This window comes from Nicotiana tabacum, chromosome 17, assembly GCF_000715075.1.
Source record: "Nicotiana tabacum cultivar K326 chromosome 17, ASM71507v2, whole genome shotgun sequence".
Lineage (NCBI taxonomy): Eukaryota > Viridiplantae > Streptophyta > Magnoliopsida > Solanales > Solanaceae > Nicotiana > Nicotiana tabacum.
The window spans coordinates 99,503,233-99,575,321 of NC_134096.1; the positions used below are offsets into that span (position 1 = coordinate 99,503,233).

General features: G+C 38.0%; 1 protein-coding gene across 1 annotated transcript; it reads right to left on the reverse strand.

Moving 5' to 3' along the window:
* Positions 1 to 18,621: 18,621 nt before the first annotated feature.
* Positions 18,622 to 22,016, reverse strand: LOC107806084 (receptor-like protein kinase FERONIA). The gene is made up of 2 exons (XM_016630199.2): positions 20,004 to 22,016; positions 18,622 to 19,588 (listed from the first exon to the last, which is right to left on the reverse strand). The coding sequence occupies exons 1-2, from the start codon at positions 21,907 to 21,909 to the stop codon at positions 18,867 to 18,869; spliced, it is 2,628 nt and encodes an 875-aa protein (XP_016485685.1). The 5' UTR covers positions 21,910 to 22,016; the 3' UTR covers positions 18,622 to 18,866.
* Positions 22,017 to 72,089: the final 50,073 nt, after the last annotated feature.

Genomic DNA, 72,089 nt, shown 5'->3' on the forward strand with positions numbered 1-72,089 from the left:
TTCTGCTAATTGAATAAAATTATTGTTAATTTTGTGAATCATGCTGATTTGAATAATTATAATTTATTCCATTTATTATTGATGACCCTTAGTGAGTGTCAAAGTCAGCCATCTCGTCTCTACCACTTCGAGATTAGGTTTGATACTTACTTGGTACACGTTGTGTACGTACTCATGCTACACTTGCTGCACTTTTTGTGCAGGACCTGAGGCAAGTACTAGTGAAAAATCTATTATCTTACACCCACGTTATCCAGGGGCATAGTGGTGAGCTACCTTTCTGAGCCGTTCTGCAGCTACCAGTGTCTCTCCTTGTATTTTTCATTCTATCTATTTTTATTTCAGACAGTATTTGAGGTTTTATATGATCTACTAGATACCCATACACTTGTGACACCAGGTCTTGACACACACATTGATAGAATTTGGTGTCTTATTATTTTTTTTGGATTTAAATTTTATCGATATATGTTTAATGTATTAGTTGGCTTGCCTAGCTATAGTGTTGGGCGCCATCACGACCTATAGATGAAATTGGGTCGTGACATAACTTCACACATATAGCAAACAACTAAAAATCGATGAATTTCAGATGAACACAAAATCAAAATGTCATGAAAATGAGAAAAGACATTCAAAAAGAATACTAAAGTAAGCTAGTAAAATACATCGGAGAATGACTCATAATTATATTTGAAAGAGTATATTTAGTTTCGATATATCATTATTCAAGTGGAATGAGTATTTAAATAATTCGAACATTGATTAACTCCATTTGTCGTTATATTTGAAAATAATTAGTTTTATAACAATTCTAAAATTTATTTTTAAAAGGTAAAATAATCGATACACATTTCGATTGGAGAACACGTTTCTTAATTTGAAGGGCATATTTTGAAAAAATCTTACGAAAATTGTAGTAGTTCCTGTAACATGATATTGAATCTAAAATGATTGATATATCTTTTTTTAGGTAATTAAATTTTGATATTTATTATATATTTTTATTATGATTCTTCAAAAGGCCATAAATAAAAATAATTATATTTTTTTTAGAGATTTGAAATAAAGAGGGTCGTCATATAGTTTTTAGAAGAAACTGGTTCACACGTAAAAAATTTGAGCACATATATTTTTTTATTAATTTGAAGGGTATATCCTTTGGGGTAAGCTTACAAATATTATAGTCATTTTTGTGAAATAATATTAAATTTAACATGATCGGAATCGTTATATATTTTTATTATAATTCTTCAAATAGTCATCAAATTAACACTAATTAAAACAATTATATCTTTCTTTTAGAGCTATTGGAATGAACGGCTAGGTCATATATTTTATAGAAAAAAAATAAATAATTAAGTAACAATGTAGGGTCTAAAACTAACTAATACTGAATGTGTATTTTACAACCAATAACTTATTATGTATACAAAAAACTATAGAGGGCCATTTATTGGAATAAGACAAAAAATAATAATAACTTATTACGTATACAAAAAACTATAAAAAGGCCATTTATTGGAATAGATGAAAAATAAAAATAATAATAAATGTCAACTTATTTTGAATACTTATTATTTCATTCTTATTTCTTCTATTTTGAATTTTAACCAAGTTAATTTTTAATACTATATTATAATTGATTCAACTTTATTTTCTAATTTTTTTCATCATCGGTGGTCTTTTTTATTGAAATATATCTATTTAAGCCAAGGTTTTTGTCAACCTGAATATAGCTTTACTTGTATGATGGATTTGAAAAATAATGAAATTAATATTTTTTGCTAATTAGCTATTCCAAATACTTAATTATTTATTTTCAGCAATAAAAGATATAAATTATATTTTATTGATTTAAATTCTTAATATTAGCTCATACCAAATTTTAAATATTCGATTATAATTATATTTTATCGAATAAAAATTCTTTTGTCAAATTGTAAGAAAATCAAATGAGTGGGAAATAGTTTTGTATATTTTAAAATATTTTAGTATATAAAAGAGTTTCACCTAAATCAAAACATAAAAAAGTTTCTATGTTATCTTCCAAGAACGCCGTACGTCCTCTTTCTTTTTTGATTGAATTCTTAGTATCTGTCCAAAGGGATAAACTTCTAAATACCAAGTGGTTACGTTCTATTTGGTTAGTATTTTTAATTCTTTCCTTTTCTTGCCATTTATATATAATTTAAGTGTAAAAATTTATATAAAATAAAATGTTAATATTTTTGAAGTTCTAAATATTAATTTTTTTTACGTAATCCAAAAAAGGAAGAATGTAATATATAAAATTTAGTTGATTTTGTGGTTCTAAATATTAGAAAAGCAATTAAGTGAGTATTCCTACATATAAGAAAAAAAATTAAATGAGTACTCTTACATATTAGGAAAATAACTAAATTACTATTTTATCCAATGTAAATTCTATTTTAAAAGGGTAAAAAAAGCGAATGATATTTGGCTAAGAACTTTCGTACTTTTAATATAATATATATAGATATAGATATAGATTACAAGTAACTTAACATGATGTTGTTGAGAAATTATACACATTTGTCGGCCACAAATAACTTAACATGATGTTGTTGAGAAATTATACACATTTGTCGGCCACAAAATTTAACACAGTTTTTTCAGTTTGCTAAACTTTTATAATAAGTCCTCCATCTCGATGTCTTTAAACTAACACACTCGCAAAAGGTAGGGGTGGAAAATAACATGTGTGGAAAATAAAAGAGTTGACCTTGTAAAATAATGGCAAAGAAAGGTGCAAAGTTATGAATTATTGCATTAAAAATAGGGACCAATCACCAAGGAAAATACAAAAAGAAAAAAAAAAGGCGAGGAAAACTTGTTCATTGGGTTGTCTATCTTTTCTTGTAGGCCATGCAAAAGACTTCTCTTAATGATTCCTTTCATTTTCATGTCTTTGTTTTTTTCCGCTCAATAATTCCTCCGAACGGAGCAGTAGACCATAGACATAGAACCGGTTTGATTGGGCTTAAAAGCTGGTTAAGCCCTATTTAATTTTTGAAAGCGTTTGGCAACCAAAAAATGATTTTAAAAAAGTTAAAATCTGCTTTAAAAAAATCAAAATCAATAAGTTGGGTAATCCCAACTTTTTCAAAATTGACTTAAAAGCCATATTACTTTAACCAAGAATATTACATTCTTATCCCTTATAATTTTTCTTAATCCCGAAATTACCCTAGGAGAAAACCTTAAAACATACTATCTTTTTCTTTTCTCCATTCTTGTTGCATCCTGGACTTTCTTCTTCCATAACTTTCCTCTCTTTTCCTTTCATTTCTTTCTTTACTCTCTCATTCATTATTTTTCCCTCTATTTCCTTTCCTTTCTTTCTTCCCAGTGCTCCCTTCCCCTCACACTTCTTTCTTTAGTCAAATTATTATTATATGTTATTTAAATAAATAATTTATATATATTAAAAATAATTTTACCTAATCATTGAGAACTTAACGAAAAAACATAAATCAATTTGTATAATAATCAATTTAGCATTAAAACTTGTAATAATTAGCTACTTTTTAGTATTACCAGCTTTAAGGATATTTCAGTCACTTTAACAGAAAAAAGTGTTTACTATCACTTGTTTACCAAACACTTTAACAACTTTTTTTCAGTTTCAACACTTTTATCCAAATACATAACTGCTTATTTATAAAATAAGTTTCAACACTTAAACGTGCTTTTAAGCACTTGTGCTTAAAAACTATTTTTTTTAAGCCAATCCAAACTGGCTACGTGAAATAAAAGGTTTTGTGTGATTTTCTTCGAGCTTTAGATGATTCAACTTTGTAATTTTGACCTGACTTTTCAACACTTAATTAATTAATTTCTTCTTACTCCTAAATGGGCCAAGCTATCAGGGGCGGATTAGAGGGGAATAATTGGCACTGGGTGACAACATATAATAGGAATTAGTAAACCTTTATCCTTAGATTACATTTGGCAAAAGAAGCCCAAAACAATTGGCTTTGTTTAGCCAAATCCCCCCAAAAAACTATTTTCCTATTTATTCTCTTCCGAAAAAACCTATTTCCCTATTTATTCTCTCTCCCCTAACTCCCTCTCTGCCTCTCTTTGTTGTCGCCTTGCTTTTCAATTACGAATTCACTCGCCTTACCTGTCAATAACAAATTCAGTCCATAAGAATTAATCAAACGCCTATGAAATAGACTTTGAACAGACATGAGAAGCGTGCCCTTAAGCCCCAAGATGAAGCCCAACGACTTTTCTTCCTTTTTCTACTTTAGACAAGGTTACATTTGATTTTTTGGGTCAGAGATCATGGTTTGGGGAAATAAGGGGGCTTCGTCCAGAACTTTATTCTTTTTCCTATCCTCTTTTTTCTTTTTCTAAACTAAAAATAGAGTTCTAATTCGCATCCTTGCATATCAATGCACCTCTAGCATATATATATATATATATATATATATATTCATAAGAAATTATATATTATACACTAAGATATATAAAGGAATTATTTTTTTGATATGCACAAAGAAGGAAAATAAAATTGTGATATACATTTTGATATACATATTATTTGATGTGTTATAAACTTTGATATACGAATAATATAATTATTTTATGTTATACACTTGGATATAGAGACAAAAATAAATTGAAGATAACTATATTTATAATAAAATTATGATACACATTTTGATATACACAAAGAAATCCTCCTTTCAAGTCATTTGCTGCCTCGACACATAAACGAGCACCCCCACCATTACTTCAATACTGTGCGATAACAATACATGAACAACATAGCAATCTGTGCATAGCCTCAAAACCATCGGTGATACAACTACTGAGCTGAAATGACAGAACATCCTTCTACAAGGAGACGATAATAGCTCACTCGAACACGTAGGAAAAACATCCTGCACCGCATTTGCGGTGCCATTTACAACTCCTCAAAGTCCAATTGACACCAAGCGCTCCACATCGCATAAGATTGAGTAGGAAGAAAATAAAGGCATAAGCCTTAAGGTAATCAAATCGCACGATAAGGAATCAAGAAGGGAAGTGCTCCTAAAACCCCTGTATCTCTCGAAGATAAGTACAGACGTCTCTGTACCGATCTGCAAGACTCTACTAGACTTGCTCATGACTCGTGAGACCTAATGAACCTAACGCTCTAATACCAAGTTGTCACGACCCAAAATCCACTATGGGTCGCGATGGTGCTTAACGCCGCAGTCATGCAAGCCAACAGTGATTAATCAACTTAATTACTTATTTTATTACCTTCGAAATCATAAGTTTTAATAAGAAGAAAATTTACACTCTTAAATCCACAGGCATGTACAAAATTTGTAGTTTATAAGAAAAATGAAAGGCGCTGATAATATACAGAACCGTAAGCATTAACTAGTATACCCCAAAACCCGGTGTCACAAGTGCATGAGCATTTTCTAGGGAGTACAATACTGATACAACATCTGTCTAGGATATAAATGAGACAGGATAAAATAAATAGTACGATGGAGACTCTGTGGACTGCAATGCATAGCCTGGAATGCAGCTCATCTAAAGTCTCCTCAACAGGTGCGCCTACGCGCCAAGATGATCACCAAATGAACCTGTCAGATCCTGCACATTTAGTGTAGAAGTGAAGCATGAGTATGTAAATCAACGGGTACCCAGTAAGTATCTAGCCTAACCCCGGAGAAGTAGTGACGAGGGGTCGACATCGACACTTATTAGAGATCCAACAAGCAATATAATAAAACAATAAGCAGATGTGAAGCACACAACCATAATAGGGTAAATCTGTAAGTTACCTAATCTTCCAAATATTTCTTTTAATGTATGAATTTCTCAGTCTTGTATTCTACCTCATCAGCTCAGATATGTCAAGTATCAGAAAAAAAAACGGATAAAAAGTACCATGTAAAATGACGGGCATCAGTGAAAGGATAGTCTCGTGAACGTTCAGACTACCAGTGATATAACACATGATTATGCCGAGGTCATTTGGCCCGATCAAGAATAATGTGTACACTGCCGAGGGTCGAGCGGCACAAACCATAGATGCATCTTTTGTACTGCCGAGGGGTTCGGCCCGCTCCACAAGAAAAGAAGGAAGTTATCGAATCACGAGATACGTGCTTACAATACAGTACATGAGTACAGGGTGAATATAATCTTTACCGTTTCTCAAATAACTAGCCAACAAATCAAGGTGATAAGGCCCGACCTAGTATACATATAATTATTTCTAAATCAATTTCAATTATAAGTTCAATTAGTTAAGCCAGCAGAACGAGTTCAAATAATTCAATTATTTCAAAATAAGGTCCTAAGTCTACTCAGACATAAACATGCTTTAGCTACGTACAGACTCTCGTCACCTCGTGCGTACGTAACACCCACAACTAGTGTCACATAGCAATTGCATCACCTAGGGGGTAGTTTCCCCCTCACAATGTTAGACCGAAGACTTACCTCACTCCGAAGTTCCATAACCAGCTCCAACGCCTCTCCAACTCTTCAATTCAAGCCAAACGATCCGAAACTAGTCAAATAATGTGCAATTCAATCAAAATATACTCCAATGCTTATAATTAATCAATTTATAACAATTCTCAACTCCGCTCTAAAAGTCAATAAAGTCAACCCTCGGTCACACGTGCCCGGATTCTGAAAATGTTCGAAGATAAACTTTACCCATAACACCATGAACTCAAATATATAATTTATTCCAATTTCCATGTCCAATTCCGTGATCAAAATCTAAAAATACCAATTTCTAGGTTTTCTACCAAAATCCCAAATTTCTACTCATTTCCTTATTCAAATCCACATATAAACCATGTATTTAACTCACAATATGTGGGAAGGACTTACCTTGACATAGATGATGAAAATCTCCACTTGAAGCTCTCCAAAAATAGCCCAAGCCAAGAGAGAATGAAAGAAAATGGGCCAAATCCCGTATAAAAAGCATATATGCCCCGTGCTTCCTCGCACTTGCGGATAATCCATCGCAGGTGCAGCTCCAGCTCAAACCAACAGCCCTGGCTTTTGCGCCCCAAGTAGCGCATATGCGCTTCCGCTTCTGCAGGCCTCAAGCGCTTTTGCGCTCGCACACCTGCGCAACCATGTCCGCTTATGCGGCCCAGGCCTTCTTGGCCAACCTCCGCTTCTGCGCTTCTTCTCTGCATCTGCGGCTTCGCAGGTGCGGAAATTTTCTTCCACCTTCGCTCCCAGACTTCCGCCACGATAATTGCACCTGCGATGAAATCTTCGCATCTGCGATGAAATCTTCACACCTGCGTGAGTGCACCTGCAGCTACTCCTTCCGCAGGTGCGATGGCACCAGATTTCAGCAGCATCAGCAGGTCCTAAATTCCAAGTTTCAATTCGTTCTCAATCTGTTTCAAACCCGAGGCCCCCGGGACCCCATCCATACGTACCAACCAGTCCAAAAACATAATACGAACCTACTCGGGGTCTCAAATCACACCAGACAATATCAAAATTGCAAATCGACTATCGAAACCTTTCTTTAAACTTTCAAACTTTTAAACTTCGACGAACACGCCCGAATCATACCAAAACATTCCGGAATGACGCCAAACTTTGCGTTCAACTCATAAATCACAATACGAACATATTCCAAGACTCGAAATCCCAAACGGACATCGATAACACCAAAGTCCACGGCAAACCAAACTTAAGAAATTCTAAAACCTTCAAAATGTCAATTTTCCACAATAAGCGTTGAAATGCTCCCAGGTGATCCGATACTCAACTCGAACATATGACCAAGTCCAAAATCATCATACGAACCTATTGGAACCTTCAAATCCCGATTCCGAGGTTGTTTACTTAAAAGTCAAACCTTAGTCAATTCTTCCAACTTAAAGCTTCCGAAATTAGAATTTTCTTTCCAAATCAACTCCGAACTTTCCGAAATTCAATTCTGACCACGCGTACTAGTCATAATACCTGAAGTTAAGCTACTCAAGGCCTCAAACTGCCAGACGACGCGCTAGTGCTCAAAATGACCAGTTGGGTCGTTACATTTTCCCCCACTTAAACATAGGTTCATCCTCGAACGTGCTAAGGGTTGCTCCGGAGTTGTACAAAATCACTATTTAACATCTCGTGCACCTACCCGTGCCACCACAACCCAGTTTAACACATTAGCTCGAGTCAGACTGAAGATCCTCCCTTTTATTTAGTCAATAAGCCTTAGAACCAATTTCCAGTCTCTGAATTTTTCTACAAGACATGATTCTAACATGCCAACATCGTATCAATCACTACACACTGTAACAAAACATGATCATTCACATATACTGAAGTCACACCATGCACCACATAAGTCGGTTGCCCATAATAACATCCTCCGACCACAATAGTTGGAATTTCACGAATCTGATGCCCGCAATACACCTCATGATGCATATAAGTCCTGTTCCAACTCTCAAAATACTGCCACGATGGAAGAGAGGTATAAAAACTAATTACCACCTGTCGAATCAACAAATCATGGAGTCTCTCCTCCTGACAAGGACTATTACCTCATTATGAACTAAATAACGATATCTGCTCTTTAATATACCCTATATAACTCCGATCGCACTGATACCAGGTCCAATAATCTCGTCTCATCCAGTACAAGTTTCTCAGGCAAAAAGCCATCTCAAACACTTCCAAAAATTCTCATATGACGCCCACAATGCACCAACAAGCTACAAACTCGAATGTGATACATAAGGAAAAACAAACACTGGAAAAGGACTACCCAACCTGCGTAATGAATAAAACGGCCGAAGAGACGCTATGAACCTCTATAAGATAATGAGAAACAAATACACAAAAATAAGTACAGGGAACCGTACTTAACATCTCAATATTGTGGCATGCAACCCGATCCAACTATGACACTGTTGCGGCGTGCAGCCCGATCCAAACATGACACTGTTGTGGTGTGCAACCCAATCGACACAACATACCTGTGGCAGCGAGCCACCCGATCCAAACAATGTATCCGTGGCGGAGTGCCACCTAATCCAGACATAACAATCAGTAAGGAAATACCCAACAAGTCGTAATGCTTATACTTACAAAATACCTGAATATCGACCATAAGAACGCCAAGTGCATAATACAAATCCCTGGGAGACGGATAGCGCCATATGTTACAAAACTCAAGCAAGACTAATGTGCAATAAATGACCTACATCTCGAGAGCCCTCCTGCTCATGTAACACCACAAACTACACGGGATCACAACACATGTGCGAATAATCAAGCTGTCTCACAACCCACCTGGCACAATAGAGTATTACATGGAATAGTTGACGACGGGTATAACATCCAATGCTTGACGACTCCTCCATAAGCAATACTATGACGAATGAACACATCCGACCTGACGTAGAGCACACATTCACATTAGGCCCACCAACGGACCTCAAACCAATTCTGATCATACCATACTGGGCCAATAACCTTCCAAGGATCCATAATGGCCCCATTCATGACACACACGAGCATCCATCCACTCCAGACCAAACTCCCACAGTTCACAACCAAAGGAATAGAGCGCCTTTCGGGCATAAACTCTCACATTAATGATAGTACCAAAAATCTTTGTACTTGGTTTCAAGCTTTAACAATCAAGTGACTAACATGTCACACTTATACAAATCTCCACGTGGGGTATGCTCCCACAACCTTCAGCACCAGGTAGCAAAGTATGCAACTCCTTACCACAAACCGTACTAATTCTGTAAGGCAATTCAAGAACTCGCAAATCAATGCACAATGCTTCTTCCACAAAACATCATTCCCAGGCGACACTAGGATAATGCCAGCTTACTATGAACATCTAAATTCTTCCCGGCTCATCCGAGATTGTGACATTCTTGTCAATACCGAACCGCAACCTTGATCCTCAACTTTCAAATTCCCATGCCGCTCACTGCATCTATCATGCCGCTATACGAGAATACAAGAATTCATCATAACCCCTGAACTACTAGTAGAATAAATACTTCATTGGCTAGAAACCTTTCACTTAGCTCATTTAAGAAGAACCAATGCAACACGCAACTGAATTCCCAAACCGCAGAAAATATAAACCTCAAGTCGTGATCTAAACCGTCATGACTCTTTCGGAATCCATTTACACAACAAGGTCATTTGAATCAAATACCTCCCAAATCAATCAAGTTGTGGTGGCTGTCAAGCCCGCACGTACAACCACAAACCATATGTATAACTTCACACGCTGAAGGAACTAATCATTGCCACAATCATGCTGATTCAACCATTACTAACTGACCCAACTTTTTCCAATTTACTCTCGACTTGCCTTAGAAATAATAATAGCTCCATTCAAAAATGTAACAAACCAAATCCGCACTCATCCCGAGTTACCCACATCACGAGACCACATCGCCTCAATACTCATGAACCATCTCATGCCCTCCTTATGCGCACAATAGCATCTCCAACTGGTACACCCATTCTATAAAACCTTCCGCAAACCCCATGCTATTTATTCCTTTTCTCCAATACTGCAGCGCATACCCGATGATAACATAGAGCATTCCAAGTCTCATTCGTAATCCATTGCAAAAACCCGATCCTTAATCGCACAACGGACCCGAAATCCTTAGGCACTACACTTTAATTCTTCAACCCACTAGGACCATTGTTGAGAGTCACCCACTCTGATCTGGTCCCGAATATAATCAAACTCCAACGCGTTGCTAGCACATGAACACCCTCTCAAAGAAGCAACCAACTGAATTATTTTCCTTGTACATCACATCCACAAGAAGCATAAACTCTGAGTCTTCCCAAAACTACATATGAATCGATAAGGCTAAGTTTAGCACACATTCATCAAGTTCTCCGCTCGAATTACCCCTGATGTTTCATTTTCTTAGCCATAATGACCCACCAATGCACCGATAACCAGAAATCGCACCAGCAGATAACCACGCGATCTAATCGTAGATGGTGGGGCTCCCCCACTTAACTTTAAGATACAATTATATAAACCTAGAACCCACAAAGATTTCTCCTTCTCAATTACCATGATCTCGCACTGTCAACCCACCAAATTTGTTGTAGTTTCTTATTAAACTTTTCATGAACATTCTGAATTATCAGCCACAATCGTGTATTCGACCTTCCGCTGGGTAGCAAGTAGAATATTTTGTAGAAAGTTCATCAAAATCACATAACCACTAACCTGATCATTTGTGATAACCCACATGTAGAGATTCCATACCGACATCTTCCAACGACGCTGCACTGGGTACCACCACCGCGAGACCATGCGCGCCCACCAGTTGTACAAGTCTATTCATTCCCCATTGACATCAACTAAAAATGTCTGACAATACACTCCAAACTCGAAGTCATGTTGCATCCCAAAATGATCATCAAGTTTTCACACCCCTCTTCATTTCAAGCAAACTCCTCTTGGACATATTCAATCTTCCTCAGTACAATAGCCTCCATCTTAAATAAAAATTAGTGGACCTAGTCACTTCCCACTATGATTCCCCAAATCGCTCTAAACATTTCTCAAGGCATGTGGCTATCTTACCACAGAATCCATATGCTACTCTGCCACTCTCACTTCGGTTAAACCATCTCCTTTAAGCAACTTCTCTACCTCTGCTTTTCATACTTGACCTGCTAGTAATTCTACCATCGTGAGACACCTCCCGCCAAGCCCTTCCTCATATTTCGCTACCCAAATATTGCCCCAAATCAAATCCATACCTGTAACACCCAAACTAATGAATTGCTACCAACTCTAAACCTCCTAGAAGATCATCTTTCTCGAGCCATCAATATTAGAAATACCAATTTGATTCCGAAACCGCAACACTCCGCTATCCCTGACAACCGCTTCTTAGGCACCACTTCACAACACCCTACCCCGAAGGCAAAAATTGAAGAAGGCCATAACACCGGCGAGCCTTAATGCGTTCAAACAAGGACAACGACACCACATCACAAATGAGAATTCCACCACGCTCGAAAATATCAACTCTCGTTCCTTCATCAACCAAGGCCTGAACATCCATAGTCTGATTACCTTTCCTCCGTTGGAATTAAATGCCAAACTTCTAAATCATGCGCTGAGAAATCCTCTTTTCAAGTCATTCGCTGCCTCGATGCATAAAAGAGCACCCCACCATTACATCAATATTATGCGATAACAACGCATGAACATCATAGCAATCTGTTCATAGCCTCAAAACCATTCCGCAAGGCGACGATAATAGCCCACTCAAACATGCAAGGAAAACATCTTGCATCGCATTTGCGGTGCCATTTACAACTCCTCAAAGCCCAATTGATACCAAGTGTTCCACGTCACATAAGATTGAGTAGGAAGAAAATAAAGGCATAAGCCTCAAGGGAATTAAATCGCACGATGAGAAATCACAAAGGGAAGAGCTCCTAATAGCCCATGTAGCCTCTCGAAGATAAGTACAGATGTCTCTGTACCGATCCGCAAGACTCTACTAGACTTGCTCATGACTCGTGAGACCTAATGAACCTAATGCTCTGATACCAAGCTGTCACAACCCAAAATATACTATGGGTCACGATGGAGCCTAACGTCGTCATGCATGAGCATTTTCTAGGGAGTACAATACCGAGCATTTTCTAGGGTGTACAATACTGATACAACATCTGTCTAGGATGTAAATGAGACAGGATAAAATAAATAGTACGATGGAGACTCCGTGTACTGCGATGCGTAGCCTGGAATGCAGCTCACCTAATGTCACGCCCCAAACTCGGGGAGCGCGACCGACTCTCAACCGAGTGAACCCGGTCAAGCAAGCATGTTGAATACTTTCTACCCAAACTCACCCGTGATTTAAAGAGAATACATAACTTTGTTAATTAACCAATAAGGAGATCTTGTAGACAATACTGAATTCATTACCATTAGTTACGTCATTTAATAAGTCTCAAAACACACACACACTTTCATGGTTCAAAATGGAACAAGTGATCCAATCACAACACGACTTGTTCAATATTCCCAGTGCCCATATACAACCCACACTATGTCTACGGAGCCTCTAAAGATACCAAAGATTATAATAATAGTGCCGGCAACAAGGATTCGGCTATACCTCAAAACATGATAATACATACGAAACAAAAGATGCACAACCTAGGAATGAGATAGGGCTCACCAAGTCAGCTGGGAAGAATGAGCACCACTATCATTGGTCAGTATCCTCCGATGTGGAACCACCTACATCCATTAAAGATGCAGCGCCCCCGGCAAAAGGGACGTTAGTACATGTCGAATAGTACTAGTATGAAAACCAAACACCTAATCAAGAACTTGAAAATACAACATGGATATGATGAATCAGGGTGATAATAGAATAAAATAGATAGCTGTTTAAGCCAAAGCAAATTTATCAAGAGCTGTCAATAAAATTTATAAATTTTAAGACGAGATCCTCTGAAACCATTTTTACACAAAGCGGCCTCGCCGCCTCACCCCAATATATGCAGGTGGAGGTGCAAGCACAATACCATAACTCTACTCAAACGGCCCTGCCGCCTCACCCCAATGTATGCGGGTGGAGGTGTAACCCCTGCCGCCTCACCCCATTATGTACGGGTGGAGGTGTAACAACGATACCAATACCTATACAAAGCGGCCATACCACCTCACCACAGTACATATGTGGGTGATGGTGCAACAACAATACCAAAATCCTACACGAAGCGGCCCTGCCGCCTCACCCCAATACGTGCGGGTGGAGGTGTAATCCCAATCACAATCTCTACACAATTTGGCATAATAACTTTCACATGAATCACGACTTGGATTTATAACATGTAGATACCCAACCCATAGTTTGGAACACATCCTCAATTAATAGTACAACATTATAAGAGCATTTGAAACACGAATTGAACATATATCTTTGTCACAAAACTTATTTGGAATACTCGATTTATAATAAGCATCCTGGAACTTACAAGGGTCGCGTGAGATTCAATTCTTAAAGAAGAGTTTAGCCAACATACCTGAAACTCGCCCCTTAACAATACTACGATGATCCACCACACTAAACAACTTTAATCTATAACAATACAATACATTTGCGCCAATATTAGTAAGATTTCTATACTTTAAGTCATTTAGACTTTTTAACAAACATCTAGTGTGCATATCTTCCTACAACCTCCTTCAATGGAATTTCTTCACCTAACAACTACCTTCCACACTAATGATTCACCTCGCAACTTTCATTAGCACATGCATGCCCAACACTTCACTCCTAACCCATAAATATTATCAATTAATTCATTTTACAACCTCTACAATACCAACACAACCTAGGTTAGGCACTTATGGCTTCCAATCACCATCCCATAAGTCATAACACATATTTCATACATAATTAATCACCATATATTAGTTAGAGATGGTAGACATGCCTCTTATAGTGAAACTCTTGAGAATCCCAACTTGTAGTGTTCTTGACTAATTTTGGGATCTAAATGGAAATCTATGGATCTTCAAGATTAATCCTTGTTAATATAAGTGTTGAGGAGTAGTAATCAACTCAAAATACTCCAAAAATATTACCTTGGTTCATGGGAGGGAAGTATAGGACGGATTCCCATTGATAGAGCAAGCCCTAGCTCAAAGAAATGACTTAGCCACTCTCCCTACCAGGCCTTGGGGGTATTTATATGGATCCTACATGCGCAACCACACACCTTGGCAAGTGGCCGCGCATCTGGACATGCACACAAGGCAGAAACTCCCAAATATGCGCGGTCGCGCATCTGAGCGCGCATATGACATAGGTCCGGTAAAATGGCCATAACCTTCTGTATACATATCCAAATAACAAATGGTTTGATGAGTTGGAAAATAGACTCAGAGGGCTTTAATTTTATAGGTAGATCACCTCCTAAGTCTTTATAATTTGGTAGCAGCATGCGTTTGAAGTCGGATCTTATACGAATTTTTCTGAAACTTTAGCCCATTGCATAGTTCCCAACATGGCTTAGTCCTAGGGTCTCCTTAGGACCTCAACAATATCCAATATAACTCCTACACATATTATCATGATCATCTAAGTTGTTACAGTCTTTAACCCATCGTGGAAGGCAAGATGACACTTAAGCGACTTGTGAGTGTGCTTGTGGCCTCGGACTAATAGGAAATTTTTGAGGGGCCTCACACCTAAAGTCTCCTCAACAGTTGTGCCAACGCGCCAAGATGATCACCAAATGAACTTGTCAAATCCTGCACATTTAGTACAGAAGTGAAGTATGAGTACGTAAATCAATATGTACCTAGTAAGTATCTAGCCTAACCTCGGAGAAGTAGTGACGAGGGGTCGACATCGACACTTACTAGAGGTCCAACAAGCAATATAATAAAACAATAAGCTGATGTGAAGCACACAACCATAATAGGGTAAATATGTAAGTTACCTAATCTTCCAAATATTTCTTTTAAAGTATGAATTTCTCAGTGTTGTATTCTACCTCATCAGCTCAAATGTGTCAAGTATCAGAAACAAACGGATAAGAAGTACCATGTAAAATGCCGGGCATCAGTGGAAGGATAATCTCGTGAACGTTCAGACTACTAGCAATATAATGCACGATTATGCCGAGGTCGTTCGGTCCGATCCAGAATAATGTGTACACTACCGAGGGTCGAGCGACACGAACCATAGATGCATCTATTATACGGTCGAGGTATTTGGCCCCTCCACAAGAAAGGAAGGAAGTTATCGAATCACGAGACACGTGCTTACAATACAGTATATGAGTACATGGTAAATATAATCTTTACCGTTTTTCAAATAACTAGCCAACAACTCAAGGTGATAAGGCCCGGCCTAATATACATATATTTATTTCTAAATCAATTTCAATTATAAGTTCCATTAGTTAAGCCAACAGAACGAGTTCAAACAATTCAATTATTTCATAATAAGGTCCTAAGTCTACCCAGACATAAATATGTCTTAGCTACGTACGGACTCTTATCACCTCGTGCGTACGCAACACCCACAACTAGTATCACATAGCAATTACATCACCTAGGGGGTAGTTTTCCCCCCACAAGGTTAGAAAGGAGACTTACCTCGCTCCGAAATTCCATAACGGCTCCAACGTCTCTCTAACTCTTCAATTCAAGACAATTGATCTGAAACTAGTCAAACAATGTGCAATTCAATCAAAATATACTCCAATGCTTATAATTAATCAATTTATAACAATTCCCAACTCTACTCTAAAAGTCAATAAAGTCAACCCTCAGGCCCACGTGCCCGGATTTCGAAAAATTTTCGAAGATAAATTTTACTCATAACACCATGAACTCAAATATATAATTTATTCCAATTTTCATGTCCAATTTCGTGGTCAAAATCTAAAAATATCAATTTCTTGATTTTCTACCAAAATTCCAAAATTTTACTCATTTCCATGTTCAAATCCACATATAAACCATGTATTTAGCTCACAATATGTGGGAATTATTTACCTTAACATAGATGATCAAAATCTCCACTTGAAGCTCTCCAAAAATCGCCCTAGCCAAGAGAGAATGAAAGAAAATGGGCCAAATCCCATATAAAAATCATATCTGCCTAGCGCTTCCTCGCACCTGCGGAACAGTTGCCGCTTATGCGGCTCCACACCTGCGGAAAATCCGTTGCAGGTGCGTCTCCAGTTCAAACCAACATCCCTAGCTTCTGCGCCCCAAGCAGCGCATCTGTGCTTCCGCTTCTGCGGGCCTCAAGCACTTCTGCGCTCGCGCACCTGCGCGACCATGTTCGCTTCTGCGGTCCAGGCCTTCTTGGCCAACCTCCGCTTATGCGATTCTTCTCCACGTCTGCGGCTTCGCAGGTGCGAAAATTTCCTCCCACTTGTGCTCCTAGACTTCCCCCACTATAATTGCACCTGCGATGAAATCTTCGCACCTGCGTGAGCGCACCTGCGGCCACTCCTTCCGCAGGTGCGATGGCACCAGATTTCAGCAACATTAGCAGGTCCTAAATTTCAAGTTTCAATCCGTTCTCAATTTGTTTCAAACCCGAGGCCCCCGGGACCCCATCCAAACGTACCAACCACTCCCAAAACATAACACGAACCTACTCGGGGTCTCAAATCACACCAAACAATATCAAAATTGTGAATCGACGATCGAAACCTTTTTTTAAACTTTTAAACTTCGACGAACGCATCCGAATCATACCAAAATATTCCGGAATGACGTCAAACTTTGCGTACAAGTCCTAAATCAGAATACGACCCTATTCCAAGGCTTGGAATCCCAAACGGGCATCGATAACACCAAAGCCCACCGCAAACCAAACTTAAGAAATTCTAAAACCTTCACAATGCCAACTTTCCACAATAAGCGCCAAAATATTCTCGGGTGATCCGATACTCAACCCGAACATACGCCCAAGTCCAAAATTATCATACAAACCTATTGGAACCTTCAAATCCCGATTCCGAGGTCGTTTACTCAAAAGTCAAACCTTAGTCAATTCTTCAAACTTGAAGCTTCCGAAATTAGAATTTTATTTCCAAATCAACTCCGAACTTCCCGAAATTCAATTCTGACCACGGTACAAGTCATAATACCTGAAGTGAAACTGTTCAGGTCCTCAAACCGCCGGACGATGTGCTATAGCTCTAAACGACTGGTCGGGTCATTACAGTTTCTCTCTTGATTCTTCTCTTTTGATTATCTTCGTGATTCGTGTGTTTCTCTAACGTAAGATGATGCAGAATTTCTTGGATGTATCTGATATCCATGAAAGTATGTTGTGGATATTAATAATTATCCGGCCACATCTCGATCTATTTGTGAGTATCCCGTGAGTTTATGGGATATTTGAGATGATCTCGAGAGCCAGATTTATAATTGGTAATTGAAAAATAGCCACAGTTTCAAAAGTAATCGAAATTTAGCATAATGATCTGGAGTTCGAAAACATCCTTAAAAATCCGGGAAAAAAATTCAGCATAATATGCTGGAGTTCGAAATTTTACATATGAGATTCCAGCATAACGTGCTGGAATTTTATGATGTACTGGAGTTCCAACATAATATGCTGGAAGTTCATACGCAAGAGCTCCAATGTTCAACATATTATGGTGGAACTTTTCGTGTGTTGGAGTTCTAACATAATATGCTGGAAGTTTATGTGCAGGAGCTCCATCATCCAGTATATTATGTTGGAACTTTTCGTGTTTCAGTAAAATAGTAGCTATTTTTCAATGACTTTGCAAACACTGACTATTTTTTAATTACCAGTCCGAAAATTGGCTAGCTCGTACTATTTTTTTATTTTTATTGCAGTAACTCATAAACATTAATCTTAAATTCGCCTCTGAAAGCTATCCCTTTAGAAGAAAAGTTTGCAAATTATTAAACAAAAGAGGCAGGCATGTACCTCCATGGAATATAAACATTAATCTTAAATTCTTTTTACGACATTAACTTTCTCTCTTGATAATTTTATGAAAAAGTTGTAGATCCCTACATTTCGTATGTGTCTACCATAACGATTAATCAAATAAGAAAAAAATTTAGTGAAACTTTATTATAGCTATATACTTTCAAATGTTCACTACAATTCATCGATATTCTAAGGAAATTAATTCAACAAAGGGAAAGAAGAAGAGAGGAAAAAGTTGACAGTATGTATCTTATCAAACTTGCGGATAGAACCATTACTTTTCGAATAGGACCTTCAACTTGATCACCAAAACCTGGAAAAAAAACTCATACATGAAACTTTAGCATACCGACCGTAACAATCTCATCGGCCCAAGGGATTCACGATCTCAGAGAAAATGGCGACGTTCTTCATTCTTTTTGACACGGATGTACCACTGCTTGCCAACTTTCTTTCAACTTCACCGGAACCTGACAAAACCTCATCTTCATCGGTCGACATATTGGCATCACCATTAGTAATCACGCAAAAAGACGGGCTGGGCGGGTATATGTACCCTTCCAACTCATGACCTTTATTATCTGCAGCCTCTTGAAGTTGTAATATAAATTCTAGAGTCCTTACAACATCACCCATTGATGGCCTTTGGACCCCTTGATCCCTCAAGCAACGGTATGCCAATTCTGCAAACTTGCTTAAACATTCAGGGGCAATTTGACCTTTCAAGTTAGGATCAATGATCTGTTCAAGATTCCTTTTTCTACAACACCTACAAGCCCACTCTGCCAAATTCACTTGGCCTTTTGGCAAGTTAGGAATTATTGCTGGCCTAGCGCACAACACTTCAAACAGAACCACCCCAAAAGAATACACATCTGATTTTTCTGTCAATTGCTGTCGCTTATAGTATTCAGGATCTACGTACCCAAAACTTCCTTTCACAGCCGTGCTAACATGAGTAATATCTGTCCCACCAAGTGGACCTACTTTGGACAATCCAAAATCTGACACCTTGGCCAACCATTTATCGTCCAATAGGATGTTAGTTGACTTGACATCTCGGTGGATGATCGTGTGTTTGGTACCTGTAGCAGCAAAATCAACTCATTTTTCAAGTAATCCACTCAAGAGTAAATGTATTGGATTATGATTTGACCCAATTAATTAGGTAAATTCGAAATGACTCGTCAAACTATTGGATTAAAATATATCAAATAGTGTAACACAACAGGTCAAAATGCAATCAAACACACAATACCCAAATTGGAGATCTAGAATTACGATTATGTAAATTTGGAAATATAATCTAATAATTTAAGAAAAATAAATTAGCTTTCATATTTTAAGAAAACAAAACAAAAAGGGAGATTGAGTCATGTTGTGCGAACTGACATTGAGCCATTGACCTGTTATTTGACCTATTCTGACCCAAGCCAACAGATATTAAACGGGCTGGATCATGACCTGTTTTGCAAATGTCGTCTGGATTTAATTACTTACCCGAATGGAGGTAATACAATCCTTTTGCTGCACCAATGCAAATGTCAAGGCGTTTCTTCCATGGAAGAGGAACATTATCTGTATTGTACAAGTGATCACGGAGGGTTACATGAGCCATGTAATCATAAACCAATATCATCTCATTGTTATCATCACAATAACCAATTAAGGACACCAGATGTCGATGCCTTAGCTTCGATGATAGCATCTCAATCTCTGCTTCGAACTCGCGAACCCCTTGCCTTGATGAAGGATTCAATCTCTTCACTGCAACTATGGTGGTACCATTATCAAGGTATCCTTTATAAACATTACCAAAGCCTCCATGACCTATCACAAAATTGTCATCAAAATTGTCTGTTGCATTTTTTATCTCTTTTAATAAAAAGTGTCGGCACAGATCGGATGATAAGCCAGAGCCGCCGGTCTTTTGCGTGCACTTTGATGAATTGGGAACACTTGTACCAGACTCTTTTCCCCCATTCCATCGCCGGAAAATAAATAGACCCAGAACTGAGAAAACAGAAATTCCGCCAATCACACCTGCGATGATAGCAACGATGATATGCGATGATTTTTTCTTTTTGTTGATTGGTGGTGAATTGATCGGAACTTGTAAGTGCAATTCAGGATTTGGCACGGCCAGATTTCCAATTGTGTCATTCAATTTGAAAATTTCTAAGCCATTTAAGATAGCATTAGCATAGGCAGCTTTTGTTTCCATGTTAGGGCGCAATTCAAGCAACACATCTTCCTTGCTTCGCCGGCCATCTGTGTCTCTCACATACACCACGTAGTCTCTGTAAACCGGGATTCTCCAGCCGTCGCTCCATTGTATTACATCAGCCAATTTCTCTGCCGTTTGGTTTCCAATGGATATATCAAAAACCCGATAATTCACTTCCTTAACTTCCAGCTGAATCTCACAAAAATGGAGCCTGAACAGATAGTAGAACCCAGAATCTACTGAGAATTTCCAATCCAGGCTCTGGCTGTAATCTGCCATTGTCCTAGAAGATGTGTAAACTATGGTTGGCGTAGTATAAGCCGGGGTTTCAGAAGTGTAAGTGATGTTGACATCTAAATGTGGAGTTTTAAAACCAAGTCCAACAACAAAATTCTGATCTGCAGCCCATTCACGATACATCCCTGTATCCTCTTTGCTTGAAAGCGAATTGCCTCCCACGTTCAGTCTGTACAAAGTTTCAAGAGCAGTGCTGTTATTAATGTAATAAAAATTATTCTGCCCCTGTACCAATTTGATGCCATATTCGTCTCCACGGATATAAAGATCATTTGGCATGGAAACAATCTCAATCCCATTAACAAAAGCATAAGAGTTTGGTGAAGGAGAAAAAGTTATATTGAGTATTTGACTTTCATCAACATTGATGACATATTCTTTTCGAATTGCTTTACTAGACTCATCATCGTCACTAGCAGAGAGAGTGAGGAAAGCGCTGAAGTTACTCAAGAGGGCATAATGATTAGCAGTGACTGAGAAAACAGATTCAGATTTGTTGAATCCAGAGTAGTCGGTCGGATAAAAATAGAGACGGATGAATTTAGTGCCAGGGGAAACAGTGAAATTGTAGGTGAATTGAGATTGGAAAATACGGGCGCTCATATAATAGACTGTAGTGACTTGTCCAGAAGCGTTGGCTGTTGTAGATATGCTTGGAAAATTTGGAGGTAAGTAATCTGGATAGTTGGCATCAGTATTCCATAGACGGTCATCTTCGTCTGTGGCGTCTGATGATGCGCCACAGTTGAGCAAGAAATGGACTGTGGCATTGTACCGTGGCATGAGAGCCATAGTGACTGTCGTGAGATGTAATAGGAGAAAGGAAATCAAAGCAATGACTACCATGGTGTTGTAAGGAAAATTTCTGTATTTGGCTACCATGTCATTTTTATGACTTCTTTGACAATCAACAAATATACTGCACAATTGCCAAGACTTGATTGTTGACTCTTAATTCACTTCAGTTATATATTTCAAATTTTCCATATTGTTGAAAGCTGCAGTTGACCGAGACTATCTCCTTAGTCATTGGTCGTTTTATTTACTTTATTGTTCAAGTTTTGTTAAGAAGAAATATCTTAATAACTTGTTGTAATCAGTTCAATTGAATTGATAGGGTAATTTTTTTTTTTTAATATTATCATTGTACACTACTAAATTCTTATTTAATTTACTGGTTCTACTATTACTTAACCCCTTTCTAGTTCATTATATTATGATGTTAAGTTTAAAGCTATTAATACGTTCTCTAATTCACCTCATTTTTAGAAAGAACTTTAATCTTTCCTTTTCTCTTCACTCAATAGATAAGATCTTCTTTCAACTAGTTCTTGAAGTTCCTAAAAGGAACATACAGATTAATTCAAGTAAAAAGGGTTCCTTATATATAGTTCAAGCGATTGAGCCGCAGCCCGCAAGTAATATGGAGTTTTTCCTGAAGCTTGAAGCTGCATGTGTCAGTTTGTCTTTTTAGCTAAATAATTATTCCATGTAGCAGATGCATCCTTAATGAATGAACCAGAAGGCAAGAGCCTTGTTTAGTCTTTTGAATATTTGTTTTCTTTCTTTTGCTTTTCCCCCCTTCAAATAACCTTTATTAATTGTTGCAAAATAAGTGTTAATTTTGATGTTATGATTGAAAGTTTAAGCACTTCAAAAGAAGAGACTAAACCAATGCGTAAGAGATTCTCGAGTACATATTAGTTACCTTCTTTCTTATATTTATTATTGCACACTTGTTAACATCTCACTCGGTCTGGAATCTATCGTTTTCTTTCTTTTCAATTAAACATCGGCTTTACTTGTTGTAATCAGTTCAATTGAATTGATGGTGTAAAATTTCTTTAATATTATCAAGTATATTATTTTTAAGTTATTTCAGTCCAAGTTGGAGGTCTGTTAGTGTGAGGGGTAAGAGTGAGCCAAAAAACTAACTAGTGCAGAGATTGTGGTAAGATTGGCGAAATATGTTTCTGTTCGAATACTTCTGACTATCATAAATCAAGAAAAAATTAAGTCGATCAGTGAATGCAAAGTATCATTGCTCGAGTCTGGGAAGGTTAGTGTGTATGCAGGTCTTACCCCTATCTTGTGAGGATAGAAAAGATGTTTCAAATACACAGCTCAAAAGAGCATAAGCAACTACTATAACCATATATATATATATATATATATTGGAACCCAATTCAACCAGAAAAATGTATATCTATGAAATGGAGAGAAGTAGGAAGTGTACCACTTAGCAGGTTCAGTAAGGAGTTTATACTTGCATTTCCATTCAATTTGATATTTACAACGAGGGCATACTCCTGTTATGTCTGAGTATGGCCTAAATTAAAAGGCAACACCCGCTAATGGTTCAGGCCACTTCAAATTCTGAAAGGTTTGATCGCCATATATAGAGTAAAAAGTGGGCGTATTTTGGCACCGGAGTTAGGTTTCCAGGTGAATTTTTTCTGGTGCTTCAGCGGCCCGTTCCTTACGTCCCTCGTCTTTTACTCTTCTAAAATAAAGAACTCCCTTCAATGCCTTGATGGAGAACAAAAAAGAAGGTAGTAAAATTAGCAAATAGCCAGTTTACACAGAATATTCTTGTTGCTTAATTTCTTTTTCTTTAATTATTAAACATCACATCTTGAAATTAAAATTTTTAATTCAAATTTTCATGACAAAATAAATATTGGCTAATCCCTGAATAGCCATCCTATCCTATGAATGGATGTTTGTGCACTTTCCCTATAAGTGGACACTCAGTGCCATTTTTACTAAGAAGACCTACTAACTAGATTGTGGAAGCAACTTGTTGGGCTTATATATTGTCACGCCCCAAAACCGAAAAGGCGTGGCCGGCATTCGGTGCCATACTTGGCCTCGACCTACTCATCAAACCTGTATATATAAATGGATTCCAAGGTATCGACCTGTAACTCCGAGGGAGTGGAGCTTACCAACCAAGGTGATATTTGACTCTCTCTACTAGGAAGGTTTATTCAGTTGTCTATTAGTACCTGCAGGCATGAAATGCAGCGTCCCCCAGCAAAAGGGACGTCAGTACGAAATAATGTACCGAGTATGTAAGACAACAAGATAACTAAAATCTGAAATTGAACTGATAATATAATAACTGAAAGTACCTGGGAGTAAAATATAATTTGAAGATATGCTTATCTGCTAATACTGACTCATCTCTCTCAATATAGTAAGTAAAGTAGATGCCCGGCCCTATAAGGCTCGGTATGTGTAGCTACTCTGTCGTAGTAGGCTCGTTCATAGGCGCTCGACCATACTAGGCTCTGTATCTCGACCAACTGGGCTCGCTCATAAGCGCTCGGCCACAGTAGGCTCGATATATAACTTACCATCTGATCAGAGGTTGCCCAGTAGGGGCTTGCCCATCGATTATAGCTTGATGGTGCTGAAAATACTGTAATATTGAATATATATAGACCCTCTGCTCTCTTGACTGGAAGAAAACAATACTTAAACTGAATATTAAGTCCCGATAAGGGAGAACATTGTAAATTCTCAGACTAGGATAATGTGAATAAATTCATGAATACGAACTTCTCTTTATGTCTCGTTGTCAAACATATGTAGTTACGAGATCATGCCAAAATGAAGGAAAGGTTTTGCCTTAACATACCTTAACTCTGTTGAGTCCTTAATACCTTCCAAGAAATTCTTCAAACAACTCAACTCAATCTATCACAACATAAGGAGATTCAAAATCAATGCTAAGTAAAGGCTAAGTCCGCTATTTAAACTAGTAGCTCGTTTACATATATTTGGGCAGCATCTCCCCTGTAACTAGGCCCTCCTCCAATACTATATACCAACAATAATAAGAACACAACAATAACAACATGTAAGCATCATTTTCCAATCTTATCTCCATCACAATATACCACAAAATAGCCCACACATCCTAATCACTTCATACACAAAACGACAACCAAAGTATTGTCAAACAACCTAAAAACAAGTAACGACAAACGACCAGCCCACCATTCTGTCATTATGTGGTATTTCTCCACACACTTTTTCCTCCAAAACTCCATTAAATAGTAGAAAAATAGACAGCCAAAAGGCAACACAAAACAACCCACAAAACAGTCCACTACAAGTCAAATAATTCGAACTCACGGCTTCCGATCACCGTCCCGTGAGTTCTAACTATTAGGAAACGAATTTATCAACCTTCCTTGATATTTAAACACTTAAATACAGAAAGTACACGTTTTTTTAACTATGAAGTACCTTCCAAAACTTAAACTACAAAGAAAAAGAGAGGCGATATAGCGATACTTACGTCGTAGAGATCGTTTTAATGTTATCGCTACTTGGTTTCGTACACCGGATGATAATCTCATTGGAAATCCTTGAGGAGAGCTTGCGAGTAAGGTTAGCGGTCTTATTTGGTCGTGTTCTCTGGAAAATTGAAGAAGGATACGAGATAAGGATATAAATATCCAAAAATATTTTAAAAGTCAAAAGGTGTTACTTGGCACCCTAGCATTGGTCCTTATTCCAATGCTTATAACTTTTTATCTGGGGGTCGTATGAATGTACAGTTAAGAGCATTGAAACTAAATTCCAAGACCTTCAATTTGGTATATAATATGTCCCAAAAAGACCTCATATAGCACACAAAATTTAGTTTTCAAAAATATCTATTACAAGGCAAATCCTTAGTCGGTTTTGCCGCAACTTAAATCCGATTTTTTCCAAACTTTATATTTTCTATCCAAACATAATATATAGTCATACATGAAATTAAACTCATTTAAATCATGATTAACAAGTCTCATATTCATTATACGTCATCTTGGGACGCATAGGGTGTAACAATATTTCACCCTTAGAAACATTCGTCCTCTAATGTTAAACTACCAGAGATCTATAGAAATATTTGGCAGAGTCTCCTCTATAACAGTACTACTACCAATCTAAAGGTTGTGATCTCTCAGTCCGATCCTCCTCCAGAAGCGGAAACAAGTGAGGATACCTAGATTTTATGTCTTCTTCAGCTTCCCAAGTGATCTCCTCAGCATTCTTGTTCGTCCAAAGTACTTTAACTGAAGCTACGTCCTTAGTTCTCAATCTCCGAACTTGTATATCTAGTATAGCAATGGGATCTTCCTCATATGATAGCTGCTCTGTAACCTGAACATCGTTAACTGGAATGACTTTAAAGGGATCTCCATTACACCTACAGAGCATAGACACATGAAAGACTAGATATACATACTCCAATTTGGAAGGCAAGTCTACTCTATGTATAATCTTATAAGGTCCAATATACCGAGCGCTAAGCTTTCCTTTCTTACCGAATCTCATAACGCCTTTCATCGGTGATACCTTTAGGAATACCCAATCAGCTACCTAAAACTCCAAGTCTCGTCGTCGATTATCTGCATAGGACTTCTGACGACTCTGTGTTGCTAATAGCCTTTCCCTTATAAGCTTAATCTTCTCAACTACCTGTTATACCAACTTTGGTCCTACTAACTTAGTTTCCCCAATCTCGAACCATCCTATAGGAGACCTACACTTTCGTCCTTAAAGAGCTTCGTATGGAGCCATCTGAATGCTGGAATGATAACTATTATTATTATATGCAAACTCAATACGTGGAAGATGATCATCCCAGCTACTCCTGAAGTCCATCACACAAGCCCGTAGCATATCCTCCAGTGTCTGAATAGTACGTTCAGTCTGACCATATGTCTGAGGATGAAATGTTGTACTAAGACTTACTTAAGTCCCCAATCCTTTTTTTGGAAGGACCTCCAGAAATTAGTTGTAAACTAAGCACCTCTATCTAAGATAATAGATATAGGGATACTATGAAGTTGTATTAACTCCTTAATGTAAAGCCTTGCATAATCCTCTGCTGAATACGTAGTCTTGACAGAAAGAAAATGGGCTGATTTTGTAAGTCTATCAACAATAACCCATATATAATCGAACTTACGCTGGGTACGAGGTAATCCTATGATGAAATCCATATTAATCACTTCACATTTCCAAGTCGGAATCTCTATAGCCTGCAATAATCCACCGAGTTTATGATGCTCAATCTTAACCTGCTGACAATAAGGGCACTGGGCAACAAACTCTGCTATATCCTTCTTCATTCCGCCCCACCAATATATTTCCCCGATATCATGATACATCTTCTTCGCTCTTGCATGAATAGAATAACGAGAATAGTGAGCTTCTCCCATAACCTGGTGGCACAATCCTGCCACACTAGTAACACATAATCGACCTCGATATCTGAGGTCTCCATCTCATGTAATCTCAAATGGTGTATTCTCCTTTTGAGGGGATGTATCTCTGTAATGATCTAGCACATGATCCTCATACTGGTGTTCCTTCACTTCAGTTACTAAAGAGGATCTTGTCGTGTCCTGAATAGTAACTCCGATATCACCCGAGTCAATAATCGAACTCCAAGACTAGCTAGCTGATGAATCCCATGGGCTATCCCACACTTCTCTAGCTGTAAATATGATATGCTACCCATAGATCTACGGCTGAGGGCATCGGCTACTACATTCGCCTTACCCGGATGGTATAAAATATCAACGCCATAGTCTTTCAGTAGCTCTAACCATATCCTTTGGCATAAATTCAATTCCTTTTGATTGAAGATATATTGAAGGCTCTTATGATCCGTATAGATATCAACATGAATGCCATACAAATAGTGCCTCCACATCTTTAGTGCATGAATCACCGCGGGTCGGGTAATTCTTCTCGCGCTTTCTTAGTTGTCTTTAAACATAAGCAATTACTTTTCATGGTCGTTCTACCACTTGTTGCATGAATACATAACTCATCTCATTGCCCACAAATACTGGAATTTTTTATAACTCATATGATCTCAAATATCAGCTTTGATTTTTACTTCTCGTTCATTAGCCATGATGGTGCCACTTTCTTATGGAGTGCATACAATGTTGTTGTGAGACTGTTGTTACAAGACCATTTCTTCCTTATGTCACTATGCTTAAGTTGAAGCCTTCTTCCTTATTCCCTCAGCTAGTCTTTCTTTGTAGTACTTAAGAGAGACTCTTTGACTCCTGTAAAGCTGCGAGCTTATTACATCGTATAACCGAAAGAATTTTTTATGTTCTTACTCACCTATAATTATCCTTAATTACTTACCTCCATGCCCTTGTGCTCGTAAGGTTGATTCTGAACTGAAATTTTTTACTGTCTTCTCAGTGGCACCATTTTTGTTTCTTTTTCGTAACACTTATACGGTACCTTTAACAACCCCAACTTCTATCTGAAAATTTTTCAACAATTGCGATCTCATATCTGCGAGACTGGATTCCCTATGTTGGGGTTCACTATATTTATCTTGCATGATCTGTTGATTTATTTGTATCCTCTTGTCTAGACATAACTAGACTCTTCCTGAATCCACTACAGACTACTCGTTAGTCCATTCTCATATCTATATTCTGCGTAACCCCTTTTGGGTTATGTCCTTTGTCTTAACTTACCTCTCGTACTGGCTCTTTATGTATCGAGTGTTCATTCCCACTTATTTATTAGTATCATCTTGTGCGTAACCCTTACTGCCTCTCCCCGTCATCATGCTTACATAATGTTCTGGAGTCGTATCATATCCGTAGGATCTGGATAAATGCAATCTCATTCCTTTCGCCTTTCTACCACATTCTTTCTTTACTATTCTATAGTTACCTATAAATGTTTCACTTCTTCATATTTGGTGTCTTTTCACATCTTCACGGACTCTTGCTTGCCTTGCGGTAATCAATCTGTACCAGGGATAACTGAATTTCTTATTCACGAAGGTGACACCTAGTGTAACTGGCACACTTAGTCCCTTAAGCTTAACTTTGCACACAGTGCTCGCTTTAAGGAAGCGTCTTCCTGAATGACCTTTAAAGGTTATTCTTTTGTTGTCCATTCTATTATCGCCGGAACGTGATCTCTAAAATTCTCATGATGCTGGCTATTGTCAAATCATTCGGTCCCTAATTCATATTCATTTTATCTTATTCACCAGCTCATACTAATTTCTATTACTCCGGGGTCTAACATTTCCTTCTGGTAATTATGTTGGAGCCACCAACTTATTTCTCGAAAGAAGGTTATGACTTTATGGCTTATACTCTTTTATTGTCTCAGGGCTTGTAACTTATTGTCTTTTCCTTCACTTGACTATAGAATCTGTAGTACTGTCATATTTTGATTTACCATTATCATCCATTTATCACATCTTACTCATAGTGCTTCATTTACTTTCTTCTTATTCTCCTACTAATATTTCTGTCTATCACCTTATATGAAAACTTCTTCAAAACATTCTTTCACTTTTAGCCTTCTTGATTCACCTCACTGGCTCTTCGGGTCGCCTAACACTCTCTCTTTACTAGGCACGGGAGCCATACAAAGGTAAATATTTGTCCCTTCTAGGATTACAATGCCAATCTTCTGAAATTTCTGAACATTCTAGTATTAATATCTGATTATACTATTTTAGAGTGCATTATTTGGGTGTCTCACAAGGAGAACTATTACCACGTTTGCAATATCCTTCATAAATGTGAGCTAATGATAACAATCCATCAACAATTTGGGTTACTCTAATCCCAGCTGGATGCTGATATCCCATCCTTCTCTTTAAGTATATATGTTAGCTCCCACAGGGCATAACTGAAATGGGCGTTATCAAGTGATTATATCTTTGTTATTGTTGAAAGTAACTCAGAATGCTTATATTTCTCTTCCTGAATTGTAAATACAGATAATCTTCACTAACTGGGTACCTCATATCCTTCTTCACCTAGCTTCTTTTACTTGTTGAAACTTGTATCTACCTTCTGATTCTCTCGTTGCTTTTTTACCACAGGGGTAGATAGATATTCATGCCTACGAGCTCCTTATCAAGAGGATCACACGTCGTAGTACACACATATCTACTGAAGTCCTTACATTTCCTCATTATAAGCATGAAGCAAAATTGAGTTTCTCTGACTCAACTCTTCTGCAGCCATATTCAATCTCTTACCAACTGTCTTTCTGGATGTAGGTATCGTTGTATTACAAATAAAATAAAATTAGGAGTTTGAATTCTTACGACTGGGCTCTACCATACGATCTAGAGTTAGAAGAAAGAGTGAAAGTCCTAAATGCCCTATAGCCTCCCGCTTATAAATGTGGTGCAAAACACACCCATAAACAAGGCTCTACTAGACACGGCTTGTAGACACCCTAGGACAGAACTGCTCTGATACCAAGTTTGTCACGCCCCAAAACTGAAGAGGCGTGACCGGCACCCGGTGCCATACTCGGCCTAAGCGAACCACTCTGTAACTGTGAACTATGGAAGGCAACCCTCAACTTAGGCTGATGAAGCCATATTCTGAATCATCTAAAAATAATGCCTACAACTAGCAATAACAAATTAAACATCTACATAGGGCTGGAAAAGCCACGATGCTAATATAAAAATTGTACATGACTCGTCTACAAGCCTCTAGGAATTGTATCATGGTCGGTACAAGGCCTCGACCTACTCATCAAACCTGTATATATAAAATGGACTCCAAGTTATCGACCTGGTAACTCCGAGGAAGTGGAGCTTACCAACCTAGCTGATGTTTGACTTTGTCTACTAGGAAGGTCTATCCAGTTGTCTATTAGTACATGCAGGCATGAAATGCAGCGTCCCCATCAAAAGGGACGTCAGTACGAAATAATGTACCGAGTATGTAAGGCAACAAGATAACTAAAATCTGAAACTGAACTGATAATATAATAACTGAAAGTACCTGGGAGTCAAATATAATTTGAAGATATGCTTACCTGCTGATACTGACTCATCTCTCTCAATATAGTAAGTAAAGTAGATGTCCCACCCTATAAGGCTCGGTATGTGTAACTACTCTGCCATAGTAGGCTCGCTCATAGGCGCTCGACCATACTAGGCTTTGTATCTCGGCCATTCTGGGCTCGCTCATAGGCGCTCGGTCACAGTAGGCTCGGTACATAACTTATCATCTGATCAGAAGTTGCCCAATAGGGGCCTGCCCATCGATTATAACTCGATGGTACTGAAAATACTGTAATACTGTATATATATAGACCCTCTGCTCTCTTGACTGGAAGAAAACAATACTTAAACTGAATATTAAGTCCCGATAAGGGAGAACATTGTAACTTCTGAGACTAGGATAATGTGAATAAAATCATAAATACGAACTTCTCTTTATGTCTCGTTGTCAAACATATGTAGTTACGGGATCATACCAAAATAAAGGAAAGGTTTAGCCTTAACATACCTTAACTCCGTTGAGTCCTTAATACCTTCCAAGAAATTCTTCAAACAACTCAACTCAATCTACCACAACATAAGGAGATACAAAATCAGTACTGAGTAAAGGCTAAGTCCGCTACTTAAACTAGTAGCTCGTTTACGTAAATTTGGGCAGCATCTCCCATGTAACTAGGCCCTCCTCCAATACCATATACCAACAATAATAAGAACAAAACAATAACAACATGTAAGCATAATTTTCCAACCTTATCTCCATCACAATATACCACAAAATAGCTCACACACCCTAATTACTTCATACATAAAACGACAACCAAAGTAATGTCAAACAACCTAAAAACATATAACGACGAACGACCAGCCCACCATTTCGTCATTATGTGGTGTTTATCCACACATTGTTTCTTCCAAAACTCCATTAAACAGTAAAAAAATAGATAGCCAAAAGGCAACACGAAACAACCCACAAAACAATTCACTACAAGTCAAATAATTCAAACTCACGGCTTCCGATCATCTTCCCGTGAGTTCTAACTATTATGAAACGAATTTATCAACCTTCCTTAATATTTAAACACTTAAATATAGAAAGTACACATTTTCTTAACTATGAAGTACCTTCCAAAACTCAAACTACAAAGAAAAAGAGAGGCGATATAGCCATACTTACGTCGTAGGGATCGTTTTAATGTTATCGCTACTTGGTTTCGTGCCCCGAATGATAATCTAGTTGAAAACCCTTGAGGAGAGCTTGAGAGTAAAGTTAGGGGTCTTATTTGGTCGTGTTCTCTGGAAAATTGAAGAAGGAGACGAGATAAGGATATAAATATCCAAATTTTTTGAAAAGTCAAAAGGTGCTACTTGGCACCCTAGCATTGGTCCTTCTTCCAGTACGTATAACATTTTATCCGGGGCTCGTATGAACGTACGGTTAAGAGAGTTAGAAACTACATTCCAAGATCTTCAATTTGGTATATAATATGTCCCAAAAAGACCTCATATAGCACACGAAATTTATTTCTCAAAAAGATCTGTTACAAGGCAAATCTTTAGTCGTTTTTCCGCAACTTAAATCCGATTTTTCCCAAACTTTATATTTTCTATCCAAACATCATATATAGTCATATATGACTTTAAACTCATTTAAATCATGATTAACAAGTCTCATATTCATTATACGTCATCTTGGGACGCATAGGGTGTAACATATATGACCGGATAAATTTCACAAATGGTCATATAACTATGACTTTTTTTCATCAAAGTCATATAACTTTGTTTTCTCGCACAAAAATCATATAACTATGACTTTTTTTCACCCAAGTCATATAACTTTGTTTCTCACACAAAAATTATAAAACTTTAACTAACCCACACAAAAATTATAGTGGTCGAAAAATAATTTTTCTGTTAGTATTTTCTTATTTTAAGTTTTTTATTTTTTATTTTCAGTCTAATAAATAATTACCCAATTAAAACAGAAGAAATATGAGTATACTTTTTGCCGCTCCTAAAAATAATAGTAAATAAATGTTTTTATATATATGTGTATTATATACATCTAACACACACATTCTCTCTCTCTCTCTCTCTCTCTCTCTCTCTCTCTCTCTCTCTCTCTCTATATATATATATATATATATATATATATATATATATATATATATATATATATATATATATATATATTAGTTTCGGCTAACCGGTTAATCTTATATTGTTCCCTTAAAAAGGAATGACCAGACCCAATACCCATATACGTAAGTTAAAATAATACTAAAAGTGAATTCTTCCCCCATAAAAAATTTAGTTTAGAATGCATGAGATTCTGACAAAACAAAAAGAAGGTATAATTAGAGAGCGTTTGAAATAAAAATGCTATCAATTTGAATAAAAATCTTGAAAAGAAAATAAAAGATAAAAGTATCATGTTTTGAAGGATTTACTATTCACTTTTAGTATTATTTTAATTTATATATATGAGTATTGGGTTGGGGGGCATGTCAGGTTGAGTCATTCCTATTTTAATTGAATTATTATTTATTAGACTGAGTTTGTAAGCCCTCGGCCAAACGAGTATTTTACAGAGAGCCGACAAGGAATTCCATTAATAACTGGCCGTTTTGATCCTTTGGAACAACTCGATGAATTTATTAGATCGTTTTAGGAGGCCCTAATGACTATAGATCGAACCTATCCAATTTTTACAGTACGATGGTTGGCTGTTCACGGCCTAGCTGTACCTACCGTCTTTTTTTGGGATCAATATCAGCAATGCAGTTCATCCAACGATAAACTTAATCCGAATTATAGAGCTACGACACAATCAAACCCGAACGAACAAAATGTTGAATTGAATCGTACCAGTCTCTACTGGGGGTTATTACTCATTTTTGTACTTGCTGTTTTATTTTCCAATTATTTTTTCAATTAAGAAAACGAAAGAGAATAATAAAAAAACCACAAAATAAGAAAATACTACTAAAAATTATATTTTTCGATCACTATAATTTTTGTGTGAGTTAGTAACAGTTTATGATTTTTGTGTGAGAAAATATAGTTATGTGACTTTGATTAAAAAAAAGAAGAAGAAGTCATAGTTAAATGATTTTTGTGTGAGAAAGCAAGGTTATATGACTTAGGGTGAAAAAAAGTCATAGTTATATGATCATTTGTGAAATTTACCCATATATGACCTTATTTATTGTTTTCAGATGCAGAGTGGGGATTTCAAGATTATGAGTTCGGAATTCTAATCGTTTTAAGTTACCGGGTTCTAAATTAATAATGTATACATAACCAATATATTTTTTAAGAAAAATATAAGGTTCGAACCAAAGCTACTGGGTTCGGCCGAACCCGCACACAACCCTTTAGCTCCGCCCCGACCGTTTTGGGCTAGTTTTTGAATGTTGCCCACGGACTTACGAGTCACAAAAGGGCCTAAAATCTATAGCAAGAAGGCGACAACTCATGTTCCTCGTCTCTTGTCTAATATCTAATACTTCCACTGTTACATTTTATACGACGCTCATGGGTGGAAGTAGTGTAGAACACTAGTAATTATGGGTTCATTCGATACGAGTAGCTTTAGCTCAAAGTTTGCCTATATATAAAAAAAAAATTATTAAATAAGTACAAATAATGAATGCTGAATTCAATTTAAATGAAATGAGTCATGGCAAAATTTCAAACTTAAATTCATAAAACTTAAATCACAAATCCACCTATGATAACACTATATTTCTTTTTGATTCATCTCAACAAGAATAACATATTAATGATATGCTCTTATAGCCATAAAAATATCATGACATATTTAAAAAACTCTATCTCGGTGTCTAAAAACTAACATTCTCACAAAAGGTAGGTAGCTAGGGAAATTATGAGTAAATTTCATGGATAGTCATTCAACTTTGTATTCATTACGCAAGTCATTTTTTTTCTTTTTGTTACGTAACAATCATTCAACTTTGTGTTCATTACTCAAAAGTCAATTTTCTTTTTTATGTTACATAAAAATCATTTTACTTTGCTCTATTTATCACAAAAGTCACATTGGCCAGATTTTATAATACTTTACTTGAAAAGTCTATTATTCCCTTGGCTATAGCTCAGTTGGTAGAGCAACTCGTTTACACGCGCGCCAATGTTTTTCAAGGGAGTTCATCATACAATCAGAAAAATTGATCTTGTTGAGAAATCGATGTCTTACTCCATAACTTTGAGGGAACCATAGCCTGACAAAGAGTTCGGTCCAATTTGGACGCCCATTTAGGAGGTGCCAAACAGACCCCATCATTTATTTGAGATCTTGATAAGGTGAATACCCAGTCTATTCAATGCTAGGCATAATGAGTATAAGGACCTCAAAAAAATCTCTTTTCGTCATATGAACTTTAAGGTGTATGAATATGTCCATACATTTAATTTTTTTCATGGCGCTCAATTTGTTTAATCATATTCAGACATGAACAAATTTAAAATATAAAAACAATAAAAAATATTTATTTGAGATAATAAGAATAGATTTGCTTAACAAATGATAGTTTCTTTATAGTTTTTAAAGCTTTATCTGTTAATATTATTTATTTGAAATTATTAATTCGATGTGTCATTGTGCTAAATATAAGTATTTTATTTATTTGATTAATGGGTATGACTTGGCTGATAAATCAGTGAGCTTTGATTTTATAATTTTCATTAAAAATATTTCACTAAGCATGGTTAAGAACATGGACTTGAGATTTGTTCACGGAAATATTACCGACAAATTTAATAATGCTACTTATATATCTTAAAAAGTAATGTTAAGAAAAAATTAAATGTACGAATATATTATAAAATAATAAATAAAATAATATTAAGTTATTTTAATTATAAGTAAAATACTTGGGTTAAAGTATATTATATAGCATATAATATAGAATGTGTTTGTCACGACCCCAAATTCCCTCCGTATGAGGTCGTGATGGCACCTAGTCTCTAAGACTAGGTAAGCCTATCAATGCGGAATAATCATAAATATCTGAAATAAATAAACTACAATTCAAATAATTACAACTCCCAAAACCCGGTAGAAATAAGTCACAAGTTTCTAAGAATTTATTCTCTATACATTAGAGTCTAAAGAAAATAAGGAAGACAACATAGTAAGATAGAAGGGGACTCCGGAGTCTGCGGACGCTGGCAGATATACCTCGAAGTCTCCTCGTACAGCTAGTTTACTGATGCGTGGTCTGATAAGATGTACCTGGATCTGCACAAAAAGATGTGCAGAAGCGTAGTATGAGTACACCACAGCGGTACCCAGTAAGTGCCAAGCCTAACCTCGGTAGAGTAGTGACGAGGTCAGGTCAGGCCCTACTGGAGAATAAATAATGGCATGGTAAAATGTTTAAACAATATTATAAGATAAAATGACAATGAAAATGAATCAAGTAGTATGTCACATATAATTACATCAAATAATGTCAAATAAATACCTCGTGGAAATAAAATAGAATTATTTCCAACTTGAAGAAAATCACAACAATAATCAAAGGCAATTGCGGCCATAAATCAATATCAACAAAGGCACTCCCGAGGTACCGCCTCGTAGTCCCAAATCATAAACAAATTCACAATATCTCATTTTCTTATCTCACCGCGGGAGCCTTCACAATTTATTTTAAGGAAAATATTTTTTCCGAAATAGCATCTCGCGTTTTAACCATCCTTATCACACCGCATGACTTCTAGTAGTTCCCCTACTAGCCACGCGTATCAAGCCACCCTTATCTCACCGCATACGTTCAACACCCAGACCTTATACCACCGCATGCGTATCAATATCACAATATATCACAATTTGCACCTCAAGTGCTTAAATAATTTAACTTGCCAAAATAATTCAACAACAATATTTTTTCACAATAAAGAACTCACGGCTCATGCCAAAATAAATCATCAATAATAGTTTTCCACAATAAAGAGCTCACGGCTTATGTCAAAATAATTTATCAATAATATTTTACCACAATAAAGAGCTCACGGCTCATGTCAAAATAAATCATCAATAATAGTTTTCCACAATAAAGAGCTCACGGCTCATGTCAAAATAATTCATCAATAATATTTTTCCACAATAAAGAGCTCACGGCTCATGTCAAAATCATGTCAAAATAATTCATCAATAATATTGGTGTTACAATAAAGAGCTCACGGCTCATGTTAAAATAATTCAATAATAATATTTTTTCACAATAAAGAGCTCACGGCTCATGTCAAAATAATTCAACAATAATATTCTTCCACAATAAAGAGCTCACGGCTCCCTCACAATGAGTATAAAAATATTTAGGAGTAAATAATTTAGGAAAATAATATTTCAAAATCTTTACTACGTTGCTTCAATATCAAGTTTAAAAATGTCAAATACTTCATATTAATAATATTTAATTTAAAGAAAATCAACCTTCAAATAATGCACAGAATAAAAGAAACCAAGTTTCAACTAAACAGGTAAAACAATTAGTAAGAAAAGATCAAACAAATTTGAAGTATATATCTCAGATCAATGATGAAGAATATAATAATATAAAATAATTTAATAAATGCACAACACTGATCTACACAATTTAAAAATATAATATTTCGCAATTAGCCCGTGTACATACTCGTCACCTTGTGTACACGACTTTCAACACATTTCAATAATCACATTAATATCAATTCTAGGGAAAATTTCCCCCATACAAGGTTAGACAAGTCACTTACATCGACTTGCTCCAATTTAACCAAGTATTATGCCTTTTCCTCGATTTTCCGACTCCGATCGACTCATATCTAGTCATAATTAATTAGATACAGTCAACAAAAACTATAGCAATCAATTTCATAAGAAAATATTACATTTTTATTAAACTCCGAAATTAACTCAAAATTTGCCCGTTGGGCCCACATCTCGAAATCCGGCGAAACTTACAAAATCCGACAACCCATTCAATTACGAGTCCACCCATACTAATTTTATCAAAATTCGATAACAACTCGACCTCCAAATCTTAAATTTTCGTTTTTGGAAGATTTTGCAAAAATCTTGATTTTTCTTCCATAAATTCACGGATCTATGATGTAAATGAGTATGGAACCATGAAATATAATCAATATAGGATAAGGAACACTTACCTCAATATTTTTCCGTGAAAATCGCCCAAAAATCGCCTAAGAACCGTGCTCCAAAAATCCAAAATAAAATGAATGAAATGACCATTTTTGGTCCTTATGTTTCTGCCGATCCGTCACTAAAAGTCCATTTTCCGTCACTAAAAGTCCATTTTTCGTCACTAAAAGTCCACCAGAAACTACTCTACCAGTCTTCCTTCAATTGATCATAACTTCATGTACAAATGTCCAAATGATAAATGGATTAACTTTATGGAAACTATAATCCAACGACTACAACTTTCATGTTTTGAAAATGTTCTGATTCCTTATTAATTGCGAGATATAAGCTTCCAAAGTCGGCTTCACGCATCAGAAATTTCGCCCGCGAAACTGCTCTACTAGCCTTCATTCAATCCATCATAACTTTCTGTACAAATGTCCAAATAATGAATGGTTTAACTTTATGGAATCTATAATCAAACGACTACAACTTTCATGTTTTGAAAATGTTCTGATTACTTATGAATTGAGAGATATAAGCTTCCAAAGTTGGTTCCGCGCACGAAATTTCTGCAACAGAAATTTCCAGCACTCTTTGTCCGAAATCCATTCCGTTTACCTTCCGAAATCCACCGAAACCCTCAGGACCTTAACCAATTATTCCAACATGTCCCAAAATACCATACGAACTTAGTCGAGGCTTCAAACTATATCAAACAACATCAAAACGACGAATCACACCTCAAATCAAAAATCAATAAACTTTGAACTTTCAAATTCTATATCTTGTGTCGAAACGCATCAAATCAATTCGGAATGACTTCAAATTTTGCACACAAGTCATAAATGACATAACTGAGCTATGAAAATTTTTAGAATCGGATTTCGACCCCGATATCAAATAGTCAACCCCTCGGTCAAACTTCCCAAAAATTCAACTTTCGGCATTTCAAGCCTAATTCCACTACGGACTTCCAAATAAAATTCCGATCATGCTCCTAAGTCCAAAATCACCATACGGAGCTGTTGGAATCATCAAAATTCTATTGCGGGGTCGTTTGCACATAATTTGACATCCGGTCACTATTTGAACTTAAACTTTTAACTTTTTATCAAAATTCCATATCTCGGGCTAGGGACCTCGGAATTTGATTCCGGACATACGCCTAAGTCCCAAATCATGATACGTACCTACCAAAACTATCAAAACCCTGATTTGAGTCCGTTTGCTCAAAATATTGACCAAAGTCAACTAGTTGAGTTTTAAAGCTCTAATTCACATTTTAATTCATTTTTCACCTGAAAACTTTCCGAAAAATTTTACGGACTGCGCACGCAAGTCGAGGAATGATAAATAGTGCTTTTCGAGGTCTTAGAATACAAAATTAATTATTAAATTTAAAGATGACATTTTGGGTCATCACATTCTCCGCCTCTAAAACAAACGTTCGTCCTCGAACGGAGTTAGAAAAAGTACCTAAGCTGGTAAATAAGTGTGGATAACAGCTGCGCATATCATGCTCGGTCTCCCAAGTCGCCTCCTCGACCGGATGACCCCTCCACTGAACCTTCACGGAAGCAATGTTCTTTGACCTCAGCTTTCGAACATGCCTATCCAAAATAGCCATTGGTTCCTCAACATAAGATAGATTCTTGTCCAACTGAACCGAACTGAAGTCTAACACATGAGACGGATCACCGTGATATTTTTGAAGCATGGAAACATGGAATACCGGATGGCCGGCAAAGAGACTAGGTGGTAGTGGTACGAAGTCGATCCTGAATCAACTTAACCTTTTCCAGGGCATCCTGAACCAAAGTCTGTACCCAAAAGTCTAGCCTCGCCCGGTTCGAACCAACCCACTGGGGACTGGCATCGCCTACCATACAAGGCCTCGTACGGAGCCATCTGAATGCTTGACTGGCAACTGTTGTTGTAAGCAAACTCCGCAAGTAGTAAGAACTGATCCCAAGCACCCCCAAAATCTATCACACACGCATGAAACATATCCTCCAATATCTGAATAGTGTGTTCGGATTGCACATCCGTCTGAGGGTCAAATGTTGTACTCAACTCCACACGAGTACCCAACTCTTGATGTACAGCCCTCCAAAATCATAAGGTAAAATGTGTACCCTAGTCAGAGATGATAGATACCGGTTCACCGTGAAGTCTGACAATCTCGTAAATATATACCCGAGCCAGTTGCTCTGAAGAGTAAGTAGTAATCACAGGAATGAAATGAGCTGACTTGGTCAATCTATCCACAATCACCCAACTGCATCGATCTTCCTCCGAGTCCGTGAGAGCCCAACAATGAAATCCATAGTGATTCGCTCCCATTTCCATTCTGGAATTTCCAACTTCTGAAGCAATCCACCCGGTCGTTGATGCTCATATTTCACCTGCTGACAATATAGGCATCGAGCTACATATTTCACTATGTCTTTCTTCATCCGCCTCCACCAATAGTGCTGTCTCAAGTCTTGATACATATTTGCAACACCCGGATGAATGGAGTACCGCGAACTTTGAGCCTCCTGGAAAATCAAGTCGCGCAAACCATCTACATTTGGCACACATAGCCTGCCCTATATCCGTAATACATCTTCATCTCCAATAGTGACTTCCTTGGTATCGCCGTGCTGAACTGTGTCCTTAAGGATAAGTAGATGGGGGTCATCATACTGACATTCCCCGATACGATCATAAAGAGAAGACTGAGAAACCACACAAGCCAAAACTCGACTTGGCTCGGAAACATCCAAACTGACAAATTGGTTGGCCAAGGCCTGAACATCCAAGGCCAAAGGCCTCTCTGCTACCGGTAAATATGCTAAGCTGCCTAAACTCTCCGCCTTACGACTCAAGGCATCGGCCACCACATTGGCCTTCCCAGGATGATAGAGAATGGTGATATCATAATCCTTAAGCAACTCCAACCACCTCCGCTGCCGCAAGTTAAGATCCTTCTGTTTAAACATATGTTGTAGACTCCGGTGATCGGTGTAGATCTCACAATGGACACCGTACAAATAATGCCACCAAATTTTTAATGCATGAACAATAGCTTCTAACTCCAAGTCATCTGCATAATAATTTTTCTCATGCACTTTTAACTGTCTGGACGCGTAGGCAATCACCCTACCGTCTTGTATCAACACTGCGCCGCGACGAATACGCGACGCGTCATAATTTACAGTATAAGATCTCGTACCTGTAGGTAATATTAATACTGGGGCAGTAGTCAAAGCTGTCTTGAGCTTTTGGAATCTCTCCTCACATTCCTTGGCCCACATGAACGGAGCACCCTTCTGGGTCAATCTGGTCTTAATAGTTGTTCATAATCAATTACAAAATCATCAATTAACCTCACGTTGACAAAAATCTCGTTGCAAACCTTCACAATACTGATAACTAGATGCGAGGTATGAAGACCTTATAATTATTTACCCGAATTAATGAGTCACATTTAACATCACCTGGGCGGGAACCTACTTCGTAGGTTAAAACTCAATAATTACAACACAAAATTGGCAAGTATGCACAAAGAATTTCATATAGAATTTTGAAATAAGCCCAACAGATATGACTCCCTATTAGTACTATAGTACAAATTTAATTTCACAAGGGAGAACTTAAATAGAAGAATTTTTCCTCACAAGGATCTCGTCCTTATATAACTTCCACCATAGCTCGTAGCCCGATTTAAATATATCAATTTATATAAAAATGTGAGGATCTTGTCCTCAGTTCTGAATCACAAGTAATATGCACATCGTGCCAATTGAAAATTTCCATTTTCTCCTTTTAAATAATTTCGGTTACACCAAATCACAACACATAATGAACCCCATACCGGTAGGGCATATAATTCACAATTTTCAATTAATTAATCAGAATTTACATCAAAATTTATCGAAATGAGTAACAGAAAGCCACATTTAGCCTCGCAGCTCTTATTAGTGACCAACACGAAATGATAGGCATAGTTATCTCCATAAAATCTCCCAACAGGGGTAAACACATAAGTAGATTATAGAATTATGAAGCTCATTCATAGGTGGAGCACAATAGGAGGACTCATCTCGATACTCAAAATCGAATCAAGTTAAGGAAATTATTCTTTTATATTATATCAAGGTCGTACCTGTAATGACACCAACTGATGTAGCAACCTCCGCCATACCATAAAACAAATATATCAACGGCTGGGTCTCCACCTCTAGGACGCTTTCTACCCGTCTGTCCTCCACCCTTAACTGGTCGTGTGGGTGGTGTAGTAACTGCAATGGGGCACGTAGCCTGAGTGCTTTGATGAAATATGTCTCTCCCAAGTTTGGGACAATTTTCTCATGATGTGCCTAGTATCACCGTATTCATAACAACCCTTTTGCGGGTTAGGCTGCTCATATTGAGTCTGTGCAGATAACTGGAATAACCATTGTAGGAACTCATGTCGGTGGTGCATTAAAAGAACTTACTGGAGCACCCCGAGTAATCCGATGTGCGGACTGGGTTGGCCGACTGCCCGAGCCCCCTCCATAATGATTTATACTTGCAGAGTAGAATCCACTGAATCCCCCAGAACCTCGAGACATCTTGGTCTCCTTAGTTTCCTTTTTCCTCTCCCCGAACACATTCTAATATCTTGGTAATTTTTATAACTAGCAGAAATGAAGTATCAGCTTGTAGATCCCGAGTCGTACAAAATTTTACGATCATAATTGAGTCCTTTAATGAGTCTATGGACTCGCCCTCTGGCTGTAGGAAGCAAAGTAGGAGTATGACAGACTAACTTGTTGAACTTGATGGCATATTCTGACACCGTTAATGATGACCTGACGCAACCGTTCATACCCTATGCGCCACGCATTACGGAGAGTCCAGGAAACAAATCTTTCAAAAGCATTTCTGAGAACTGAGCCAAGTGGGCGGTGTTGCATTGGCTGGTCTGCCCTCTTCATAGGCTTTCCACGAACACCGGTGGAGAATTATCTCTCCCAAGGCAAATTTCTTCTTTTGTTATGCTGACTCAACACTGTTGAGCCGACCAATTTCCTAACATACTCTTAGATTCTTCTTTGGGGTAACCCTTACCCCTATTTATACACAACAATCACAAAAGTAGAGCTCCATACAGACAAATCTTGTCACGAACCACATAGTCCAGACTCTCGTCAACAAGTGTACTTACTCCGAAGCACCCCCAAAATACGCAACAGTGACATCCACTCTGAGTAGACCTTCTATAAATTTTGAGTTTTTTTCTATAACTCCTTTGGTATTGAAGTATAGGATTATTAAGGAGGCAGACATACCGCAAGTCCCAACCTTATCCTCTACAAAATCTCAGGTCTTAAACATGTGTAAATTTTAGGGAACCTTTCAGTACCACATATATATATTTCAGGCCAAAATTGATATAATACATGACCCCGCAATCCACCCATTGGTAGTGGACTCCCCCCACTCGGCGCGAAATCATAGGTCACAACGTCCAATGATCCTCAATAATAACCTTCACATCTTGTATAAATCAACCAGACACCAACGTCCGTTGCAACCCCACATGATTCACTAGGTGATCTCTCAATACGCCCGCATCTTCAGTCGGAACCACGCATTGAGGCAATGTTTGAGCATCTCTGGCTCCCTTATAGTCCATATGCGGCATCACGAAGCATCGACGCACAACTGATACCGAGTGCGCAATGTTATACACGAGTGGATACAAAAGAATATAAGATATATGTTTCAAGAAAAATCAATGCCGCACGATAAGGAATCAAAGAAGTGAATATTTCCTAACAGTTCCATAGCCTCTCGAAGATAAGTACAGACGTCTCCGTACCGATCTGCAAGACTCTACTAAACCTGCTTGTGACTCATGACACCTATGAACCTAGTGCTCTGATACCAACTTGTCACGATCCCAAATTTCCTCCGTAGGAGGTCGTGATGGCACCTAGTCTCTAAGACTAGGTAAGCCTATCAATGCGGAATAATCATAAATATCTGAAATAAATAAACTACAATTCCAATAATTACAACTCCCAAAACCCGGTAGAAATAAGTCACAAGCTTCTAAGAATTTATTCTCTATACATTAGAGTCTAAAGAAAATAAGGAAGATAACATGGTAAGATAGAAGTGGACTCCAGAGTCTGCGGACGCTGGCAGATATACCTCGAAGTCTCCTCGTACAGCTAGTTTACTGATGCGTGGTCTGATAAGATATACCTGGATCTGCACAAAAAGATGTGCAGAAGCGTAGTATGAGTACACCATAGCGGTACCCAGTAAGTGCCAAGCCTAACCTCGGTAGAGTAGTGACGAGGTCAGGTCAGGCTCTACTGGAGAATAAATAATGGCATGGTAAAATGTTTAAACAATATTATAAGATAAAATGACAATGAAAATGAATCAAGTAGTATGTCACATATAATTACATCAAATAATGTCAAATAAATACCTCGTGGAAATAAAATAGAATTATTTCCAACTTGAAGAAAATCACAACAATAATCAAAGGCAACTACGGCCATAAATCAATATCAACAAGGGCACTCCCGAGGTACCGCCTCGTAGTCCCAAATCATAAACAAATTCATAATATCTCATTTCCTTATCTCACCGCGGAAACCTTCACAATTTATTTTAAGGAAAATATTTTTTCCGAAATAGCATCCCGCGTTTTAGCCATCCTTATCACACCGCATGACTTCTAGTAGTTTCCCTACTAGCCACGCGTATCAAGCCACCCTTATCTCACCGCATGCGTTTCAACACCCAGACCTTATACCACCGCATGCGTATCAATATCACAATATATCACAATTTGCACCTCAAGTGCTCAAATAATTTAACTTGCCAAAATAATTCAACAACAATATTTTTTCACAATAAAGAGCTCACGGCTCATGCCAAAATAAATCATCAATAATAGTTTTCCACAATAAAGAACTCACGGCTTATGTCAAAATAATTCATCAATAATATTTTTTTACAATAAAGAGCTCACGGCTCATGTCAAAATAAATCATCAATAATAGTTTTCCACAATAAAGAGCTCACGGCTCATGTCAAAATAATTCATCAATAATATTTTTCCACAATAAAGAGCTCACGGCTCATGTCAAAATCATGTCAAAATAATTCATCAATAATATTGGTGTTACCCACATGTTCAGGATCTTATACAGTATACTGTGACGTATCCCGTATTTGTCTGGGTGCGGTATTGATGCAGGGTGGCAAGGTTATTGTATATGCTTCGCCGCAGCTGAAGGTTCACGAGAAGAATTACCCTGTTCATGATTTAGAGCTGGTAGCCATTGTTCACACGCTAAAGATTTGGAGGCACTATCTTTACGGCGTGCCATGTGAGGTATTCACTGATCATCGGAGCTTGTAGTATTTGTTCAAGCAGAAGGAACTCAATTTGAGGCAGAGGAGGTGGATGGAGCTATTGAAAGACTATGATATCACCATATTGTATCATCCCGGGAAGGCCAATATGGTGGCTGATGCTTTGAGTAGAAAGTCAGTCAGTACGGGTAGCCTTGCATATATTCCAGTTGGTGAGAGACCGCTTGCATTGGATGTTCAGGCCTTGGCCAACCAGTTCGTGAGGTTAGATGCTTCTGAGCCCAGCCGTGTTCTAACTTGTACAGTTGCTCGGTCTTCCTTGTTTGAGCGCATCAAAGATCGGTAGGGTGATGATCCTCATTTACTTGTCCTTAGAGACACAGTGCGGCACGGGGGTTCCAAGCAGGTTACTGTTGGAGATGACGGAGTTTTGAGGATGCAGGGTCATATTTGTGGGCCTAATATGGATGGACTTCGTGAGTTGATCCTTGATGAGTCCCACAATTCCCAATATTCTATTCATCCGGGGGCCGCCAAGATGTATCAGGACTTGAGGCAGCATTATTGGTGGAGGCTGATGAAGAAGGACATAGTTGCCTATGTAGCTTGGTGCCTAAATTGTCAGCAGGTGAAATACGAGCATCAGAGACCCGGTGGTTTGCTTTAGCAGATGGAGATTCCTGAGTGGAAGTGGGAGCGTATCACTATGGACTTTGTTGTTGGACTCCCACGGACTCATAGGAAGTTCGACGCCGTGTGGGTTATTGTAGATAGGCTGACTAAGTCAGCGCACTTCATTCCTGTGGCAGTTACCTATTCCTCAGAATGGTTAGCAGAGATTTATATTCGTAAGATCGTCCGTCTTCACGGTGTGCCCGTGTCTATCATTTCTGATTGAGGTACACAGTTTACCTCGCACTTTTGGAGGGCAGTTCAGCGTGAGTTGGGTACGCGGGTTGAGTTGAGCACAATATTTCATCCTCAGACGGACGGGCAGTCCGAGCGTACTATTCAGATCTTAGAGGATATGCTCCGCGCTTGTGTTATAGACTTCGAAGGATCGTGGGATCAGTTCTTGCCCCTTGCAGAGTTCGCCAACAACAACAACTACCAGTCGAGCATTCAGATGGCTCCCTATGAGGCATTATATGGTAGGCGGTGTCGGTCGCCAGTTGGGTGGTTCGAGCCGGGAGAGGCTAGATTGTTGGGCACAGACTTAGTACAGGATACCTTGGATAAGGTCAAGATTATTCAGGATCGACTTCGCACAACTCAGTCCAGGCAGAAGAGTTATGCCGACCGTAGAGTTCGTGATGTTGCATTCATGGTCGGAGAGAGAGTGTTACTTCGGGTATCACCCATGAAGGGTGTAATGAGGTTCGGAAAGAAGGGCAAGTTGAGCCCTAGGTATATCAGACCTTTTGAGATTCTGGAGAGAGTGGGAGAGGTGGCTTACAGGCTTGCGTTGCTGCCTAGTTTAGCAGCTTTTCATCCGGTATTCCATGTGTCCATACTTCGAAAGTATCACGATGATCCGTCCCATGTGTTAGATTTCATCTCTGTCCAGTTGGACAAGGATTTGACTTACGAGGAGGAGCCGGTGGCAATTCTATCCCGGCAAGTTCGCCAGTTGAGATCAAAGAGTTACCCTTCAGTTCGAGTGTAGTGGAGAGGTCAGCCTATTGAGGCAGCTACTTGGGAGTCCGAGTCCGATATGCAAAGTAGATATCCCCACCTTTCCACCAGCCCAGGTACTTTTCTATGTCCGTTTGAGGACGAACGGTTGTTTTAGAGGTGGAGAATGTGATGACCCAAAAGGTCATCTTATGCTTTAGAACTCGAATCTGCGCTCTTAAGCCTTAAAAATCTCATTTTTACCCTCCTCGATTTGCGTGCGCAGTCCGGGGCAGGTTTCCGGAAAGCTTTTATGTTAAAAACTAATGAAAATAAGAATTTTTGCCTTAAAAGTTGATTTTAGTTGACTTCGGTCAACATTTTTGGTAAATAGGCCCGTATCCGTGCTTTGACGATCCCGGTAGATCCGTATCGAATTATGGGACCTGGCCGAAATCGAATTCGGAGGTCCCTAGCTTGAGTTATGAATTTTTGATGAAAATTAAAAGTTTGAAAATTATTTATTTTTAAGAATTGATTGATATTTGGCATTGTTAGTATCGGGTCCGTATTTTGGTTTTGGAGCCCGGTGCAGGTTCATTATGATATTGAAGACTTGTCGGTGAAATTTGGTGAGAAATGAAGTTGATTTGACGTGATTCGGATGTCCAGTTGAGAAAATAGAAATTTTAAAGTGTTCTTGAGAATTTCATTTGATTTGGTGCTAAATTCGTAGTTCTAAGTGTTATTTTGGCGATTTGATAGCGCGAGCAGGTCTGTATGATGTTTTTAAACTTGTGTGCATATTTGGTTTGGAGCCTCGAGGGCTCGGGTGAGTTTCGGATAGGCTACGAGGTGATTTGCACTTAGAAAATCTGAGATTTTTGCTGCAGCAGCAGTTCTGGTGTGCCCTTCTTCGCGTTCGCGTATGTAGTATCGCGAACGCAAAAGGTAAAATGGGGAGAGGGGAATTTTCTTCTGCGCGAAAGCAGAGGACTGGTCGCGAACGTGAAGCGTTGGGGGTGGTACCCTTCGCGAACGCGATAGTTTAAGGGACCTGGGGGAGGGGGGGTCATGTTCTTCTACGCGAATGCGTCCACTGGGTCGTGAACGCGAAGGCTTGGGGGGAGCTGCCTTACGTGAACGCGTAGAATGACTCGCGAACGCGAAGGCCTTAGGCCGCTGTACATCGCGATCGCGACAGGCCTCTCGCGAACGCGATGAAGGCCTGTCCAGTGACTTAAAATAGACTCCAAACACGGGTTTAAGCCATTTCTTCAATATTTTTCAAGAACCAAATGGGTAGAGGCGATTTTCAAGAGTCATTTTCTTTCCCCAAAGTGTTGGTAAGTGATTCTAAACTATTTTCTTTCAATTACCCATTACATTTTATGAATTATCAACCTAAAATCTAGAGTTTTCACGGTAGAATTAGGGGTTCGGGTAGAAACTAGGGATTTCGGAAATTTGAGGATTTAGACCCCAATTTGAGGTCGGATTCCAAAACTAATTACATATTCGGGCTCGGGGGTGAATGGGTAAAAGGATTTTAGTCTGAACCTCGGGTTTTGACCAAGCGGGCCCGGGGTCGATTTTTTGAATTTTTGGAGGAAAATTTGGGAAATTTAATTTATGAAATATAATTGATTCCTTTAGCAATATTTGATATTATTGAGTCATTTTTGAATAGATACGAGTGGTTTGAAGGTGAATTCCAAAAGAAAAAGCTGTAATTGAAAATTAAGTGGCCTTCGGAGTGAGGTAAGTGTCGTGTCTAACTTTGGCTTGAGGGAATATGTACTATGTGTTCATTTGCTACGTGTTTGGTTGTTAAATACGATGTATAGGTGAGGTGACGAGCATCTATGCGTCGTTGTCGAGTCATAGCATGCGAGTGAAATTCTATTCTTATCTATTTTGTAGCCTTAAATTCTACTATCTATGCTTAGTGGGTTATTTAAAATGTTGGGTGACTCATATCTGGTTTCACTGAGATTTGGTAACTTTCGAATATTGATTCAAGGTTGAGATTACATTGTGCTATTGATTATGGGTAAAATACTGGTTTCTTTGTGATACTCTTCTCTATCCATTTTTATTGATTCTGTGATTGATGAGGAGGAGTGTAAAGCACGAAGGGTGATGCCATGCATGCATTATTTATATTATGAGAAAGAGTATAAAGCACGAAGGGTGATGCCGTGTATATTATGAGAGGTTTAAAGCACGAAGGGTGATGTCGTGTATATTATGAGAGGTTTAATACACGAAGGGTGATGTCGTGCTGTTCTATTTATTTATTTGGTGAGGTTGAGAGTAAATGCACGAAGGGTGATGCCGTGCCGTTCTATTTATTTATTTGGTGAGGTTGAGAGTGAAAGCATGAAGGGTGATGCCGTGCAGTTTTTCTTTGCTGTTTTTATTTGCTCAATTTGTTTAAGGATTTTCGGTTTAATTCTGTATTATTCTCACTCTTTACATTGTATTCCCCCAGTGTATGTCCTCTTCCCGTTATTTCTGCGTTATTTCTTTATTTACTGTTGTTGCCACTAGCATGATTATACTGTTCAGGTTATATGTGGGTGTCTTGTCCTAGCCTCGTCACTACTTCGCCGAGGTTAGGCTCGGTACTTACCAATACATGGGGTCAGTTGTACTGATGCTGCACTCCGCACTTTCTGTGCAGATTTTGGTACCGGCTCAGGTTGATCGAGATTTGGCTATTGGTCCGCTGTTCGGAGACTCAAGATAGATCTGTCGGCGTTCACAGACCTTGAAGTCCCCGTCTATCTTTTATATTCTACTGTTTTCTTTCATTCAAACAGTTGTATTTTTTTCAGACTATTACTTGTAGTAAATTCTAGAATGCTCGTGAATTGTGACTCCAGATCCGGGTAGTAGTAATTAATACAGTTTTATAATATTCTACACTTATTATATTTTATCTTAGTTAATTAGTGTTATTTGCTGAATGGAAATAAGGAATTGATTTAATGATTCTCTAACGTTGGCTTGCCTAGCAAGTGAAATGTTAGGCGCCATCACGGTCCTGTCGGTTGAAAATTTCGGGTCTTGACAAATACGTGTTCTCCAATCGAAACGTGTATCGATCATTTTACCTTTTAAAAATAAATTTTAGAATTGTTATAAAACTATTATTTTCTAATATAACAACAAATGGAGTTAATCAACATTAGAATTATTTAAATACTAATTCTACTTGAATAATGATATATCAAAACTAAACATACTCTTTCAAATATAATTCTGAGTCATTCTCCGGTGTATTTTACTAGCTTACTTTAGTATTCTTTTTGAATGTCTTTTCTCATTTTTAGGGCACTTTGGTTTTGTCATCTGAAATTAATAGATTATTAGTTGTTTGCTATATGTGTGACGTTTTATCCACTATTTATGTTTTCAATGACTATGTGTACTACTGAAACTGAAAATGAAGCATGCTAACTTTATTTATTAAAAAAGTGGCATAAATTTTAAGGTGATTTATTAACTAATGATTGAGGATTTCTATGAGACGTTTTTTCTTAATTGAGTTAGTTATACGTACAATGTCAATATTAATGACTATTGTCAGGAACTTATACTTTTATTTCATAACTCAAACACTCATTGAGATAGGATACACGCGCGATGTGCGTACCCTGAACGATTTTTTTAATTATATTGAACGTAAAATTCTTATTGGATGAAAATTATAATTACAATTAAATATTTAAAACTTGGGATATTATGATTTGAATCAACAACAAAAAAATCTCTTTAACATTAAGAACAATCCTAATTAACAAAAAAAGTCTTTGATTTAACTAATTTGTGAAAAATCTAAGTCATTCTTTTCGAAATTTATAATAAAATAGATTATAATACAGTAGTAAGAGTCAAACGGTTAAAAACAATAAGAATGAAATACTAGAAGACAAAATATATTCTAAGTTAGTTGCCATTAATTAATTTTCTTTTTGGTATTCGTTTAAATAAATGATAACTCCCTATACTTTTCTCTGTACAAAGTTACTTATTTTAAAACATTAACCTAATGTAGACATTTTAAAACTTAGTATTAGATAACTTGATTTACATGTTCTTCATATACACATATTTTACTGATTGACGCTAACCATACGTGCAACACACGTACACTAAAGTTAGTTATATTAAAAGCACGAAACCCTTAGTGAAATGCCGTTCACCTTTTTTACCCTCTAAAATAAATTTTATATTGGACAAAATAGTCATTTAATTATTTTTCTAATATTTAATTAGGAGTTTTAAATCAACTAAATTTTAATTATTAAATCTAATTTACTTATTTAGACTTTGTAGAAAATCTACAACATAAGATCACTTAAATTCCACGAAACTAAAAACTAGCTTCCAAATACCCTAACAAATCAACAAAGCATAATTCGCCCAAGAAAGTTCATGGTTGGAGGAAAGATTTATAATTTGGAACCCCCAACGGCGTAACAAGGCTGGTGCGGGGAAAAAGGAGCGTGAGTTCTGCATATCGCTCAGGTTCTTCCAGAAGTCCACATAAGTATCTTTTGTTTTTATTTTGTTGTCAAATCTTAATTGGCTAAGCATATATTTCAGAGCGCAGTTTTCTCAATTTCTTTTCTTTTTTTAATCATTCTTTTAATTCGTAAATTTCCATGCTTAGTTGTTAATTGTAGAGTTTTCTTTCAAATAGTTATATATAGGTAGGTGCAATTCTCCTTTTTATATTTTTGTATAGATAGTTATTTATTTGGTAAATACGCCATCCATATATATAATTCTTTAGCTTTAGGATGGGAGAGTTGTTACGTATAGGCTATTTTACTACGTAAACTAATAATATTCATTAGCTTCCGACCAAAAATAAATATTCATTAGTTTAGAATATATCTGTCACGACCCATAATCCAACTAGCCGTGATGCCATCGAACCTCACCCGCTAGGTAAGACAAATAACAACAATCCGATTCAATTAATATTTAAGTGACTCTAATACACTTTCCAAGGACTGGTAGTACAAATCATGAGCTTCTAAGATTAGAATTTACAAAGCTGGTGTGAAATAAAAATACGTCATCTGTTTGAAATGTACATGAACAGATTTAAAAATTCTAAAGCTACCTAGAACAAGAGGCAGTTGTGACTGGATCGCAGGTACATCTTCAATGCTAGCTCCCGCCATGTACGGCAGCATCAACATCCAAAATCTACACGCAAGGTGTAGAAGTGTAGTACGAGTACAACCGACCCTATGTACTCAATAAGTAACAAACCTAGCCTTAGGTTGAAAGTAGTGACGAGTTGGGACAAGAGTCAGAGTCCAGCTTCAATAATTAATAACATCTCATAACAATACAATTTAAAGCAGCACATGTAATAACTCAATAATAAAATACTCAGCTCGTATAAAATTCTGGAAAAATAAACATTTTCTTTCCAATATAACTAGTAAAACTCAAATCTTTTGCTGAAAGTCACCGAAAATATGAGTAGGTCTGAAATATGTGATTTTTCTCAAAAACTTTAACGACAGATAAGAAATCTCATTATCCGATGGCATGAGAAAAAATACTCCTCTATGCCTACATATCAAGTATGCATGTCTAATGCAATGCAACACAATGATGAACTTATGTACTCACACTCTCAGAGTAATCAATCTCACAGTACTGTGTATGGCCAATCCAGCCCAGGGAAGATCCATCCCAAATATATATACATAATAACTAACATTCAGTCACTCAGTACTGTACAGGGCCAATCCATCTCAGGGAACTCCATCTCGAATATAAATAAATAAGGCAACTCCATGCCCAGGGAACTCCATCCCAAATATAAATAAATAAGACAACTCCATGCCCAAATATAAATAAATAAGGCAACTCCATGCCTAGGGAACTCCATCCTAAATATAAATAAATAAGGCAACTCCATGCCCATGGAACTCCATTCTAAATATAAATAAATAAGGCAACTCCATGCCCAGGGAACTCCATCCCAGAAGTGAATATATATGGCAACTCCATGCCCAGGGAACTCCATCCCAAATATAATATTCACTGCGCTTACTGTGGGGGGTGCAGACTCCGGAGGGGCTCATTGAGACCAAGCGATATAATAAGCCAGGTCAAGGCATAAATAAATAAAAATATGTTGCGGCGTGCAGCTCGATCCCATAATATCCTCACAATCAGGCCCTCGACTTCACTCAGTCATCAATCTCTTCAGTCTCTCGAGCTCACAATGTCATGAAACGAGCCCAAAATGATGATATGATGTATCAATAAATAACAACAGAGACTGAGATGTGATATGCAATGAATGGATATGACTGAGTATAAAATTACAGTTTAAATATATAATTCGACAGTAGAAATGACCTCAGTGGGTTCCAATAATACCAACATTTGCCTAAGCATGATTTCTAACATGAGTCACAGCTCAGTTTCTCTAACACATGAAAAATACATGGAAAAATACAAGTTAATTGACTATACAACTCTACGGAATTGACTGAGTCACAATTTCTATGGTGCACGCCACACGCCGTCACCTAGCATGCGCGTCACCTCTAAACAAATCACATAACACATATAATCAGGTTTCATTCCTCCGATTTCTCTTGAAACATCAATAATCTAACGCCAAAAATGAAGATTAATTCATAAAATATAATCACAATGGATTCAAGAACACTTACCCCAAGTCGTGTGGTGAAATTCCTCTCCAAGGTCACCCAAACCGAGCCCTAAAATCCGAAAATGAAGAAAGAAACCAAAGACCTTGAATTATAGGTTCTGCCCAGGCGTGTTCGCTTTTGCGAATAAAATCGCGCTTCTGCGGCGTCGCTTTTGCGGTGAAGCTTCCGCTTCTGCGACTGCCTTCACTCCTGTGGACAAGAAGTCCACTTCTGCGGACTTGATTCTGCGAAGAAATTTTTCGTTTTTGCGAAGCAGTTCACCCCCTCATTTTTCGCTTCTGCGGCCAAACCTTTGCAGGTGCGCGTCCGCTTCTGCGATCAGCCATGCGCATCTGCGATCCCTACCATTGCCAAGCCAAATTTCGCTTCTGCGCAACCAGGCTTGCTTATGCGAGCTCGCACATTCGAGAAAAGTTCCACAGGTGCGATTGCATCAGTAGGCAGCAAGTTCCAGCTTTGTTCTAAGTCCAAATTTTGATCCGTTAACCATCTGAAACTCACCCGAGGCCCCCGGGACCTTAACCAAATACACCACCAAGTCCTAAAATATCATACGAACTTAGTCGAAGTCTCAAATCACATCAAACAATGCTAAAACCACAAATCACACCCTAATTCAAGCCTAATGAAAACTAACGAATTCCAACTTCTACTTTCGATGTCGAAACTTATCAAATCAAGTCCGATTGAGCTCATATTTTGCACACAAGTCATAAATGACATAACATACCTATTACAATTTCCAGAATTAGATTCCAACCCCGATATAAAAAAGTCAACTCCCGGTCAAACTTCCAAACTTTCAATTTCCTATTTTTGCCATTTCAAGCCTAATTTAACTACGGACTTCCAAAAAAAAATTTCGGACACACTCTGTCACGACCCAAAATCCAAAAGGTCGTGATGGCGCCGGACACCACTATCAGGAAAGCCAACCATAATCAATTAACTTAATTACCCATTTTAGTATTTTTGAAATAAAAATTTCTTTAATAAAATTGTAGAGATAAAAACTCATAGAGTAAATGATAAATATTTTTGCAGCTAAATTTCTAAACAATTCACAACCATTCCCAAAATCCGGTGTCACAAGTGCATGAGAATTTACTAGGGAATTAAAATAAAATACAGCATCTGTCCAGAATACAAATTAGATAGGAAAATATAATAACTCTGAAGGAAATTCCGTTAGCTGCGGATCGTAATATAGAATGCAGCTCACCTATGTCCCCCACAATTTTTATAACACCTCTGCGCCCACAAGGCCGCTATACATATATGTACCTGCATAATAAAATGTGCAGCAAGTGCAGTATGAGTACGAAAACAACGTGTACCCAGTAAGTATCAAGCCTAATCTCGAAGAGGTAGAGACGAGATGGCCGACTATGACACTCACTATGGGTCAATAATATTAAATAATCATGAAAATAGAAATATTTATATCAACGATGATTCACATAATTAACAATAATTTATTGAACCAGTAGAAGTAATTAAATTCCTTCAATTCCAATAATTCTCAGTATAATAAGTAAATTCCTTCAATTCAAATAATTTCTAATCTATTAAGTAAATCCTTCAATTTCAATAAAAATTCCAGTTTATCAAATAGCTTTACAAGCTACAATTAAATTTCAATAAATTTCCAATTTATCAAATAACTTTACAAGCTGTAATGAACTGTCTAAGTATCGTGTAATTATTATTATTATTAAGCACGATTTCTGCCGAGGACGTACGGCCCGATCCAGAGTGTCGTGTACACTGCCGAGGGACGTGCGGCGCGATCCATAGATGTATCTATCCTGCCGAGGCGTTCGGCCCGCTCCACAAGAAAGGAGGACATTTTCTTATGTGCCTCCGGAAGGACAGTATGTTTATTATAAGATAAATTTGGGAGGAGAACAATTTCTTTTTAATAATTAATTGATTTAAACAAAAATTAAGCATATGAGATTTCCATCCTTTAATATCTTTATCTAACAATTCACAATATATTCATATAGATATCAATTAATATAAATAAATCAAAGAATACAATCTACACAAGTAAGGCATGCTTTGAGTCCTAAATTACCCGGACTTTAGCATTTAATAGTAGTTACGCACGGACTCTCGTCACCTCGTGCGTACGTAGCCCCCCACAATTAGCAACAATTATTTAATTTTTAATCACCTAGGAGGTAATTTCTCCCTCACAAGATTAGACAAGAGACTTACCTCGTCTTGCTCCAATTTAATCCACTATAAGGCCTTTTCCACGATAATCCAACTCTGCCTGGCTCGAATCTAGCCAAAATAATTTGATACAATCACTAAAAATTATAGGAATTAATTCTATAAGAAAATACTACATTTTAAATAAAAATTCCGAAATTAATAAAAATTCATCCGTGGGGCCCACATCTCGGAATCCGGCGAAAGTTATGAAATCCGACAACCCATTCAATTACGAGTCCAACCATATCAGTTTCACTCAAATTCGACTCCGAATCGATACCAAAATCTCAAAAATTCGTTTCTATGAGATTTCTAAAATTTTCCAAATTTCAATCTCAAAACACTAATTAAATGGTGAAAATAATGATATATTTGTGTATATAGACCAAATCCGAGTTGGAATCACTTACCTCAAATGTCTTTCCTTGAAACATCTGCCAAACGTCGCTTCTACTCAAGCTCAAGTTTGTTAAAAATGGCAAATAGGTCGAATGCCTCTGTTTTTATAACTTACAGATCTGCCCAGTTCGATCTTGGGAGCTCGATCTCGGGGAGCTCAATCTTGGGAGCTCGATCTCGGGAGCTCGATTTTGGGAGCTCGATCTCGGGAACTCGATCTTGGGAGCTCGATCTCGGGAACTCGATCTTGGGAGCTCGATCTCGAGAACTCGATCTTGGGAGCTCGATCTCGGGAGCTCGATCTTGGGAGCTCGATTTTTGGGCCTCAATTTTGGGCCTCGATCTTGGGCTCGATCATAGCCCAGAATTTCCAGCAGAAGAGAAAAAGAATTGCAGCAGCTGTTTAAGTCCAATTTGTGATCCGTTAACTATCCGAAACTCACCCGAGGCCCTCGGGACCTCAACCAAATATACCAACAAGTCCTAAAACATCATACGAACTTAGTCTAACCTCTAAATCACATCAAACAATGCTAAAATCACGAATCATACCCCAATTCAAGCTTAAGGAAACTAAGAATTTTCAACTTCTACATTCGATGTCGAAACATATCAAATCAACTCCGATTGTCCTCAAATTTTGCACACAAGTCATAAATGACATAACAGAGCTATGAAAATTTTCGGAACTAAAAGTCAACTCCCCGGTCAAACTTCCAAACTTAAATTCTTGTTTTAGACATTTCAAGCCTAATTTCACTACGGACTTTCAAATAAAATCCCAATCATGCTCCTAAGTCCAAAATCACCATACGGAGCTGTTGGAATCATCAAAATTCTATTCTGGGGTTATTTTCACATAATTCGACATCCGGTCACTATTTGAAGTTAAATTTTATTTTTAATCGAAATTCCATATCTCGGGCTAGGGACCTTGGAATTTGATTCCGGATACGCCCAAGTCCCAAATCACGATACGGACCTACCGAAACTGTCAAAATACTTATCTGAGTCTGTTTGCTCAAAAAGTTGACCAAAGTCAAACTTGCCCTTTTAAAGCCAACTTAAGGAAACAATTATTCCGATTTCAACCCAAACACTTCCAAATCCCGAACCAACCATCCCACAAGTCATAAATCATTTAAAGCACATACGAGAAGTTTTATTTAGGGGAACTGGGTTCTAAAAGTCAAAACGACTGGTTGGATCGTTACATTCTCTCCCACTTAAATATACGTTCGTCCTCTAACGTGCTAAGGAGTGCTCCGGAGTTATCCAAAATTACTGTTGAACACCTCGTGCACCTACCCGTGCTACCACACCCAGTTGAGCACATTAACTCAAGCCAATCTTAAAATTCTCCCATTTATTTAGGCAAATAAGCCTTAGAGCCCAATTCTAACATCCAGAATTCTCCACCATGCATGTCTCCAACCTATGAATGTCATAACAATCACTACACGATGCACTAATACAGGATTGCATACCTTTGTTGAATTTAGGCCATGCACCTCATCATTCACATGACTATAATAACATCCTCCGATAACAATAGCTAAAATTCCACGAAATCTAATGTTCACAACACACCTCATGATACATATAAGTCATGTTCCAACTCTTGAAATGCTTCCACGATGGAAGAAATGTGTAGAAATTCATAATCAATTGCCGAGTCAACAATTATTGAGTTTCTCCTTCTGACAAGAACCATTGCCTCATTATAACCAAATAATGGTATTTGCTATTTATTACACTTATATAATCCGATCGCACTGATCCTGAATCCAATAATCTCGTCTCACCAAGTATAAGATGCTCAGGCAATAAACCACCTCAGACGCGATCAAAAAGCCTCATATGTCGCCATAATGAGCTAATAAGCTACGGACTCGATTACGATACATAAGAAAAACGAACTCTGTAAAGGATTTCTCAACCCACGTGACTAATTAGACAACTGAAAAGGTGTCATGAACCTTCCTTAGAAAAAGGGACACAAACACACAAAATAGAATATAGGAGACTGTACTCAACATCACATTATTGCGACGTGCAACCCGATCCACACATGATACCGTTGCTGCGTGCAACCCGATCCAAACAACATACCCATGGCGGCGTGCCACCCGATCCATACAAAAAGAATCTATAAGAAAATACTTACCGAGCTAAAATGCTCATTACTACAAAATATCCGAATATCGGACACAAGCACGCTCAGTGCATAATATCATCCCTGGAAGGACCGACAGCGCCATACACTACAAAACTCAAGCACAACTAAGGTACGATATATGATCTGAATCTCGAGAGCCATCCTGCTCACATAACACCATCGCTATGCGGAACCTCATCACATAAGAAATTTATCAAGCCATTTCATAACTCACACGGCACAATATAGTATTACATGAAATAACCGACGACAAAATGACATCCCACGTCCGAATACTCCAACATAGGGAGCTTTTATGCTGAAATGAACACATCCGGCCTGATATAGAGACACATGTCACTCTGATATAGGGAGCTTTCATACTTGGTTTCAATCTTCACTCAATCAAGTGACTACATGTCACTCTTACACAATATTTTCGTGAGACACGCTCCCACGACCTTTTGCACCAGGTAACAAGTCTGCACATCCATGCTATCGGTTACACTAATGCTGTAAAGCATATCAAAAATTCACAAATCAATACACAAGGTCTCTTACACCCGACATCGACCTTAGATGATGCCAAAAACAATACCATCTTACTTTAAACATCTAAATCCCTTTCCTGTTCATCCGAGCTCATGACATCCTTGTCAACACCGAACCGAAATCTTAAATCCTCAACTTTCTAATCCCATGTAATTTAGTGCACTTAACCACGCCAATGCGCAGGAGTACAAAAATTCCATCATAACTCCCGAACCACTAATAGAGTAAACACTTCATCATATAGAAACCTTATTCTTAACTCATTTCAAGAGAACCATTGCAACACATGACTGAATTCCCATATCCGTAGAAAATACCGACCTCAAGTAGTGGTCTAAGCCACCATAATTTTTCCGGGATCCCTCTACACATAACATGCCATAATACTTGAATTCCTCCAAATAAAATTAATTACGGCAGCCGCCAAGCCTCGCACGTACCGCCACAAATTACATGCATAACTCTATGCGCTGAAGGAACTGGTCATTGCCACCATCATGCCGATTCAACCGTTGTTAGCCGACCCGTCTTTTTCTCAATTTATTCTCAACTTGCCTTAGAAATAATAATAGCTTCATTCATTATATCACGAACTCAAATCCGCACTCATCCCAAGTGACCGTATTTCACGAGACCATGTTGTTTCAAAATCCACAAATCATCTCATACCCCTCCTTGTGCGCACTTTTTCATCTTCAACTGTTACACCCATTCTGATACTTCTTTTATGAATCCGAAGTTATTTTCTTCCGTTTCTCAAATGCTACACCACAACCTAAAGATAACGCAGAGTACTCCAAGCCCTGTTTCATAATCTGCTGTAAAAGCTCGATACTCAACCATACTACGAACTCGAGATCCTTAGACACCGCACTTTAAATTTTTGAACCCGCTAAGACCGTTATTGAGAGTCACTTGCTCTGACTTATTCCCAAACATGATCAATTCCAAGGCCCTGCTAGCACATGGGCACTTTATCAAGGAAATATCCGACTGTCTCACTTTCCTGTGCATTACATCTACACGAAGCATAAACTCTGAGCCTTCCAAAAACCTGAATATGAATTGATAAGGCCAAATATGGCACACATTCCCCAAATCCTTTGCTCAAATTACCACTGATATTTTCTTTCCTTAGTTGCAATGACCCACCAATACACCGATAACCAGAAACCGCACAACTTGACACTACACAATCCAATCATAGACGATAGGGCTCTCCCACTTAGCTTGAAGCTACAATTACAAAATTCTGGAATCCACCGAGATTCTTTCTTTATCGTTGACATGATCCTGCACACGCAACTCGCCAAATTTTTTTGAAATCCTTTTATTAACCTTTAATAAACACTCTGAACCACTAGCCACATTTACATATTAAATCTCTTACCGGGTAGGCAGTAGAATTCTTCGCAGAAGCTTCGTCAACACCACGCGACTGCTAACCTGCTCACAGGAGATAACCCACCTGTGGAAATTACATGCCGACATATTCCAACGTTGCTGCACTGGGTGCAATTACTACGAAATCAGTAGATCATCCTAAGTTCGAGCTCATTCACCAGCTGCACCAGTCCGTTCACTCCTCATTGACGTCAACTAAAGGTGCGACAATACATTCCAATCCAAAGTCATGTTGTATCCTTCTTCATATCAAGCAACTCCCTCCTGTTTTATCCAATCTTCCTCAATATAGCAGCCAATATTCTAAATTAAGTCTGTAGACCTAGTCACTGTCCATTTTACATCCCAAATCACTCAAAATGTTCCTCAAGATATGTAATCATCCTACCACGTAACCCATGTGCTACCTTGCCACTCTCCCACTTTGGTCAACCATCTCCTTTAAGCAACTACTCTGCTTCTGTTTTCTTACACTTGGCCTTTTCGGAACCTAACCACCGCAAGACACCTTCCACATGTCCTTCCTCATCCTTCGCTGCCCAGTTGTTGCCTTAACTCAAAATCCATCTCTGTAGCATTTGAACCAATAGCTCGTTACCACCTTTAAACCTTTCTGACGATCATCCTTCTCGAGACATCAATACTAGAAATGCTGCTTCGATCCTGAATTACTGCACACCACGATCTCTAACAACTGCTTCCCCTATACAAATTCCTAACACCCCGTCGTGAAGGCGAGTTGAAGAAAACCATAACACTGGCGAACCTTAACGCATTTTACAAGGCGATGACACCACATCAAAATTGAGAACTCTACCACACTCGAAAATATCAAGCTTCATTACTCCATCAACCCCCAACATGAACATTCATAGTCCGGTTGCCTTTTCTCTACTGGAATTAAAAAATGGAACCTCTGAATCATGTACTGAGAAAACCTTCTTTCAAGTCGTTTACTGCCCTGACACTTAGACAGGCATTTTTCCATTTCATAAACACTGTGCGATAACAACACACGAATCGTCATAACAATCAATGCCAAATCTCAAACCTTAGGTAGTACTGATATTTAATTTGAAATGACAGAGCGACCTTTCGCAAAGCGATGACAATAGCCCAATTAATTACACAAGGAGAAGTATCTTGTACTACATCTGTAGTACCATTAAAATTTTTCCTCGATCCTCAATGTATAACAAGCGCTTCACGTCGCATAAGATTGAATAGGAAGGAAATGTAGGCATAAGCCTCAAAGGAATTGAATCACACGATGAAGAATCAAAAAGGGAAGTATTCCTAACAGCCCTGTAGCCTCTCGAAGATAAGCACAGATGTCTCCGTACCGATCCGCAAGACTCTACTAGACTTACTCATGACTCGTGAGACCTAAGTGAACCTAGTGCTCTGATACCATGATTGTCATGACCCAAAATCCAAAAACAAGGTCGTGATGGCGCCGGACACCACTGTCAGGCAAGCCAACCATAATCAATTAACTTAATTACCCATTTTAGTATTTTTGAAATAAAAATTTCTTTAATAAAATTGTAGAGATAAAAACTCATAGAGTAAATGATAAATATTTTTGCAGCTAAATTTCTAAACAATTCACAACCATTCCCAAAACCCGGTATCACAAGTACATGAGAATTTACTAGGGAATTAAAATAAAATACAGCATCTGTCCAGAATACAAATTAGACAGGAAAATATAATAACTCTGAAGGAGATTCCGTTAGCTGCGGATCGTAATATAGAATGCAGCTCATCTATGTTCCCACAATTTTTATAACACCTCTGCGCCCACAAGGCCGCTATACATATATGTACCTGCACAATAAAATATGCAGCAAGTGCAGTATGAGTACGAAAATAACGTGTACCCAGTAAATATCAAGCCTAATCTCGAAGAGGTAGAGACGAGATGGTCGACTATGACACTTACTATGGGTCAATAATATTAAATAATCATGAAAATAGAAATATTTATATCAATGATGATTCACATAATTAACAATAATTTATTGAACCAGTAGAAGTAATTAAATTCCTTCAATTCCAATAATTCTCAGTATAATAATTAAATTCCTTCAATTCAAATAATTTCTAATCTATTAAGTAATCCTTCAATTTCAATAAAAATTCCAGTTTATCAAATAGCTTTACAAGCTACAATTTAATTTTAATAAATTTCCAATTTATCAAATAACTTTACAAGCTGTAATGAACTGTCCAAGTATCGTGTAATTATTATTATTATTAAGCACGATTTCTGTCGAGGACGTATGGCCCGATCCAGAGTGTCGTGTACACTGCCGAGGGACGTGCGGTGCGATCCATAGATGCATCTATTCTGCCGAGGCGTTCGGCCCGCTCCACAAGAAATGAGGACATTTTCTTATGTACCTCCGGAAGGACAGTATGTTTATTATAAGATAAATTTGGGAGGAGAACAATTTCTTTTTAACAATTAATTGATTTAAACAAAAATTAAGCATATGAGATTTCCATCCTTTAATATCTTTATATAACAATTCACAATATATTCATATAGATATCAATTAATATAAATAAATCAAAGAATACAATCTACACAAGTAAGGCATGCTTTGAGTCCTAAATTACCCGGACTTTAGCTTTTAATAGTAGTTACGCACGGACTCTCGTCACCTCGTGCGTACGTAGCCCCCCACAATTAGCAACAATTATTTAATTTTTAATTACCTAGGAGGTAATTTCCCCCTCACAAGATTAGACAAGAGACTTACCTCGTCTTGCTCCAATTTAATCCACTATAAGGCCTTTTCCACGATAATCCAACTCTGCCTGGCTCGAATCTAGCCAAAATAATTTGATACAATCACTAAAAATTATAGGAATTAATTCTATAAGAAAATACTACATTTTTAATAAAAATCCCGAAATTAATAAAAATTCATCCGTGGGGCCCATATCTCGGAATCTGGCAAAAGTTATGAAATCCGACAACCCATTCAATTACGAGTCCAACCATACTAGTTTCACTCAAATCCGACTCCGAATCGATACCGAAATCTCAAAAATTCGTTTCTATGAGATTTCTAAAATTTTCCAAATTTCAATCTCAAAACACTAATTAAATGGTGAAAACAATGATATATTTGTGTATATAGACCAAATCCGAGTTGGAATCACTTACCTCAAATGTCTTTCCTTGAAACATCTGCCAAACGTCGCTTCTGCTCAAGCTCAAGTTTGTCAAAAATGGCAAATAGGTCGAATGCCTCTGTTTTTATAACTTACAGATCTACCCAGTTCGATCTCGGGAGCTCGATCTCGGGGAGCTCGATCTTGGGAGCTCGATCTCGGGAGCTCGATCTTGGGAGCTCGATCTCGGGAGCTCGATCTTGGGAGCTCGATCTCGGGAACTCGATCTTGGGAGATCGATCTTGGGAGCTCGATTTTTGGGCCTCGATTTTGGCCTCGATCTTGGGCTTGATCATAGCCCAGAATTTCCAGCAGAAGAGAAAAAAAATTGCAGCAGCTGTTTAAGTCCAATTTGTGATCCGTTAACCATCCGAAACTCACCCGAGGCCCTCGGGACCTCAACCAAATATACCAACAAGTCCTAAAACATCATACGAACTTAGTCGAACCTCTAAATCACATCAAACAATGCTAAAACCACGAATCATACCCCAATTCAAGCTTAAGGAAACTAAGAATTTTCAACTTCTACATTCGATGTCGAAACCTATCAAATCAACTCCGATTGTCCTCAAATTTTGCACACAAGTCATAAATGACATAACAGAGCTATGAAAATTTTTGGAACTGTATTCCGACTCCGGTATCAAAAAGTAAACTCCTCGGTCAAACTTCCAAACTTAAATTCTTGTTTTAGCCATTTCAAGCCTTATTTCACTACGGACTTCTAAATAAAATCCCAATCACGCTCCTAAGTCCAAAATCACCATACGGAGCTGTTGGAATCATCAAAATTCTATTCCGGGGTCGTTTTCACATAATTCGACCTCCGATCACTATTTGAAGTTAAATTTTATTTTTAATCAAAATTCCATATCTCGGGCTAGGGACCTTGGAATTTGATTTCGGGCATACGCCCAAGTCCCAAATCACGATACGGACCTACCGAAACTGTCAAAACACTGATCTGAGTCTGTTTTCTCAGAAAGTTGACCAAAGTCAAACTTGCCCTTTTAAAGCCAACTTAAGGAAACAATTGTTCCGATTTCAACCCAAACACTTCCAAATCCCGAACCAACCATCTCACAAGTCATAAATCATTTAAAGCACATACGGGAGGTTTTATTTAGGGGAACGGGGTTCTAAAAGTCAAAACGACCGGTTGGATCGTTACACACTCCTAAGTCCAAAATCATCATACGGAGCTATTGGGACCATCAAAACTCCATTCCAGAGTTGTTTTCACAAAATTCAAACTCCGATCAACCCTTTTCATTTAAGCTTCCAACATGAATTTCATTTATCCGAACTAATCTTGAAACACTTGAAAACGAAATCTGACAATACATACTGGTCATAATACATCATATGAAGTTATTCAAGACTTCAAATAGTTGAAAGGAGCATATATTCTCCCCCACTTAAACATACGTTCGTCCTCGAATGCGCTAAGAGTTGTTTCCAAGCCATCAAATCACTGTGCCACCTTACCATGCACATACCCGGGGGTGATCCTAAGTCACCCTCTTCCATATAGGCCTAAAAACACAACATAATTGAAGATCATTACTTTAACCTTAGTCCGTAAAACTTAGAACCCAATTTCCAACATCCAGAATTTCTTACAAGACCTGAGTCTCACATCTACACACTGTATAAGTTTGAATAAGCTGTATCAAGCCATAACAATAACCCCAAATATAGTCACATAACATACTATACAACTCGTAGCACCATTCCCGATCACAGTAACTACTTAAAACCAACCCGGTACTAGTATTAAACCCCATATCAAACAAAAACTCATTCCAAAACCTTCATACACTACTGATAATGAAAGAAACACGCAGAATCTCATGACCCCTTATCAGATCAACAAGTCATGGATCTCTCTCACCCCAACCAGAACCATAATCACTTTCTAAGCCGACTTTCAATATTATCCTCCCGAATATACCGTAATCAAACCTGATAGTACCCATTCTAGGTCCAATGACCTTATATTATTAAACACAACTATCCCGCAGACATGCCACACCAATATAACTCAAGCCACAACTGCGCAATCCGCGTACCCAAAAATGGGAAATGTCTTAAAAAAGAGAACCATATTACAAGTTCAACAAGCACCACCACAACCACAATGCTATGAGCTCATCATATATAGTAGAACCAAGACACACGAATCTAATAACGGTAACCAGCTCTCCTAGAGCTCACATTAACATCAACTGCATGACATGGTCACAAGCCTCCGGTCCAAGCATATCATACAGGACACGGACAACTCACGTGCCGATAATATTAGTATATGGATCCGCACAGACAACTCACGTGCCGATAACATAATCCATCTGGTATGGTCACAGGACTCCAGTCCAAGCATATAATACATGAGACATCAAATAAGTACACATGTATATGATAATGAAATAAATTTCACATACTCCTGGACTGGTATAAATAACACGCCATAGGGTAGGCATGTGAAAAGTGTGCTATCACAACTCAAATCGGCAAGTTAACGCAGAAATAGTAACTACCCAGTTTATTCAGGGAATTAGCCTATTTGTAATCCTCAAGTATAGCCTAGATAGTTCTCAACAAAGGTACAGATACGAGAAACATTATAACTTTACGCTAAAAAATCAACTCTAGGCATATCATAGCCTAATCATTCTTCCGAGTATGAAAACTTGCCTCGATGCTCGCACATGTTTTCAAACCACACATATATGCGCACTCATAGCGCGTAGCTATCACAAATAATTAACGCAACTAGTGCCTCCACTAAGTTTAAACAAGATACTAACCTTAAAGAGGTAGCAACCCGAAACAATATGCTTCTGAGAACTCCCAGTCTCCAAATTCATCGAACACATGAATCACCGTAACTGGTCCCAACTCCAGAACTCGAATGCCTAACACATCTTTCATGTACGATCATCCCACAAATAATACTTTCATAATTCTTCCGTGCCACATAACAATAATTTAAATATCAACATTCTATCAACCAGGTGAGTACCGCAATACTGATGAACATCCGTAAGTCAAAACACAATGCGCCTTCTGAAATGCGCACCCTTCTCATGGATTACCGAGAAGTTATAACATTCATCTAAATATCTAAAACTGACCATTCTATCCAGAATATGTGACCTTCCCTTCAGGAATGAACTGTCATCTTGTACATGTAAATATTCATCCCGCACAACACACCACATCTATCATGCCTGTCACGCCCCGAACCTAGGGGGCGAGACCGGAACCCGATGCCTCACCTATCCTTGCGTACCAACTTGCGGCTAAGGGACTCTGAATATACAATGTCATACTTTGGCCATGGCCACATTGCAAGACAATTGCGAAGCAAAATATAAAACTGAACGGAAGCTAACGCTAACTAAACATCAATATAAAGCTGGGCCGACAAGGCCGTCATAACTACTATAGCTGACAAACCAATAAAATATACATACAAGGCCTACAAGCCCAACATACTGCACTAACTGACAGGATATGTCTACAAGCACTATGATCGGAACAGGGCCCCGACCTACCCATAACCTATATACATATATACATAAGATATACACAAAACTCTAGACCCGGTAACTTCAAAGGACGTGGAGCTTACCGATAAAGCTGAACTCAAGCAACACCTACTGAGGAGGTCTACCCTTCGGTCTGTCTGAACTTGCACGTATGAAATGCAGCGTCCCCAAAAAAAAGGATGTTAGTACGAAATAATGTACCGAGTATGCAAGGCAATAAAATAACTAAAAGCTGAAACTGAACTGATAATATAATAACTGAAAGTAACTGGGAGCCAAAGATGATCTGGAGATATACTTACCTGCTGATACCTACTCAACTCTCTCAATATAGTAAATAAAATAGATGTCTGACCCTATAAGGCTCGGAACGTGTAACTTCTCCGCCGTAATAGGCTCACTCAGAGGTACTCAGCCATACTAGGCTCTGTACCTCATCCATGCTGGGCTCGCTCATAGGTGCTCGGCCACAGTAGGCTCGGTATATAACTTACCGTCTGATCAGAGGTTGCCCAATAGGGGCCTGCTGTAAGGCCCCGTTAAAAGTTTTCTAATAATTTAATATTTTAAAGTATGCCAACGGTATTTGAGAATAACGTGTTAGAATATTAAAGGAGACCCATGGGATAGAACCACATTATTTCGAAATTAAAAATATATGTTTAAGGTGTGTTGAAACATACTAAGGATTTTTTTGAATGGAAAGAATTCGTGTGGAACAAGTAGGATACATTAAGTGGCAAGGATTCTCAATTCGCATAAGATGCTACTTCAAACACATTCTGCTACAAAACTATAATGACTTATTATGTGATCTACCTATCAAATTAAAACCCTTTGAGTCTAATTTGTAACGCTTCAAACCGTTCGTCATTTGGACATTCCTACAAGAAGTTATGTTCAAATATCCAAAGGCTGGTCTGTAGCTTGCGACAGAGCTCGCGAGGCCAGGTCTGTAGCTCGCTACAGAGCTCGCGAGGCCAGGTATGTAGCCCGATCCGGAATATCGGAGTATCCATTTTCCTATGTCTTAACCCGACCCTATTCTGTTAAAACACCTACCTTGGATCATTTTGAACATATTTTCTGATATTTTGAGAGTGAGAGAGAGGGTCCTAGAGGTAGAAGTGAATATTCATCAAATATTTCTCTTCAGTTCTCACTTAAAACCTTGAATATTATTAAGAGAGGTACCAAGGTCTTCCTCCCAGAGGTAAGATTCTACACCCTACCCCTAATTTCGAAATTTATCTTTAGATGGTTAAGTAGCAAGATCATTTTGGGCATGAGAGTTGTTTATTTTACATGAATGTGTTATCAAAGGGCGTAGGAATATTTTTGAACTAAATATGGTAAAGAATGGGTTGTGGGAAGATGAAATCCTCCTTAAAAGGACTTTGAAACCTTAATGCACACCAAATGTTTGATAATATGCTCAAATGAGCTAAAACTAGGGTCTTCTTCCTAATTGTGGTTCAACTTGTTATATTTCCAAAATAGATTGAAGTTGCTAAGAATTTCGGATCATTTTAGAGATTAAGAAGCTCCATTGAAGTATGTTGGCTAAACCCCCTTCTTCTTAGAATCAAATCCCATTGTGTTCATGTAATTGGAGTAAGTCCTTTATCATTATTGAATTGGCTATTCCTAATGTGGTTGGGTTGAAGGGTGTTTGTTCAATGTTCATTCTAAATGCTTCATCATGTCATCTTGCCATTTGAGAAATTGTTCAAAACGTGGAATATGTGTTAGGAATGTTAAGACTTCATGTCAAGGTCAAAATAAAGGTTGTAGTGCCAAATTGTATGATTAGCCTCTATGTGCCTAAGATTCTCAAACTTGCTCATATGTGAATCTAATGTCTTGAATGGGAAGCCTTATTGTTGAGGATAAGGATAATGATATTTGAATGTAGAAAAAGGGGACTGGAACTATGAAATACGGCCAAGTGCCAAGAATTACTTTGTAATTGAAATCACTAGTGCCAATGAATTGAAAGTATATGAAAGAAGTACGATATGAAATAATTGACAGAAAAAGGTAATGTCTCAAGTGATTTGGCCTAGCCGATCGGTCTGAGATCGGACTCCGTGTAAGAACACGGTGGTATTGTGGATTAAATTGTGAAAATGGTTGATGTCTCAAGTGAGATAGCCTAGACGATCGGGACGTGATCGGATGCCATGCCGCACACATGGTGGTAACTGTGCTGGAAATGATAATTGCAATTGTGGATATGGTTGATGTCACAAATGAGATGACCTAGCCGATCGAGTCGAGATCGAACGCCGTGTAAGAACACGGTGGTATTGTGGATTGTGCCATATGGCACTAAAGATTACCCAACCTAAGAAGATGTAAATTGAAGCTCTTATTGAACTCATGACTGTTTTCCCCCTTGTATTATTGTCCATTCTATTGAGATGGTGTTTTAGCTTTACATACTAGTACTATTCAACGGTACTAACGTCCCTTTTATCGGGGGCGCTGCATCTTTAAATGGATACAGGTGGTTACATAGCAGACAGTTTTGATCGCAGTTAGTGGTACATCATCATCCTCCCAGAAGACTCGGTGAGCCCCATTTCATTCCGGGGTCATGCATTGTACCTTTTATTTATATTGTGGTCACTTTTTGAGGTATAGCCGAGGCCTTGTTGCCGTCAGCATCTTTACTCTCTTTTGTATATTTAGAGGCTCCGTAGACACTATGTGGGTTGTATATGGGTGTTGGGAATATTAAACCAGTTATGTTGTGTTTGATCACTTGTTCCATTCGAACTATAAGAAATATGTATTTTGAGACTAAAAGGCGCAATGGCTAATCAAATGACTTAGCATCGTATGTATGAACTTCCTGCTGTATAATTTATGAAATCATGTCTTTTCTTTATCATAGGTGAATTGGGTAGAAAGAATCTAACAGGCTTGCTCGACCGGGTTTACTCGGCTGAGCACCGGTCGCGCTCCTCGGTTTTGGGGCGTGACACCTGCCCACCGATTATAGCTCGATGGTGTGAAAAATACTGTAATACTGTATATATGTAGACCCTCCGCTCTCTTGACTGGAAGAAGACAATACTCAATTGAATATGAAGTCCCGATAAGGGAAAAGACTGTAACTTATGAGACTAGGATAATGCATAAAAATTCGGGAGTATGAACTTCTCTTTATGCCTCGTTATCAAACGCATGTAGTTACGAGATCATGCCAAAATGAAGGAAGAGCTTAACCTTAACATACCTGGAGTAGGAAAAAATCCGTATGATATTCTTTGGAAAGATTGCACCGTACTCCCATAGAATTGTAAAATCCTGTTGCTATTACGCAATATAATTTCGTATGAAATTTTTGCTTAAGATCGTTACCTTGCTGAATTTTTAATCCATCTCTCTTAATGAATTTGATCACAATATTGTATAACTTTTCTTGCTAAAGCTATCCGTCACTTTGAGGATGTAAATGTCTTCCTTTTTGTGAATTAAAGAAGTTTTTTGATAACATTCTTTATCCCAAAGAGATAAGGTGCTCATCTCTTGAAGTGTTGCCACCTTGCAAGGTGATTCAAGAGTCACTTAATGGATTCCATGTGGCTGCCACGTTGGGGAGTTAATTCTTATCCCATAATTATCCACTTAATTCCTTAATCAATTTGTTAATCCCCCATTACTCGGCTGAGCGCCGGTCGCGCTCCTCGGTTTTGGGGAGTGACAAACTTGGTATCAGAGCCTAAGGTTTTAAAGTATCCTAGGATGTCTCGGAGCTGTGTCTAGTAGCGTCCTTCTTATCGGTGTATTGTCGACCACATCTATAAGTTGGAGGCTACATGGATATTTTAGGAATGTTACCTTTCTTCAACACTCTAGATCGTGCGATAGAGCTTGACTATGAGATTTTCTTCTAACTCGTGCATTCAGGTTCAAGGTAAGTTTAAACGCTTATTCGTCTATTCCAAGTAATATTGTCACATGACATTACAAATGGGTAAGGTCCTGAATATTAAAGAGATGGCACATGTATCATGGTGAATGAATGTTATGGCCATATAAGATAAGTATATAGTACCATGAATATACTTAATATGAGAAAAATACTAGAAGTGATTATCCACCTCCAAAGAGGTATTGACGTGATACATGAGAGTGTGGGATTAGATTGTGAAAATGGTTGATGTCTCAAGTGAGATGGCCTAGACGATCGGGCCGTGATCAGATGCCATACCGCACACATGGTGGTAACTGTGCTGGAAATGATAATTGCAATTGTGGATATGGTTGATGTCACAAATGAGATGACTTAGCCGATCGGGTCGAGATCAAACTCCGTGTAAGAACACGGTGGTATTGTGGATTATGCCATATGGCACTAAAGTTTACCCAACCTAAGAAGATGTAAATTGAAGCTCTTATTGAACTCATGACTGTTTTCCCCCTTGTATTATTGTCCATTCTATTGAGATGGTGTTTTAGCTTTACATACTAGTACTATTCAACGGTACTAACGTCCCTTTTATCGGGGGCGCTGCATCTTTAAATGGATACAGGTGGTTACATAGCAGACAGTTTTGATCGCAGTTAGTGGTACATCATCATCCTCCCAGAAGACTCGGTGAGCCCCATTTCATTCCGGGGTCATGTATTGTACCTTTTATTTTATATTGTGGTCACTTTTTGAGGTATAGCCGGGGCCTTGTTGTTGTCACCATCTTTACTCTCTTTTGTATCATTAGAGGCTCCGTAGACACTATGTGGGTTGTATATGGGTGTTGGGAATGTTAAACCAGTTATGTTGTGTTTGATCACTTGTTCCATTTGAACTATAAGAAATATGTATTTTGAGACTTAAAGGCACAATGGCTAATCAAATGATTTAGCATCGTATGTATGAACTTCCTGCTGTATAATTTAT

Bases quoted from the DNA above. Each gene is read 5' to 3' on its own strand.
- LOC107806084 (XM_016630199.2), bottom strand. From the start codon at position 21,909: ATGGTAGCCAAATACAGAAATTTTCCTTACAACACCATGGTAGTCATT. The intron at 19,589-20,003 runs GTAAGTAATTAA...TTGCTGCTACAG, and splicing joins ATTGTATTACCTCCATTCGG to GTACCAAACACACGATCATC.